Here is a 72089-nt window from a genome sequence, read left to right on the forward strand (position 1 = left end):
CGTAGCGTAGACCCACGGTCAGAAGGCAGTGGGAGCCGATAGCTATGACCTCAATGCAGAATTCCAGCCATCATTTGCTGGTTAGGGGTAGGCATGAAGCTCAATGAATTCCAATGGGTGAATAAGATCTTCAAAGGCTTCATTTTACAAATTACACTAAACTCCTCATGCAGTAAACATCTCTCCACGCTCAGCCAACTGGCCAACCGTCTTTCCCTCAGGACTCATGCTTAATATGCTTCGTAGAATCCCCACACTACATTGTTACTGCTGCATATCACAGCTTGCTCACACAGTGAGACAACCATGAAGGCAGCAGCATCCATCCACATGGCATATCACACACCACTCATCTCATACTGGTCCCACTTGAAGAACAGGATGGTGTTGAACCATAGGTGATAGTAGCTGACAGGAGATGAACAACAAGCCAACATGTCCTCAACACTGATGGAGGACACTCGTATTTCACTTGGGCTGCGGTATGAACATTGACTTCTCTAACTTCAAGTAACCCTTGCTTTCCCTCTCCGTCCATCCCTCCCCCTTCCCAGTTCTCCGACCAGTTTGACAGCCCCTGATTCCACGTTATCTTTGTTTGCTTCTCCCCAGCCTACATTTCCCTTGACCCTCATCTCTTTTGATGTCTCGTTTTCACACACTTTACCCTTCCTGGTCTCTGTGCCTCCCTCTCCCTTGTGTCTCAGTCTGAAGAAGGGCCTCAACCTGAAACGTCACCATTTCCTCCTGTCCTGTGCCGCTGAGTTACTCCAGCGTTTTGTGTCTGCCCATAGAGGAGATGGTGTTGCTATCAGAGGAGCCACCAGTATGGTTGGTGACGTTCTCCTGATCCCACATTCCCCCACAAGTTGCAAGTGGTACACTCATCCAATTCCTCCTTGCATTATTCCAGCCCAGCCCTGAATCATAGCCTTTCTCCAAGAGCTTTCCATTTAAAGTCACCAAATCCTCTTTATTTTTAACCCACAGCTAATTGGAAGTAGTTGATGCTCCCTTTAAGACCACAAGCACAAGCATCATTTCATTGTCAAGTGTGTCAGGGACTTCCTCTGCAATACTTTCTGTCAAAGTAAGCATCTCGTGCAGTTCCTCAGCTCTACGAGGGCTTTGTAAATGATCCCCATTGACTTGAATACCGTCACAGAATCGGTGCAAAACAATAAGTGAAGTCAAACTTTTCACTCCATTTTCATCCTTTATTTATCGGAGCAAAATATTATATGTGTAGGAAAGAACTGCAGATGCTGTCTTAAATCGAAGGTAGACACAAAATGCTGGAGTCACTCAGCGGGACAGGCAGCATCTCTGGAGAGAAGGAATGGGTGACGTTTCGGGTCGAGACCCTTCTTGCCTGTCCTGCTGAGTTACTACAGCATTTTGTGTCTACCTGCAACATATTCTACATTTGATATCTGATATAGATCAACTCTTTTTGCTTAACTCTACATTAATCTCGACTGTCTTTTCACTGATTTTAGCGACATTATCGTTTGCATAAAGTAATGCATAGGAGTTTCATTTGAAAGGTTATTTAACTAGTGGATGTATGTGGTTCTTCCTTATTTTCTTGATCTTCAAGAGCCACCTTAGCGTCCTGCACCTTCCCTACCCCCAGCCCCCTCGCTGGCTCTTTGGTCCCTCTGTCTGGTTCTTCCACTGTCCCTTCTTGCTCTTTCTTTTCCGCGCCCTCGTCCTTTGCTCTTCCCTCTTCGCCCTCTTTCTCCCTCTCTTGTTCCATCTCATTCTCCTGGATCCGCATCTTCGGCACTTCCTTCTCCTCCACTGGCTCTTTCTCTTCCACTTTCTTCTCTTCTTCAGAGGGCTTCTCAGTTTGAACGGGAATCACGAGCTCCACGGACGTGCAGAGAGGGGCTTCCACCACGAGCATCCCGTTGGAGGTCAGGGTTGAGCTCACGGACCTGGCAGCCACGGCGGGCGGAAGTCTGGCACCACGTTTGTGTGGAAAGAAAGTAAGAAGAATCAGGATGAATTCAGTTCATGGAAAACCAAGCCATTGTGATCTGCAAGCAGGAAACATGATGCTCCCAACATCTGGATGGATTTTGTTCCTCTTTTTTATTTTTATTTTATAAATATATTTGATATTAATTCAGTCAAATATTGATTCTAATCAACTGCATTATCTGGTGCTTCTACGGGCGATAATTATATTCCATTGTTAATGATATCGATCACACAAACACCCACACAAACACCCACACACACACACACACACACACACACACAGACACACACACACACACACACACACACCCCACACACCCCACACACACACAGACACACACACACACACACAGACACACACACACACACCCCACACACCCCACACACACACACACACACACACACACAGACACACACACACACAGACACACACACACACACACACAGACACACACACACACACACCCCACACACCCCACACACACACAGACACACACACACACACACTCTCACACACACACAAACACACACACACACACATACACACACACACACACACACACACACACACACACACACACACACACAGATACACACACACGCAGACAGATAAATATCCACACACAGATACACACACACACACAGATACGCACACACACAGATACACACACAAACACGCACGCACACACACACAGATACACATACACACACATACACACACAGATACACATAAACACACAGATACATACACACACACACAGATACACACACACACACACACACACAAACACACACACACATACACACACATACAGATGCACACACACAGATACACACACACACACACAGATACACACACAAACACGCACACACACACACACACAAACACACACACACACACAGATACACATACACACGCGCACACACACACACACACACACAGATACACATAAACACACAGATGCATACACGCACACAAACACAGATACACATTCATACACACACACAGATATTCACACACAGATTCATACACAGATACACATACACACACACAGATTCGCACACATACAGATACACAAACTCGCGCACACACACACACAAACACACGCACACACCGATACACATACATACACACACAGATTCACACACACAGGTTCACACACACATACACAGATACACACACACGCACACACACACACACACACACACAGATGCACATACACACAGATTCACACACACAGATACACACACAGATTCACACACACACACAGATACACAGATTCATACACACACACGCACACGCACACACATACAGATTCATATACACACACACAAACAGATACACATTCACACACACACACAGACACACACACAGATACACACACACACACACACACACACACACACACACACACACACACAGCTACACACACACAGATTCACACACACACACACACACGGATACACATAGATACCCACACAGATTCACACACACATACACACACACACACACACACACACACACACACACACACACACACACACACACACACACACACACACACACACACACACACACACACACACACACACACACACACACACACACACAAGTGTGAGTGCTTTAACTTGTATTTGCCACTGGGTTCTCACAACTTGCTTGAATTGTGCCTAATCGTGCTGCCTGTCGGAGGGAGGGGTGGGAGGGGTGAGAGGGGGTGGGAGGGGTGGTCGGGTTGGAGTTGGTGACCAGAGAGTGGGTGCCTGTGATCCCCACTCCCCTGCCACATGCTCCGTGCACTCTGTACCTGGCCCCTCAGCCTCAGGCCTGTCAGACTGGTGCGGGATACATTCACCCAAAAGGAAGAGGAGAAGAGGCATCAAGTAGGTCACTTCATTTTCTAGCTTTTAACTTTATATTGGGATTTTAACATATTTCAACATATTTTATTTTAATGTTAAATTCAGGTGGATAGCTTTTAAATGTTTCTGACAATCAAAGATATTGAAAAGCAGGTGGAATGTCTTTATTAGCACTCAGCTGTCAAAGGCCGTGAGGATGCTATGGATTCACATGTGGCTTAGGGAGCAGTCTGCCTCAGGGATGGGAGGCGATCAGCTCCAACAAGCCTCCACACCCCAGGGAAGGCATGGGAAGGTTTCACCACACTGTGGCAGCTTCCCGCTGGAGTTCTGTGGAGGCAATGATTCCAAGCAAATGAAACTATCTCCCCTGAATTAAATGAGCTGCCATTCTGTGCACTAAAAATTGATTTCCCTTTTGCTCTAAGCACAGGGTAGCTAATTTCTCAAGCGGACAGCGGTAGAGTTGCTGCCTTACAGCGAATGCAGCACCAGAGACCCGGGTTCCATCCCGACTACGGGTGCTGTCTGTGCAGAGTTTGTACGTTTTCCCCGTGACCAGCGTGGGTTTTTCTCAGAGATCTTCAGTTTCCTCCTACACTCACAAGTTTGTAGGTTAAGTGGCTTGGTAAATGTAAACATTGTCCCTAGTGTGTGTAGGATGGTGATAGTGTGCGGGGATCGCTGGTCGGCGCGGACCCGGTGGGCCGAAGGGCCTGTTTCCGCGCTGTATCTCTAAACTAAACTAAACCCAGGGTAGCTAATTTCTCAAGAAGGTGTGATCCTGGTCCTGGACTTATTGTTATTCTACTCCTCATCCTCTCTGCTCTGCCTCAGTGCTCTCCTTTACAGAAAGTTAGGATCATACATATTCATGACACAGAAGGAGCCCTGTTCAGTTCATTCCAACTCAAAGGAGCTGTCCAGACCAATCCCACTTCACGTGTCTTGTGGATTATGGCACAACTGATGCCTAACCAAGTACTTATTAACTGTAAGAAGTGGCCAGGAGACTAGTCTCACCCTGGCCACTCCCTCTTCTCCCCTCTCCCATCGGGCAAGAGGCATAGAAGCAGTGGTGTGGTGCTGGAGCTCATCAGAGAGCCACTCCGTCACCTCTGTGAAAAAACCCCCAAAATAAACAGCGGGGAATTTTAACCAGCGGGGAATTTAACCGCGGCCGCTCTGGCAACAGTGACAGCTCCGGCACCTAAACAATTAGCACCACAACACTGCATAGAAGTGTGAAAACGCACAGCTCCAGATTCAGGGACGATGTCTTCCCAGCTGTTATCGATCAGGCAACTGAATCATCCTACCACAACCAGAGAGCAGTGCAGAGCAGCTTGGAACCTCTTTGATGCCCCTCGGACTATCCTTAATTGGGCGTTACTTGCTTTACCTTGCACGAAAGGTTATTCCTTTATCATGTATCTGTTCACTGTGGATGGCTCGATTGTAATCATGTATTGTCTTTCCGCTGACTGGTTAGTACGCAGCAAAAGCTTTTCACTGTACCTCGGTACACGTGACAATAAACTCAACTGAACTGAACTGTAATTCTGGGACAGTTTGGGTCGTGAGTTCCACACCCCACGATTCTTCCCCTTTTCACCTCCTACTCACTCTACTCTTCATCGTCCTACTCAGTGAATCTCAAACAATTACACATGAGCTGATGTACACACGGCCTTCTGTCTGCTTCTCACACCATCCTATCACTATGTTTTGTTTACTATTTGCCTGTAAGATGTAAAATGTTACTCTGCCAAGAATTATTTATTGGCTCTTACAATTGTTTCTATTTCCAGATTTCTGGGTTACATTTGGTTCCAATAACCGTCTTATTAAACATCACATGCAAGTTGGGAATGAAGACAGCAGTTTGACTGTAAACAAACTCACCTGTACCTCCTGGTGAAACATCTTGAAATAAACCCATGTTGATCTTCCCGTTCGCTGTGACTCCCTTGAAACAAAATAATTTTGATCAATGAATTTGTTATTGATCACACCATGAGAAAGACAGGATGATCAAAGTAAACAAACTGCCCAGTTACATATCAGAGGACTTTGTTACTCTTATGTATTCGGGGAGTGTGGTCAACTGAATACTGGGACATATCTCATGGCTCAACAGCAGTACTAATCCTGACATTAGTCTGTGTTTCCCCTTAGAGGCCCCAGCATGACTCTAAACCAATGGACATAGAGTGACATAGAGTGATAGAGTGGATGTGGAGAGGATGTTTCCACTTGTGGGAGAGTCTAGGACTAGAGGTCATAGCCTCTGAATTGAAGAATGTTCCTTTAGGAAGGAGATGAGGAGGAACTTCTTTAGTCAGAGGGTGGTGAATCTGTGGAATTATTTGCCACAGAAGGTTGTGGAGGCCAAGTCAATGGATATTTTCAAGTCAGAGAGAGATAGATTCTTGATTAGTCCGGGTGTCAGGGGTTATGGGGAGAAGGCAGGAGAATGGGGTAGGAGGGAGAGAAAGATCAGCCATGATTGAATGGCAGAGTAGACTCGATGGGCCGAATGGCCTAATTCTGCTCCTATCACTTATGACCATATGACCTTATATATTCTCCCTTCCACTGCTGCTTATATGTTTCTCCATGGGTTCCTAGAGGCTGCACAATTTCCTGCTGTTTTCTAGATCTACGGCTGGAAAATTGACACAGATGCCAATGTCAGTCCACACGTGAGCCAAGCACAGCAGACACCACTCAAATGAATGGGACAAATCAGTTGCTAGGAAAATCAAGTGGACCTATTATGAAGCGCAGGCTCAGCGATCATTCCACTGAACACCTCCGCTCAGTCCGCCTAAACCTACCTGATCTCCCAGTTGCTCAACACTTTAACTCACCCTCCCATTCCCAATCTGACCTTTCTGTCCTGGGCCTCCTCCGTTGACAAAGTGAGGTCCAGCACAAATTGGAGAAACAGCGCCTCATATTTCCCTTGGGCAGTTTACAGCCCAGCGGTATGAACATTGACTTCTCTAACCCTCAAGTAGCCCTTGCTTTCCCTCTCTCTCCATCCCCTCCCCCTTCCCAGTTCTCCCATCAGTCTTACTGTCTCCGACTACATTCTATCTCTGTCCCGCCCACTCCCCTGAAATCAGTCTGAGGAAGGGTCTCGACCCAAAACGTCACCCATTGCTTCTCTCCAGAGATGCTGCCTGTCCCGCTGAGTTACTCCGGCATTTTGATTTAAACCAGAATCTGCTGTTCTCTCTGACAGACTTTTTATTATTTGTTTAAGAGAGTTTCAACGTGTTTTTATCGACTTGTAGTGGGCAGGAACATTTTATAGGATGTCAAATGTAAAAAAAAGGTTTTAACATTTTGTTAATTATTAAATGTGAATACCAAAGACATTCAACACCACTGACTGTGGGGAGAGGAACCAATCAGTTCCTCACATCAATGACATTCGTTATAAAGGGTTCTACATCTGAATTATTAACTCCTGTTTTGCTGATATTGCACAAATATTGCCTGACTTGTTGAGTGGAATTTTCTGGTTTTATTTCAGATTTCCAGCATCACCAGTTTTAGTTTAGTTTAGTTTAGTTTAGTTTAGTTTAGTTTAGTTTAGTTTAGAGATACAGCGCGGAAACAGGCCCTTTGGCCCACCGAGACCAATGATCCACACACACTCGAGGGACAATGTACATTTATACCATACCAATTAGCCTACAAACCTGTACATAGAAACATAGAAAATAGGTCCAGGTGGAGGCCATTTGGCCCTTCGAGCCAGCACCGCCATTCATTGTGATCATGGCTCATCATCTAGAATCAGTAACCTGTGCCTGCCCTCTCCCCATATCCCTCGATTCCACTAGCCCCTAGAGCTCTATCCACGTCTTTGGAGTATAGGAGGAAACTAGATTCTCACTTGGAGAGACGTGTAGTTAATCTTTTAACCGCAGCATCACCGCTTCTTCCTGCTCCCTCCTCTCTTCATCGAGGTAACAGAGTTTGGACAAGTCATATGGAGCTAATGTACAGAAATTCTCACTACCACTCTATGAGGCAGTTAACCATATAACCATATAACAATTACAGCACGGAAACAGGCCAGTTTGGCCCTTCTAGTCCATGCCGAACACTTTCTCTGACCTAGTCTCATCTACCTGCACTCAGACCATAACCCTCCAATCCCCTCCTATCCAAATACCTATCTAATTTACTCTTAAATAATAAAATCGAGCCAGCCTCCACCATTTCGACCGGAAGCCCATTCCATACAGCCACCACCATCTGAGTAAAGAAGTTACCCCTCATGTTACCCCTAAACTTTTGTCCCTTAATTCTGAAGTTATGTCCCCTTGTTTGAATCTTCCCCACTCTCAAAGGGAAAAGCTTACCCACGTCAACTCTGTCCGTCCCTCTTAAAATTTAAAAAACCTCTATCAAGTCCCCCTTTAACCTTCTGCACTCCAAAGAATAAAGACCTAACCTGTTCAATCTCTCTCTGTAGCTTAAGTGCTGAAACCCAGGCAACATTCTAGTAAATCTCCTCTGTACTCTCTCTATTTTGTTGACATCCTTCCTATAATTTGGCGACCAGAACTGCACACCATATTCCAGATTCGGCCTCACCAATGCCTTGTACAATTTTAACATTACGTCCTAACTTCTATATTCGATGCTCTGATTTATAAAGGCAAGCATACCAAACGCCTTCTTCACCACCCTATCCACATGAGATTCCACCTTCAGGGAACAATGCACAGTTATTCCCAGATCCCTCTGTTCCACTGCATTCCTCAATTCCCTACCATTTACCCTGTACGTCCTATTTTGATTTGTCCTACCAAAATGCAGCACCTCACACTTATCAGCATTAAACTCCATCTGCCATCTTTCAGCCCACCCTTCCAAAAGGCCCAAGTCTCTCTGTAGACTTTGAAAATCTACTTCATTATTAACTACACCACCTATCTTAGTATCATCTGCATACTTACTAATCCAATTTGCCACACCATCATCCAGATCATTGATGTAAATGACAAACAACAGCGGACCCAACACAGATCCTTGAGGTACTCCACTAGACACTGGCCTCCAACCTGACATACAGTTGTCAACCATTACCCTCTGGTATCTCCCATTCAGCCATTGTTTAATCCATCTTGGAACTTCACTATTAATACCCAACGATTTAACCTTCTTAATCAACCTTCCATGTGGAACTTTGTCAAATGCCTTACTGAAGTCCATATAGACAATATCCACAGCCTTGCCCTCATCAATTTCCCTGGTAACCTCTTCAAAACCTCTTCAAGAAGATTAGTCAAACATGACCTTCCAGGCACAAATCCATGTTGACTGTTCCTAATCAGGCCTTGTTTATCCATATGTTTATATATATTGTCCCTAAGTATCTTTTCCATTAATCTTCCCACCACAGACGTCAAACTAACAGGTCTATAATTGCTAGGTTTACTTTTAGAACCTTTTTTAAACAAGGGCACAACATGCGCAATGCGCCAATCTTCCGGCACCATCCCCGTTTCTAATGACGTTTGAAATATTTCCGTCATAGCCCCTGCTATTTCTGCACTAACTTCCCTCAATGTCTTAGGGAATATCCTGTCAGGACCTGGAGACTTATCCACTTTTATATTTTTTTAAAGTGTCCGTACCTCCTCTTCTTTGATCCTCATGGTTTCCATCACTACTCTACTTGTTTCGCTTACCTCGCATAATTCAATATCCTTCTCCTTGGTGAATACCGAAGAAAAGAAATTGTTTAATATCTCCCCCATTTCTTCCGGCTCAGCACATAGCTGTCCACTCTGACTCTCTAATGGACCAATTTTTGTAATGGATCTGTCAAGATCATGGTCAAACAGCTGGAAGCCTGGACCACTCTTCTAGAGACAGCTTTGTTTCCTTGTCAAGGAAGCAGCAAATACCAGCCGTCGCATACAGCATAAAATCCTTCAAAATTTCCGCCACCTCCAACGGGATCCCACTACTAGCCACATCTTCCCATCTTCACCCCTTTCTGTTTTCCGCAGAGACCGTTCCCTCCGCAACTCCCTGGTCCACTCGTCCCTTCCCACCCAAACCACCCCCTCCCAAGGTACTTTTCCCTGCATCCGGGAGATGCAACACCTGTCCCTTTACCTCCCCCCTCGACTCCATCCAAGGACCCAAACAGTCATTCCAGGTGAGGCAGAGATTCACCTGCACCTCCTCCAACCTCATCTACTGCATCCGCTGGTCCAGGTGTCAACTTCTCAACATCGGCGAGACCAAGTGCAGGCTCGGTGATCGTTTTGCTGGACTCCTTGATGGACTTGATGATCGGTGATCATTTTGATGGACACCTCCGCTCAGTCCATCTTAACCTATCTGATCTCCCGGTGGCTCAGCACGTCAACTCCCCCTCCCGTTCCCAATCTGACCTTTCTGTCCTGGGCCTCCGCCGTTGTCAGAGTGAGGCCCAGCGCAAATTGGTGGAACAGCGCCTCATATTTTGCTTGGGCAGCTTACACCCCAGCAGTATGAACATTGACTTCTCTAACTTCAGATGGTCCCTGCTTTCCCTCTCTATCCCCTCCCCTTCCCAGTTTTCCCACTAGTATTCCTGTCTCTGACTACATTCTATCTTTGTCCCGCCCCCTCCCCTGACATCAGTCTGAAGAAGGGTCTCGACCCGAAACGTCACCCATTCCTTCTCTCCCGAGATGCTGCCTGACCCGCTGAGTTACTCCAGCATTTTGTGTCTACCTTGGTTCCATGTCAGTTGGGAAATGGAAAATGTAAGTAATTATATATTTTAAATGGAAGTTAAAGATGCTGGCTAAACATATGAGACCTCAGGATAGTTGCGAAGACCCATCCCCATCTAGTTCCGTTGTGTTCTTCAGGCAATGGTATCTGCCCACCTTACTGACTTAGACTATATGTGACTCAAGACCCACAACTGTGGTTGACTCTTATCTCCCTCCACATTTCAGGGCCAGTTCAGCATTTTGTATTTCTCACCTATCACATGAACTTCTAAGGAAACGTCAGCGTTCTGTGACGCTAATTCTGATGCTCGCTTCACACATACTCCCTCACCTGGTGATCCTTTTACTCATTACCTATGTTTCTTTCAGATATCCAGCATCTGAGGTACTTTGCCTTTTTGGTTCATGACATGGTGGTAGTGAATGTATTCTATGCACAATTCTCCAAGAACTTCACCGGCACATGATTGTGTTGCATCTAGCATTTTAGCTGTGTTTGGCCCCTCGGATCCTTACCTGTCCAAATATTTTTTATATGATGTTATTATCTGCCTCTAACTACTTCCTCTGGCATTTGATTTACAATCCATTTTATCTCATTCTTTTAGCAATTTCTTATTTGAGATGCTATTCAATGTTGAATAATTTTACAGTTGCGTAATGAAAATAGATCTAAACAAAACAGGTTCCCACTGAGGAATAAATGTAACAGGCACAGAGTGCTGCCTTACAGAGCTTACAGCACCAGAGACCTGGGTTCGATTCTGACTACGGGTGCTGTCTGTACGGAGTTTGTACGTTCTCACATGGGTTTTATCCGAGATCTTCGGTTTCATCCCACACTCCAAAGACACATAGGTTTGTAGGTTAATTGGCTTGGTATACATGTAAAATTGTCCCCAGTGTGTGTAGGATAGCATTAATGTGAGGGGATCACTGGTAAGTGCGGACTTGGTGGGCCGAAGGGCCTGTTTCCGCATTGTATCTCTAAACTAAACTAAACTAAACTAAACTAAACTAAACTCTTATTGCACCTTTTAGAAAAGCAGCCACTCTTGTGAGGAGCAAAGTTGCCTCCAGTTGTTGCCCCAACACTGAACACACATGATCTGTGAGATTTGGGCAACAAGATTGAGATCTGTATATTGGGAGGGTCAAGTGGATGGATATAAAAGATAAAAGACAATGGATATATAATAGCAACACATGTTGATCTTACACCCAAAACAGCGAAGACACAGTTGATGAAGATCCATTCCAAAACCAGCAACCCTATCCTCATGCACAGCACTGTCTTAGAGGAGGTAGAGACATTCACATACCTAGGTAGTGTTGTGGACACCACCGGAGGGGCAGATGCAGACTTAAAAAGCAGAATCAGTAAGGCTAGGGTGGTGTTTAACATGCTCAGGAAGATCTGGAGCTCAAAACACATCTCAATCAACACCAAAATACGGACCTTTAACTCAAATGTGAAGCAGGTGATGCTCTATGGATCAGAGACATGGAAAACAACAAAACATACAACAAACAGGCTGCAAACATTCATTAACACCTGCCTCAGGGGAATACTAAACATCTGGAGGAGAGACAAAGTAAGCAATGTGGACCTGTGGAAAAGAACAGGCCAGGACCCCACTGACTTACAAATTCGAATGAGAAAATGGAGTTGGATTGGACACGCCCTCAGAAAACCTGCCACAAACATCACCCGGCAAGCCCTGAAATGGAACCCCCAAGGAAAAAGGAAAAGAGGTCGCCCATGAAACGGCTGGAGAAGAGGTGTCCAGGCAGAAATGTCTGGGAGTGGCTCAACTGGGGAAATCTTGAAAGAACCGCCAACAACCGGGTGAGGTGGAGGACATTTGTCAATGGCCTATGCTCCCTAGAGGACCCAAAGGCTTAAGAAGTAGATGTTGATCAGATATGCCCACGTACCATGATGTATTCAGTCATTTAATTACAGGGAAATTAGTGCAGATGTGGAGGTATGGTCATACCAGGATCTTCACAACATAAAGATAGACACAAAATGCTGGAGTAACTCAGCGGGTCAAGCAGCACCTCTGGAGAGAAGAAATAGGTGCTGTTTCGGGTCGAGACCCTTCTTCACAAAAGCATGAGCCATCTGAGCCTTGCAGACTAATGTTTGTATATTTAGGTGCATCGGCAGCACTGTTATTTAATGTCTTTTATACGGAAAACATCACAAGGTATAAACAGAAACAAATAGCTACTCAACCAAAATAATCCACAGGGAATGCTGGTGATACTCGGCAAATGTTAGACGCATCCGGGAAATGGAAACAGCTAACATTTCAGATCAATGACCAAGAAACAAAAGTGAAAAAATCATTTAAGTTGCAGATTGTGGGAGGAGTGGAGAGGACAAATCTTGACACAGAGACTCACAAAATGCCAAATGGTAATGTTTCTGTTTAAAATAGCACACTGAAATGTCACACAAACAACGATGGTTGGTAACATTAAATAACTCACGGAAAATCTCCAATTGTCCTGGTACTAGCACCATCTAGTGCCTTTAGTATGGTATGATTGGGCACATCAGTCAGAGCTTTGCATTGTTGTGCAAACTCGAGGTACAATGTACCTGCCATACCAAGTGCACTTGAGCCTGATCGGTTAACCTATCGACCATGGGAGCCAGAGACTGGCTCTAGCAGAGTCAGGAACCCAGGCACAGCCAGAGTCAGGAAGCCAGCCACAGCCAGAGACAGGAAGCCAGCTTAGAGTCAGGAAGCCAGGCACAGCCAGAGTCAGGGAGCCAGTGACAGCCAGAGTCAGGAAGCCAGTGACAGCCAGAGTCAGGAAGCCAGGCACAGCCAGAGTCAGGAAGCCAGTGACAGCCAGAGTCAGGAAGCCAGCGACAGTTTACAATGGATAGTGCCCCTGGGTTAGCTGAAGAAATGCTATATTGGATTACCTTTAATAAAATGTTGTTGCAGTTGTTTAAAATTGATTTTACAATATTTTGTTTTTATTAAGCATTGCCGATAACTTTTTTTAATCCAAAAGGGATCAGGTAACATTGTCCAAATCGATGAACCATTGTCTTGTGTGTTTTGGCTCAAACTGGAAGAAAAAGCAGGCGTGACTACTTTCTGTGATGAGCCTCATTCGTGGCTAGGGTTGCCAACTGTCCCGCATTAACCTGGACATCCTGTATTTTGGGCTAAATTGGTTTGTCCCGTACTTGTCCCGCTGTAGGCCCCGAAAATGTAGGCCCTGAAACTGTAGGCCCCGACACTGTAGGTCCCGAAACTGTAGCCCTGAAACTGTAGGCCCTGACACTGTAGGCCCCGACACTGTAGGCCCCGACGCTGTAGGCCCCGACGCTGTAGGCCCCGACGCTGTAGGCCCCGACGCTGTAGGCCCCGACGCTGTAGGTCCCGATGCTGTAGGCCCCGACGCTGTAGGTCCCGATGCTGTAGGCCCCGACGCTGTAGGCCCCGACACTGTTTTTGTCTTAATTGTAGTTGTGATGTCGTGTTTTTGTGTTTGTGTACTATGTGTGTATGTGGGGGGGGAGGGGGGGAACAGTAAAATTGTTGATGTGGCCCTTCCGAACGGAGACTCGACCTTTGTTTTCTGGGTGTTGTCTCCGTTCCTGCTGCGGCCTACCATCGGCCCAACTCCTGGAGCTGGCGGCCTCCAGGGCTCTGGTTCGCAGAGCCCGCGGACCGGACTCGCCATCAGCGGAGCCGGCCGTCCTTGGAGGCTGCGGGAGCGGCTGCGACTCGCCTTAGGCTCGGGCCGCGTGGATGCCGACATCGGGAGCTCCGGCAGCGGCAGCGTGTTCGCCCGCCCCGGATCGCGGGGCTTGGGTCGGCCCACCGCGGACATTTCACCGTCCGGCACGGCCTGAAATAGGCCGCGGGATTTTTCTTTGCTCGGCGGGGGCTTCAATGTCGGGAGCCACGACCGCCCCGATGTGCAGCAGCAGCGGCAGCAACAGCGTGTTCGCGGGGTTTGGATCGCGGGGTTTGGGTCGGCCCGCTGCGGACCTTTCACCGTCCGGTGTGGCCTGGAATGTGGCAACGACACCAGCCTGACCGCGGGAGAAGACGGCAGGGGAAGGGAAAAGACATTCTGGCCTTCCATCACAGTGAGGAGGTGACTGGAGGAGACTCACTGTGATGGATGTTTCCTTTTTTTGTGTGTTGGTTGGGGTTGTGTAATTTGCTTGTTTTATTGCTTTTATTATTGGACTGTGGATGACTAAATTTCGTCTAAAAAACTTGTTTTTTGGATGACAAATAAAGATATCTTGAATCTTGAATCTTGAATCTTGAATCTTGAATCTTGAACAAATTATAATAACTCCACCTATTCTGGGTGGACATATATTTGTGTACACCATTTCCAGTGCAGAGAACATCGCAGAAACACACTGGGCCAGAATAATCTCTGGCAGAGGATGCAGGATCTTTTGTTCTGTTGCCTGTAACATGACAATTTTGAGCATTTGAGTGTTTATTGATTTAAGCCCCGCTGTGTTTCAAGCATCCTGCCCAGGAGTCACTGGTGTTTACGTTGTGGTGAAGGTGTGAACATTCTGTGCCATGCAGCAGATCTGACATATTTCCATTTGTAATGTTAATGATCTGCTGTGTTGTGTTGAACAATCTTCCACTTTAGAGCTGATAATATTTCACTGCTTACAGCCACATCCTGCACCACTTTGATACAGGATTTAGTCAAGAATATCACCGCTTTAGGTTTTTTGTAATGTATATCAACCACGACATCTGTAAATACTATTAACTCTTTCCCACTATCATAATCTGACATGTTGACCTGTTGAAATCGGTTCAAAAATGATACATTGCAGGTTGCTTTTTTGCTGCCAAATCTGATTTTAGACAACAGACAATAGGTGCAGGAGGAGGTCATTCGGCCCTTCGAGCCAGCACCGCCATTTAATATGACCATGGCTGATCTTTCACAATCAATACCCCGTTCCTGCCTTCTCCCCATACCCCCTGACTCCGCTATCCTTAAGAGTTCTATCTAGCACTCCGCTATCCTTAAGAGCTCTATCTAGCTAAGGATTTCTTTCTCATGAGTGTTGACCTTGGTTTCTAAGTCAGCAGTGCCCTAAAAGGATTTTGGAACCTCAAAACTGAGCCAGAACAGGTCATTTTTAACAGCCAGTTGCCCAGCTCTGACATGTGAAAAAGGATTCCAGCATTGGAGAATCCAAAGCCCAGGGTAATTGCAAATCCCTAGCAGGTGGTGCAGAGAGGTTTACTTTAGAGAAACAGGCCCTTTCGGCCCACAGGGTCCGCGCCGACCAGCGATCCCCACACATTAACACTATCCTATACCCAATGGGAACATTTTTTACATTTACCAAGCCAATTTACCAAGCCAATTTCTACAAATTTTTACAAACCCGTACGTCTTTGGGAAGAAACCGAAGATCTCAGAGAAAATCCACACAGGTCACGGGGAGAACGTACAAACTCTGTACAGACACCACCCGTAGTCGGGATGGAACCCAGGTCTCTGGCACTGTGAGGCAGCAACTCTACCGCTGCGCCACCAAGATGGGGCCAAGTTGCTTGGTTGCTCTCGACATCTTGTCTGAATGAGGCAAGAAGCTGTCTCAATATGCACCTGTGGTCTGTTTATAGGTTCCCAAGTCATGTGTTAAAGAACAAACACATGGAACCATCAAGACCACCGGCTGGTGCCGTGAGAGGTGGCCTCGCCAACAGCCTGCCTTGTCCCTTTCTTCTTTGTTGTTTTTAGTCCGTTTTATTTTTATGTTTTAGTTGATCTTTAGTTTTCGTATTATGTGTGGGTGGAGCTTTGATCGCCCCGACCGCGGGAGCCTCGATCACCCACTGCGAGGCTTCGATCGCCAACTGCAGGAGCTCCGATCGCCCCAATCGCGGGAGCCTCGATCGCCCCGACCGCAGGAGAAAAGAAGGAAAGTGAGGAATGTGAGGTCGCCGAGAAAACAAGATGGCCGTGCTGCCTGCACTGGTGGGGACTCAGAGGGAGTGCATGAGTGCGGTGGTCTCGGTGTTTACGGGGACGTGGCTCCGTGTGGACATCCCGGAGTCTGGTGCGAGTGGGGACGGCTTTTTGACTGATCGAACGGACAGGGACTGCAGAGAGAGTGACAGCGGTCGATACAACTCTGGTCACATCACGGTGAAGGTGCGTGTGTGTGTGGCCCGGGCATTGGACTGATGGCTGTGGGTCTCTACTTATGCTGTGTGCCCTGGGGATTCTCTATGCTGGCTGTTTATGTTTAATTTTTATGTAATTTTGTGTCTTGTTGCTTTTTCTGGTGTGACTGTACGGCAAATCAAATTTCATTGTACCTTAGGGTACACGTGACAATAAAGGACTATTGAACTATTGAACCAATGGTTAAAACCAAGTGGTAGAGTTGTTGCCTTACAGTGCTTGCAGCGCCGGAGATCCAGGTTCGATCCCGACTACGGGCGCCGTCTGTACGGAGTTTGTACATTCTCCCCTTGACCACGTGGGTTTTCTCCGAGATCTTCGGTTTCCTCCCACACTCCAAAGATGTACAGGTTTGCAGGTTAATTGGCTTGGTATATGAGTAAAGAATTGTCCCTAGTGTGTGTAGGATAGTGTTAATGTGTGGGTCGGCACGGACCCGGTGGGCCAAAGAGTCTGTTTCTGCGCTGTATCTCTAAACTAAACTATACTAAATAGGAATCCAGCCCAGGATACAGTAGCTAACTGAAGACAGATGCAAATGCTGGAATCTTGAGCAAAAACAAACTGCTGGAGGAATGATGTCTGTATTAGTAAGTATTAGCTACAGGGAGAGGTTGAACAGACAGATCGCTTTCTCTGGATCGTCGGAGGTATTTAAATGTTCTCGTTATTTGATTTCATTCTTTTTGTCACAGTGTCAATTGCAATATTTAGGTGAATTAATTCAATGCCAGTATGGTTCCATCACACAATCAAATCTTGGAGTTGGGCATTGATGATGAAGACTGTTCAGCTTTATAGAGTGTTCAGCTTTATAAGCTGTTCAGCTTTGTAGAGTGCCTCCGAGGGATTCTTAGAGCAGCTTGTTCTGGAGCCTGCCAGAGAGAAGGCAATTCTGGATTTAGTTTTGTCCAATGAACCAGATTTAATAAGGGAACTCAAGGTAAAGGAACCGCTAGGAGGTAGTGACCATAATATGATTAGTTTTAATCTGCAATTTGAGAAGGAGAAGGTTAAATCGGAAGTGTCAGTGTTGCAGTTAAACAAAGGGGACTATGAAGACATGAGAGAGGAGCTGGCCAAGGTCGACTTGAAAAGGATCCTAGCAGGAATGACGGTGGAACAGCAATGGCAGGAATTTCTGGGCATAATCCGGAAGATGCAGAATCATTTCATTCTAAAGAGGAAGAAAGATTCTAAGGAGAGTAGGAGGCAACCGTGGCTGACAAGGGAAGTTAGGGATGGAATAAAACTAAAATAAAAGATGTATAACACAGCAAAGAGTAGCGGGAAGCCAGAGGATTGGGAAACTTTCAAAGGACATCAGGAGGTAACAAAACGGACAATACGGGCTGAAAAGATGAAGTACAAGGGGAAGCTGGCCAAGAATATAAAGAAGGACAGTAAAAACATTTTTAGGTATGTTAAGAGAAAAAGATTAGTAAAGACAAATGTGAGTCCCTTGAAGGCAGAAGCAGGTGAAATTATTATGGGTAACAAGGAAATGGCAGAAGAGTTGAACAAGTACTTCGGTTCTGTCCTCACTAAGGAAGACACAAACAATCTCCCAGATGTACTGGAGGACAGAGGATCTAGGGGGGTAGAGGAACTGGAAGAAATTTGTATTAGTCAAGAAATAGTATTGGGTAGACTAATGGGACTGAAGGATGTAAATCCCCAGGGCTTGAAGGTCTGCATCCCAAGGTACTCAAGGAGGTGGCTCTAGAAATTGTGGACAAATTGGTGATCATTTTCCAATGTTCAATAGATTCAGGATCAGTTCCTGTGGATTGGAGGATAGCTAATGTTATTCCACTTTTCAAGAAAGGAGCGAGAGAGAAAACAGGGAATTACAGACCAGTTAGCCTGACATCAGTGGTGGGGAACATGTTGGAGTCAATTATTAAAGAGGTAATAACGGTGCATTTTGATAGCAGTAAAATGATTGGTCCAAGTCAGCATGGATTTATGAAAGGGAAATCATGCTTGACTAATCTTCTGGAATTTTTTGAGGATGTGACAAGTAAAATGGATGAGGGAGAGCCAGTGGATATTGTGTATTTGCACTTTCAGAAAACCTTTGATAAGGTCCCACACAGGAGATTGGTGAGCAAAATTAGAGCACATGGTATTGGGGGTAGGGTATTGACATGGATAGAGAATTGGTTGGCAGACAGAAAGCAAAGAGTAGGAATAAACGGATCCTTTTCAGAATGGCAGGCAGTGGCGAATGGAGTGCCGCAAGGCTCGGTGCTGGGGCAGGAACTATTTACAATATATATTAATGATTTGGATGATGGAATTAGAAGAAACACTAGCAAGTTTGCAGATGACACAAAGCTGGGTGGCAGTGTGAACTGTGAAGAGGATGTTTGGAGGTTGCAGGGTGACTTGGACAGGATGAGTGAGTGGGCAGATGCGTGGCAGATGAAGTATAATATAGATAAATGTGAGGTTATCCACTTTGGTGGCAAAAACAAGGAAGCAGATTATTATCTCAATGGAGTTAGGTTAGGTAAGGGGGAGGTGCAGCGAGACCTGGGTGTCCTTGTACACCAGTCAGTGAAAGTAAGGGTGCAGGTACAGCAGGCAGTGAAGAAAGCTAGTGGCATGTTGGCCTTCATATAGAGAGGATTTGAGTATAGGAATAAAGAGGTCCATCTGCAGTTTTATAGGGCCCTGGTGAGACCACATCTAGAGTATTGTGTGCAGTTTTGGTCTCCTAATTTGAGGATGGACGTCCTTGCTATTGAGGCAGTGCAGCGTAGGTTCACGAGGTTAATCTCTGGGATGGCGGGACTGTAATATAAGGAAAGATTGGAAAGACTGGGCTTGTATTCACTGGAGTTTAAAAGGATGAGAGGGGATCTTATAGAGACGTATAAAATTAAGAAAGGATTGGACAAGCTAGAAGCTGGAAAAATGTTCCCAATTTTGGGGAGTCCAGAGCAGGGACCACAGTCTAAGAATAAAGGGGAGGCCATTTAAAACTGAGATTAGAAAAAACTTTTTCGCCCAGAGAGTTGTGAATCTGTGGAATTCTCTGCCACAGAGGGCAGTGGAGGCCAAATCACTGGATGAATTTAAAAGAGAGTTAGATAGAGCTCTAGGGGCTAGTGGAATCAAGGGATATGGGGAGAAGGCAGGCACGGGTTACTGATTGTGGATGATCAGCCATGATCACAATGAATGGTGGTGCTGGCTCGAAGGGCCAAAGGACCTCCTCCTGCACCTATTTTCTATGTTTCTATGTTTATCTTGCATCAGCCGCCTTGAGAAGCCACTGCTTTTTTTAAACGCAGTTCCTTGAAATTGAAGATGACTTGTTTGTACAGGATCGTACGGATACTGAGATGAGATTGGGATCCACAAACTCTGTCACAGGTGGAGTAGGAGGATGGTGTTTATGATTGGCCTCCACGTTCCCCAGGAAAGACCCTAAATGTTTAGTGCTTCACTGAATGTTGCTCAACCATTTTGACCGGTCTTGGGTGAGGGATTCCGATGAGCGGATGAGAATGTCCAGTTTCTCGGGGGGGATTCTGGGAATACCCTTTCCTTCTGCTCTCCTAAGAATCCTTTGCATTGACTGAGCTTGGTGTGGGAAACGTCTTGCAAGAGTATCACGTCAGGTATGTGAACAAGGTGGCCTACCCTTTGAGGTTGGTCAGCCATGATCCGAACCACAAAACTGAGAGCGTTGACTTCAGAGAGGATGCTGACATCAGTTCATCTGTTTTGCAGGTGGGTTTGGGGGATTTTACGTTTTCAACCATTGGTGTCTTTTATCTTGTGTTGATATCTAAACCGTGACTCCAAACTGTACAGAAAAGCTGCAAGCTTGATGCTTGATTCCCGTGAGTTGGTGGGAACGCTCCAGTTTTTGGGGGAGATTCTGAGAATTACCTTGGGGCTTTTCATCTGCCCTCCTAGGAAATTCTTGTGTTGACTGAACTCGGAGTAGGAGGTGTTGTTCTTCAAACACCACTTTCCTGCCAAAGAGTGTCACGAACATGATAGACTACGATGAATTTCAACATTGTTTTATCTCCACAGAGATGTGGCACCTAAAATATGGAAAGTAATTCCACATTGTCTGGGGTTTCATTGTGGAACTTGGTTTAGATTTAGTTTAGAGATACAGCGTGGAAACATGCCCTTTCGGCCCACCGGGTCCGCACCGACCAGCGATCCCCACACATTAACACTATCCTATACCCACTAAGGACAATTTTGTACATTTACCAAGCCAATTAATCAACATACCTGTACGTCTTTGGAGTGTGGGAGGAAACCGAAGATCTTGGAGAAAACCCACGCAGGTCACGGGGAGAACGTACAAACTCCGTACAGACAGCGCCCTTAGTCGGGATGGAACTCGGGTCTCCGGCGCTGGATTCGCTGTAAGACAGCAACTCTACCGCTGCGCCACCGTGCCATGGTTATGGGCAGTGGTGTTGAATGGTGTTTGCTATCTGGTTGTTTAGTGTAAGGTCCATCGTCTTCCACACAAAACATTGATGATATTTCAGTATTCCGTTTCCAAGTATCTGGCTTCCAAAGGAGAGCCCGGCGAGGAGGGGGCGATGTGAGGGACGGGGGCGGGGGGGGGGGGGGGGGGGGGGTAGGACAAAGGAGAGCCCGGCGTGGGGGAGGGGGGGACAAAGGAAAGCTAACGGCATGTTGGCCTTTATGACAAGAGGAGTTGAGTATAGGAGCAAAGAGGTCCTTCTGCAGTTGTACAGGGCCCTAGTGAGACCGCACCTGGAGTACTGTGTGCAGTTTTGGTCTCCAAATTTGAGGAAGGATATTCTTGCTAATGAGGGCGTGCAGCGTAGGTTTACTAGGTTAATTCCCGGAATGGCGGGATTATCATATGTTGAAAGACTGGAGCGACTAGGCTTGTATACACTGGAATTTAGAAGGATGAAAGGGGATCTTATTGAAACATCTAAGATTATTAAGGGGTTGGACACGTTAGAGGCAGGAAACATGTTCCCAATGTTGGGGGAGTCCAGAACCAGGGGCCACAGTTTAAGAATAAGGGGCAGGCCATTTAGAACGGAGATGAGAAAAAACTTTTTCAGTCATAGAGTTGTAAATCTGTCTCAGAAGGCAGTGGAGGCCAATTCTCTGAATGCTTTCAAGAAAGAGCTAAGTAGAGCTCTTAAAGATAGCAGAGTCTGGGGAGAAGGCAGGAACGGGATACTGATTGAGAATGATCAGCCATGATCACATTGAATGGCGGTGCTGGCTCGAAGGGCCGAATGGCCTCCTCTTGCACCAATTGTCTATTGTCTATTGTCTATTGAAATTTTAACAGCTCCTCATTTGTCTGAAAAAGAGTCCTGACCCGAGACGTCACCTATCCATGCTCTCCAGGGATGTTGTCTAATTCGCTGAGTTACTCCAACACTTTGTTCCTCGTTTGTCCTGTCGGTTAACATGTAGGTTGTGAGCTGCAGTATCACAGAGAGGTAGACTGATGAGATGGTTGGTGCTGCCATGCCTCGTCCCAGTCATGGGAACCAGTCCGCAGGTGAATCCACTGCTTAGTAGGTTGCTTTGCATGCCACCTCTTCCATCTTCCGATTCTTGGTTAAATGTTTCAGTGATTTACACGTGTATATTGCTCCAAGTACATTATAAGCCAGTGGTATGAATATTGATTTATCTTACTTCAAGTAACCCTTGCTTTCCCTCGCCCTCTCTCTGGTCTTGACCTGAAACATCACCCATTTCTTCTCTCAAGAGATGCTGCCTGTTACTCCAACATTTTGTGTCTATTGTTGGTGTAAACCAGCATCTACAGTCCTTCCTACATATTTGCTATAAAGTATTTACAACAGTCTTGATGTCTTGAAACACACCATGTGAGTGCAGATTTCCTTCCATCCAAGGTATTTATTCACAAAATGCTGGAGTAACTCAGCAGGTCAGGCAGCATCTCGGGAGAGAAGGAATGGGTGACGTTTCGGGTCGAGACCCTTCTTCAGTCTGAAGAAGGGTCTCGACCCGAAACGTCACCTATTCCTTCTCTCCCGAGATGCTGCCTGACCTGCTGAGTTACTCCAGCATTTTGTGAATAAATACCTTCGATTTGTACCAGCATCTGCAGTTATCTTCTAATATTTCCTTCCATCCATCCATTTGTACAGACTCCCCCACACCCCACAGTTTAGATTTATATAATATTCTGAATTTATCATTCCTTCATTATTTTATTTTGTGCATTTCTGCATTCACCTATTACCTTTCGGCTAATTTGTCCAAAAATCTTCATTTCATGTTCATAAGTGATAGGAGCAGAATTAGGCCATTTGGCCCATCAAGTCTACTCTGCCATTCAATCATGGTTGATCTACCTATCGCTCAAAACCCATTCTCCTGCCTTCTCCCCATAGCCCTTGGCACCCGTACTAATCAAAAATCTATCTCTGCCTTAAAAAATATTAATTGACGGCCTCCACAGCCTTCTGTGACAATGAATTTCACAGATTTACCACCCTCTAACTAAATAAATTCCTCCTCATCTACTTCCTAAAGGAACGTCTTTTAATTCTGAGAGTACGACCTCTGGTCCTAGACTCTCCCACTGGTGGAAACATCCTCTCCACATCCACTCTTTCCAGAGATCCTACTTAATACTACCTTCCCCACTTACACCTAATTGCTATTGAGGGCGTGCAGCGTAGGTTTACTAGGTTAATTCCCGGAATGGCGGGACTGTCCTATGTTGAAAGACTAGAGCGGCTAGGCTTGTATACACTGGAATTTAGAAGGATGAGAGGAGATCTTATCGAAACGTATAAGATTATTAAGGGGTTGGACACGTTAGAGGCAGGAAACATGTTCCCAATGTTGGGGAAGTCCAGAACCAGGGGCCAAAGTTTAAGAATAAGGGGTCGGCCATTTAGAACTGAGATGAGGAAAAACTTTTTCAGTCAGAGAGTTGTGAATCTGTGGAATTCTCTGCCTCAGAAGGCAGTGGAGGCCAATTCCCTGAATGCATTCGAGAGAGAGCTAGATAGAGCTCTTAAGGATAGCGGAGTCAGGGGGTATGGGGAGAAGGCAGAAACGGGGTACTGATTGAGAATGATCAGCCATGATCACATTGAATGGCGGTGCTGGCTTGAAGGGCCGAATGGCCTCCTCCTGCACCTATTGTCTATTGTCTATTGATATTTGAAGCTATGATTTTCATGTAAAAGAAATAGCTAGTAATCGTTTATGTGTTCTTCGTTTTAACACGGGTGTTAAACTGGAGCTAACATGTGTGTGAAAATACCACACACACACACACACAAACACACACACACAAGTGGTGCATGGTGACTGTGCAGGAACTGCAGTGGCTGTGATTCTGCCCATGTCAGCCTGGTTGGGGGTTCTTGTCTGCCCTGCTCATTGAGCTGGAGCCTGTCCCTGGAGCTCAGTAAAGATAATAAACGTGAAGTAACCCCGGCATTCCCTCTCTCTCCATCCCTCCCCCACCCAAGTTGCACCAGCTTCTCGTTGTCACCTAGCAAACAGCTGACAATGGCCTGTTTCCTTTATCATCGATACTTTTTTGCATATCTTTCATTCATTGTTCTTTATCTCTCCACATCATTGTCTATATCTCTCATTTCCCCTTTTCCCTAACTAGTCTGAAGAAGGGTCTTGACTGGAAACGTCACCCATTCCTTCTCCCCAGAGATGCTGCCTGGCCCGCTGAGTTACTCCAGCATTTTGTGTCCATCTCCTGTGAAGTCTGACTAATTCAGTTAAATATATTTGAACAAAGGAGGGGCTGACATATTAATCACCTGTAATAAGAAGCCTATTTGTAGTTAAATAGAGACAAGCTTAAGAAAAGAACTGTGATTTCTACAGAAATAACTTTTCTTTGATTATCGTGGACAGAAATTGTAGGCATAATTTTTCAGAACAGTAAATGCTGTTTATGAAGGAACTGCAGATATAGGTTTACTCCAGTATTTTGTGTCAATCTTCAAGTCATTTTGGTCCTTTGTCAGCATTCCTTTTAATTTCAATTTCATTCTTACTGTACAGTGGAAACACAATTTGGGCAACATTGGTGCATTATTTTGATATTCTTTGAGTGATATTAAATACACTTGGCTTTAAACTAACTCTAATTGTGCACATGTATCAGGGATGGCTTGAAGTGTAGGAAACAAAACTGCAGACTGGTTTAAGTCGAAGGTAGACACAAAATACTGGAGTAACTCAACGGGTCAGACAGCATATCATATCATATCATATATCTACAGCCGGAAACAGGCCTTTTCGGCCCTCCAAGTCCGTGCCGCCCAGTGATCCCCGTACATTAACACTATCCTACACCCACTAGGGACAATTTTTACATTTACCCAGCCAATTAACCTACATACCTGTACGTCTTTGGAGCATCTCTGGAGAGAAGGAATAGGTAACGTTTCGGATCAAGACCCTCTGAAGAAGGGTCTTCACACGAAACGTCACCTATTCCTTTTCTCTAGTGGTGCTGTCATACCCGTTGAATTACTCCAGCTTTTTGTGTCTATCTTCAAAGTTCAATGCTTGCAGAAGACAATGGGAGAAAAGGAAAGGAGAAATAAGTACGGTAGTAATCTTATTGAAATATACAACATTCATTCAGGCTTGAGAGGGTAGATGTAAGGGATGATATCAGCTTATTATCCCATGGTATGAATAGTGATCACAGCCTCAAAATAAGGGGTCCCCCTTTTAGGACAGAGTAGAAACCTCCTCACTCACAGGGTCTTGAATCTTTGGCGTTCTCTCCCCATGAGGTAGCGGGTGCTCAATTATTCAGCGTATTTAAGAAAGATAGTGATTTATTTTTAAAATATAATATAAATTAAGATATTTAGTTTAGTTTAGTTTAGATTTACAGTGCGGAAACAGACACTTCAGCCCACCGGGTCCGCACCGACCAGCGATCCCCGCACATTAACACTATCCTACACACACCAGGGACAAGTTTTCATTTATACTAACCCAATAAACCTGCAAACCTCTACGTCTTTGGAGTGTGGGAGGAAACCGAAGATCTCGGAGAAAACCTACGCGGTCAAGGGGAGAACGTACAAACTCCGCACAGACAGCGCCCGTAGTCGGGATGGAACCCGGGTCACTGGCGCTGTGAGCGCTGTAAGGCAGCAATTCTAACGCTGCACCACCGTGACCGCCCTGTGCAACGAGATTTGTGGAATAAAATGGAGGGAAGTGATGCTGAGGTAAAAAATCAGCGATGATCCTACTGAATAGACACTTGGAGCTGAATGGACAACTACTTCTTTTATTTCTTAGATTCTTGCAAACTATATCTATTGTCATTTTACCATTTTCTGCAATAAAACATGCATTTAAGTGCTAAAAAAATTCTATCAAGAGAGTCATCAAATAAAATCTCATATTGAACTGCACAGCAGGTGAAATATGTGGTGGTAAATGTTGATCTAAATAGGTAACTTTAAGATTGTAATTGTGGTGTAAGAGTAGATGTGAGAAGCAGGAGTTTAGAGGGAGTTTCAGAGCTTGGAGTGGAAGCCAGTACCAATTGAGGGGAGATCAAAGTGGCACAAGGAGGTGGATAATATTATCAAGGTGATACAACCGGTCACTGGCATACCTGAAATCTCCAAATAACCTTCTTGGGTCTTCACTTGGAGCTCGTCGGGGGTGAAGTGTTTCACATCAAGGCTGATCTTCCAGCAGCTCAACTTGCCCCGAGGCGCGGACGTTCCGCGGGCAAGCGGCTGGGGTAGAGATGATGGGCTGTGGCCGAGCGTGGCATTGTCAGCTGGGCCTGAGCATAACGTCCCTGACCTTCTCGCACTAGGCCGATTCTCCATCCACTCCATCCAGTCCCACAGTGGCTGCTCGGGATAAAGAGGGAGCCCAACGCCCAGATCAAGCAGGCAGCTTGGAGGGTGACCGCTCCACAAGGGATCCCAGTAGCTGCCGCGAAAGAAATGTGACAGCGACATTTTCTCAGGTCAGGGTTGAAGAGATACCTTCAAGTTGTGCTGAAATAAAACCCTCAAATCAGCTTAAGATGAAGCAAAGATAGGCACAAAATGCTGGAGTAACTCAGCGGGACAGGCAGCGTCTCTGGAGATTAGGAACGGGTGGCGTTTCAGGTCGAGACCCTTCTTCAGACTACTGCCTGTGCTCCGATATGACTGCATGCGACAGTATTTATACAGCAACTCAGCACCCACACCATAACTTCATCACTGATAAATGTTCTTCCAGCTTGTCATAGAGAACAAAGTTAGAACATTCTGGGAATCAACGCTTTGCCGCCAAATTCCAAACACATCAGGAGTTATATAAAGGGACTTGACAAAGAGAAACTCATCATTTTATTTATAGACCACATTCCGGAGCAAGGATGGCATAGATCTGTCAAGCTAATGTTACAATTGTAACGAGAATATTTCTTCAAACCTCTTCTGGAAACACCAACCTTGTCAATCTCTCAATGTGTTCTTATTTTATTATAGGGTCCTAGAGTCATACAGCGTGGAAAAATAAGCCCTTCAGCCTAACTTGCCCATGCTGGCCAACATGCCCCATCTACACCAGTCCCACCTGCCTGCATTTGGCCCATATCCTTCCTATCCATGTACCTGCTCAAATGTTTCCTGACTACCTGTCTCAACTACCTCATCTGGCCGCTTGTTCCATATACCTACCACCATTTGTGTGAACAATGTAGCCCCTCAGGCCTCCATTAAATACTTCCCCCCATACTTTAAACTTATGTCCTCTGGTTCTTGATTCCCCTACTCTGGACAAAAGACTCTGTGCATTTACCCTATCAATTCATCTCAAAATCTTACACACATCTATAAGATAACCCCTCATTTCTCTGCACTCCAATGAATAAAGTCCCAGCCTGCACAACCTCCCACTGTACCTCAGGCCCTCGAGTCCTGTTCACATCCTCGTGGATCTTCTCTGCACACTTTCCAGCTTAACAAGTAGTGTAAGAAAATAACTGCAGATGCTGGTACAAATCGAAGGTATTGGCGACGTTTCGGGTCGAGACCCTTCTTCAGAAGAAGGGTCTCGACCCGAAACATCGTCCATTCCTCCTATCCTGAGATGCTGCCTGACCTGCTGAGTTACTCCAGCATTTTGTGAATAAATTCCAGCTTAATGTCTTTCCTGGAAGCGGATGACCAAAACTGAACACAGTGCTCTAAATGTGGCCTCATCAATGTCTTGAACATCTGTAATATGACCTTCCCACTTCTACATTAAATACTCTGGGGCCTGGGTTGACGGAGCCCCTGGCTGGGGCCTGGGTCAAAGGGGACCCGACAGTGATAGTGGAGAGGTAGGTGCAGCGGTCGATGGCGGCGCCGATCGACGGACGAGGACGGAGACATGGGAGTGAGGACGCCGCTGCCGGGGAAGAGGAACATAGGAGGACCCGGCATGGGGGGATGGCAGGGAGGAGAGGGAGGGGGGAAGAACAAAGGGGGACCTGGCGCGGACCTGTAACCTTGTCTGCGTCCTTTATGTGGTGACTACTTGCATACCTTGAAATGAATCTCACTGTGCCTTGCCACATGTGGCAATAAAGCATTCATTCATGCATTCAACATGGGAAGCACAGCAGCCAATACATGCAACTCTCCAGTAATCAACAATGTAGTGATAAACAGATGATCGTTCATTTTCCAACTGGCTGGGCCAGGCGGGGTAGCTCTCCTGTGCTGAGTCACAACATCATAGAGGGAAACAGCAAGGAAACAGCCCCTTCAGCCTAACTTGCACATGACGGCCAAAATGCCCCATCTGAGCTAGTTTGTGCGTGTTTGGCCCAAATCCCACTAAATCTTTCCTAATCGTATCGACTTTCCTGTGCTGCTTCAAAATAGTGCCATGTAAATGTAATGTAAAAATGTAAAAAACCTTTATTGTCACTACACAAAGTACAGCGAAATTAAAGCAGTCCAGATGATACAATCACACACAGCAGACATGGATAAACCTTTATCCATAACAAGCTAAACCTAATCTACTGAATTAAACAAACTAACCCCTAATACAATATAGACAAAACAATGACAATACGGTCAACGCAGTGTACAGTGCAATCAAGACAGCATGTTATTGCACAGCAATGAGAGCTAACATATTGCAAGTGCATCGGTAGTGCCGTTTAAAAAAAAAAAAAAAGAAATGATGTAATTAAATATAAGGTGCGGTCAGTTGTAACATGTAATAAGTTTAGCAAATGTTAACAATATAAGTGCAGTAGGATGTAAACATGTATTAAATTGAGGCTTATGTTTTCTGACAAGTAACTGACAGTGTTCCGATCAGTTCCGTTCCTTCCATTCAGCTTTATGTGAGTGTCTGGCAGTGTTCAGCTCACGTATGACACTGGGGTAGAAGCTGTTCTTGAGTCTATTAGTCCGTGATGTAATGGACCTGAACCGTCTACCAGAGGGCAGCAGTTGGAGCAGCTGATGACCAGGGTGGGAAGGATCCCTCAGGATGTTGGCTACTCTGCTGAGGCAGCAGATGGAGTAAAGTTCCTCTAGAGAGGGCAGTGGACAACCAATGATTTTCTTTGCAGAGTTGATGACCCTCTGAAGGGCTTTCTTGGCTGATGACCCTCTGAAGGGCTTTCTTGCCCCATGCTAGGGGCTCTTTCACATCCACTCATGAGCAGAGCGAGACTTGGTTTAACATCTCATCTGAAGAGCACTGCCACTGCACATCTTCTGCAGTGCACAGCTTGTCTCCAACGCCGCTGGTCCTGGTCACAGTAACTTGGAGCAGACTTTGGATCCACAGTCTCCTAGCCCCCTGCCAAGGGAGGTATCCACTACTTGAGATAAAGATCTACAATTATTCCTGTGGAACTATTCCTGTTGTCACAGCAAATATGAAAACAGGGCAACAGGAGTGATCAGTAACTTTGCAGCAAATCAGCGAGTCCACTCGAGATGGCACTTGCAGGAAGTTGAAACATATTCATGGCTGGGCCTTAACTGAAGAATATCAGTGTTAAAACATTGGCAGATACTTTGCCGATCAATATTCCTCTCCGGAATCAAGCTTCAATGGGGAAGGACTGGAGGGATGACACACACTCTGTCCCGTGGTGCCCTGTAGTTACGCCAGAATCCCACAACCAGTCTAGGACCCATTTCACAGGCTGAGATCGGGCTGGCACTCATTCCAGGTGAGAATCCCACATGATACATGCAATGGAACGGAATACGTTATTGTCACATGTGACCAGGCACAGTGAGATTCTTCACTGCATACCCAACGTATGCAAATAGTGGTTACCTACGGCACTGACAAAGTTACTAAGCACACCGGCTCCCCCTTTTCTTCTCCCCTCCCCCCCCACCCACCTACGCAAGTTCCCCCACGCCAGGTCCCCATTGCCCATTGTTCTCCCCCCCGCCATAGTCCATTGTTCTCCCCCCCGCCATTGCCCATTGTTCTCCCCCCGCCATTGCCCATTGTTCCCCCCTCCCGCCATTGCCCATTGTTCTACCCCCCCCCGCCATTGCCCATTGTTCCCCCGCCATAGTCCATTGTTCTCCCCCCCCGCCATTGCCCATTGTTCCCCCCCCCCCACTCACAGCGGTCCTCCCACACCAGCTCCTCCATTTTTCATCTCCCCCCCCACCTCACAGCGGTCCCCCCATATCTCATCGACTGGTGCAGGAATTGATCATTTATTTTGGACTCTGGCAAAGATCAATATATAAATCAAGACAGCTTATTTGATTTAGTTTAACAGAAAACATTGGAAACACTCAACAGGTCAGATAGCACCTGTGGAAGGAGAAACAGTGTTAACATTAGTACAGTAGTCTGGGGTTATTGGATTAATGTCGGATTAGAGTACACAGTGCTTGATTGCTTAAGGGCCTGTCCCACTTTAGGCGATTTTAAGGTGACTGCCGGTGACTAGGCTGTCGCCGACAGTTCGCCGGGTGTCGCGGGCATGATCGTGAGGAGTCTTCCAAAGATCATAGTGGATCTCAGCGCGTCGCTGAGAAATCAACCGGATTGAAATTTCTCAGCGACAGCTGGCTTGTCGCCAGGTATCGTTGCTTATTGCGGGCGCTGTCGCCTGCTGTCCCCAGGTTTGCTAGGTTCTCTTAGATGCATTTAGAAGCACATAATATTAAATTAAGTAAAGTCATTTGAAGATACCATAAAATGCTTGTGCTTAACCAATTTATTTACCGTCAGGACATTTGACAGGTAGATTGGAGGCGACAGTTTGACAGTCAGGTAAGCGTGGGAATTTTCGCAATGTTTATGGCCATCAGCGATTACATTTAAAGTGGGCTCCCAACCCAGATATGCAACCCAGAAACCAGATATGCATCTCCCGTACATTTTCAAAGAATGCCCACACTGCGCACAAAAATCCATTTAACCACGTTTAAAATTAAATTTCTTAATACTGCTATTAGTAAACTGGAAGTCAATCCAGTTTATTCCTTGTTACCGTGAAGCTTGGTTTTCAAGTAACCCGGGCAAGATGTTATATTTCAAAACTCTCATGTAATTACAGACTTGTCAGTGATTTCAGCGAAAATTAGGACGCCGGAGAAGCATTGATAAGCGTGGGAATTTTTGCAATGTTTCCGAAGACGCTGTAATCTCGACCTCACTCGGCATTGTCGTGGTCATTGTCGTCGGGTAAAAGAAAATGTTGGCGATCTGCTATGACATTGACAGTCGCTGACAGTCGCCTAAAAAATCGCCTAAGTGGGACAGGCCCTTTATGCAGACAGGCCCTTAATGCTACACACTAAGGGCGGCACGGTAGCGCAGCGGTAGAGTTGCTGCTTTACAGCGAATGCAGCGCCGGAGACTCAGGTTCGATCCTGACTACGGGTGCTGCACTGTAAGGAGTTTGTACGTTCTCCCCGTGACCTGCGTGGGTTTTCTCCGAGATCTTCGGTTTCCTCCCACACTCCAAAGACGTACAGGTATGTAGGTTAATTGGCTGGGTAAATGTAAAAATTGTCCCTAGTGGGTGTAGGATAGTGTTAATGTGTGGGGATCGCTGGGCGGCACGGACTTGGAGGGCCGAAAAGGCCTGTTTCCGGCTGTATATATATGATATATATATATGATAAATGAATACACAGGCAGATTACGAAGGTATCACAAAATGCTGGAGTAACTCAGCAGGTCAGGCAGCATCTCTGGAGAGAGGGAATGGGTGACGTTTCGGGTCGAGACCCTTCTTCAGACTGATATCAGGAGAGGGGAATTCTTTTTTCCGCCCCCTCCTCTGACATCAGTCTGAAGAAGGGTCTCGACCCAAAACGTCACCCATTCCTTCTCTCCTGAGATGCTGCCTGGCCTGCTGAGTTACTCCAGTATTTTGTGATACCTTCGATTTGAACCAGCATCTGCAGTTATTTTCCTACACAGGCAGATTACAGTGAATGCTGAGAGAAATTTAAAAAACGATCATTATGTGAAGGATGAAGAGAGAGAGTATGAGATAAAAGAAACGTAGATGCAATTAAAAGGAATTGAGATTGACTTGATTGTATTTATGTCTAGGGTATCTGATCTGTTTGGAATGCATGCAACACATGGGGGCAGCGGTAGAGTTGCTGCCTCACAGCGCCGGAGACCTGGGTTCCATCCTGACTACGGGTGCTGTCTGTACAGAGTTAGTACGTTCTCTGCGTGATCTGCGTGTGTTTTCTCCGAGATCTTTGGTTTCCTCCCACACACCAAAGACGTACAGGTTTGTAGGTTGATTGGCTTGGTATAAATGTAAATTGCCCTAGTGTGTGCAGGATAGTGTTAATGTGCGGGGATCGCTGGGCGGCGCGGACTCGGTGTGCCAAAGGGCCTGTTTCCGCGCTGTATCTCTAAACTAAACTAAACTAAACTGAACTAAACAAAGCTTTGCACTTTTGTAGACTTCCATGCATATGATAATAACAAACCTAATTGGCTGGGTAAAATGTAAAAATTGTCCCTAGTGGGTGTGTAGGATAGTGTTAATGTGCGGGGATCGCTGGGCGGCACGGACTTGGTGGGCCGAAAAGGCCTGTTTCCGGCTGTATATATATGATATGATATGATATGATATGATAAACCTCTGATGAATAAGTTATTTGGAAATTACCTGGAAACTTTTGTGCATTCAGTGCATGATTCTGGGAGTGGAGTGGAGTGTGCAGAAGCTATTACATTATGTCCTGTGCCCTCTGGAGCAGCACACAACTGATGTGCCAGAATATGTGCAAGGATGCTGAAAGGAACATTGGGCTTGATTAGGGAGAAACTATTTCAATGATCTCGTGAAGCCAGAAGGCAAAACTAAGAGAGCAACCGAGGAACTCACAAAGATAAAACGTTCTTCACAAAGCTGAAGAATAATTTCAGTGTTACAATGAAGGAGGAAAGTAGACATAAGGGATGGGAGAAACATTATAGAACGATGAAAATACTTCGTGTCAACAAATCATCTTGCATCCGAGGCTGCTTAGAGCAGCTATTAGGGAGATGCCTGTGATTCTGATCATAATGATCTGATTCTCCTTCAATAATGACTGTCAGAGGAACAGAGGAGAGCTGAGGTTAGTCTCCTCATGAGTGGAGGATGAGATGAACTTGGGAACACCAGACCAACCCACCTGACATGCGTGATCGCACATTTACAATGGTTGCTGTTAATAAAATTATGTTCATGCACAAGCATTAAAAAATGAAGCAGGAGGTGGCTGGTTGGATCTCTATTCAATAACATAGTCACAGAGTCACACAACATGGAAGCACGCCAACCAAGATGCTCACCCACACCAGTACTGCCTGTCCACGTTTGGCCCATATCCCTCTAAACCTTTCCTATCCACGTACCCGGCCAAATGTCTTTTAAAGGTTGTTATAGTTTTTGCCTCAACAACCTCCTCCATCAGCTCACTCTATATATCACCCACCATCTGTGCAAAAACGTTGCCCCTCAGATTCCTATTATATCCTTCTCCTCTCACTCTGTGCATTCACACTATCTATTCCATTCATGATTGTGTACAACTCTATAAGTTCACCCCTCATCCTCCTGTGTGCTTGTCTGTACGGAGTTTGCACGTTCTCCCCGTGACCTGCGTGGGTTTTCTCCGAGATCTTCGGTTTCCTCCCACACTCCAAAGACGTACGTTAATTAGCTTGGTAAAATTGTAAACTGTTCCTAGTGTGTGTAGGATAGTGTTAATGTGTGGGGATCGCTGGTCGGTAAGGACTTGGTAGGCCTGTTTCCACGCTGTATCTCTAAACTAATCTAAAATCTATGCCAATGCCTACTTAACCACCTTATCTACTAATAACACTTTCAAGGAACTATGTAGCTGCACTCCAGAATCCATCTGCTTCACATCACTCCCCAGAGCTCTGCCATTTACTGTGAAGGTCGTGCCCTGGTTAGACGGCCCAAAATACATCACCTCACTTTTATCTGCATTAAACTCCATTAACCATTCCTCTGTTCACTTGCTGTACAACAGATCCTGCTGTAACTTTTGATAACCATCTTCGCTATCTACAATACCCACCCTCTTTAGTGTCATCAGCAAACTTACTAATCCTGCCTTGTACGTTTTCATCCAAATTGTTGATATAAACCACAAACAGCAATGGCCCCAGCACTGATCCTCGAGGCACACCACTAGTCACGGGCTTCCAGTCCAAAAAACAACCTTCCACCATCACCCACTACTTCCCTCCCGGAAGCCAGTTTTCTATCCATTCAGCTAGTTCTCTGTGGATCCCATGCGATCTAACTCCCAGAGCAGCCTGCCATGCACAACCTTATCAAATGCCTGACTGAAATTCATATGCAGAATGTCCACAGCTCTGCCCTCATCAACCCTCTTGGTTACAACTTCAAAAAACTCAATCAGACTCGTGAGACACGATTTCCCACGTACAAATCCACGCTGACTATCCAAAATCAGCCCCTGTGCACCTAAATGCATATCTTATGCCTCAGAATATCTCGGAATAACTTTCCGACCAGAGATGTTCATCTCACTGGCCTCCAGTCTCCAGGCTTTTCCCTGCAGCCTTTCTCGAACAGAGGCACCACACCACACTAGCCACCCTCCAGTCTTCCGGCACCTCACCAGCATCCCATGATGATTCAAGTGTCTAAGCCAGGGCTCCTGCAATTTTTTGTGGATTGGACGAGGATGGGAATAACATTAAATCAGTGCTTCCACATCACGCAGCAGGTCACAATCCACGACAATTGCTTCAACCTTTCCTTCGTCCAAACCACAAATGCAGTCAGAAACTGAGCCATTCTTTGACACTAGTTTTAGATTTTTTTTTTAGATTTAGAGATACAGCGCGGAAACAGGCCCTTCGGCCCACCGAGTCCGCGCCGCCCAGCGATCCCCACACATTAACACTATCCTACACACACTAAGGACAATTTTTAAATTTTACCCAGTCAATTAACCTACAAACCTGTACGTCTTTGGAGTGTGGGAGGAAACCGAAGATCTGGGAGAAAACCCACGCAGGTCACGGGGAGAACGTACAAACTCCGTACAGACGGCGCCCGTGGTCAGGATCGAACCTGAGTCTCTGGCGCTGCATTCGCTGTAAGGCAGCAACTCTACCGCTGCGCCACCGTGCCGTTTGCAGGTTCCCCATTGACGGTCCGGTTTGGTTCCTTGTGGCAGCCGGTGGACCAAGCCGGACTCGGCTGTCTTGGAGGGCATGTTTGTTTGGTTGGTTGGTTCGGTGGGCGAGAAGTCGCCGGGTTTTTTGATTCCTTTCTCCTCCCCAGAGCTTACAGACTAAGGCAGCATCCTTGGTAAACCTGCACACAATGCCGGTGGGGTTTGTGGTTGAAGCGGGCGAGCCCGGCTCGTGGGAGAGGGAGGCATCGGCCATCAGGAGGAGCAGGGGGCCGAGCTGCCCCAATGGGAACATGGTGTGCAGGGTGTACTTACACTGAGAGAGCTGCCCTTGTATATATGGAGCCACTGTATATATGGCGCCATTGTATACATGGAGCCATTGTATACATGGAGCCATTGTGTATATGGAGCCATTGTATATATGGAGCCATTGTATATATGGAGCCATTGTATATATGGAGCCATTGTATATATGGAGACATTGTATATATGGGGCCATTGTATATATGGAGCCATTGTATATATGGAGCCATTGTATATATGGAGCCATTGTATATATGGAGCCATTGTATACATGGAGCCATTGTATACATGGAGCCATTGTATATATGAAGCCATTGTATATGTGGAGCCATTGTATATATGGAGCCATTGTATACATGGAGCCATTGTATATATGGAGCCATTGTATACATGGAGCCATTGTATATATGAAGCCATTGTTTATGTGGAGCCATTGTATATATGGAGCCATTGTATATATGGAGCAGGAGCTGGTCACACTGTAATCGCCACCCAATGGAACGGCGTGATGTTTTTCCTGCCCAGACTCTGCAGAGATCCCCACTTGTACTTTAGAAACCACCTTCCGACCTTTTCACAAGGAGTCACAATGCTCCACCGTCTGACTTAAAGCGATTTGGGAATGGCAACCGGTCGCCAACTCGAGACATTAACTTTGTTTCTCTTTCTGACCCTCTGAGCTTTTCCCCATCGCATTTAAAGTTTACACCGAGTTAGCCCAATCCTGTACATTTAAACCTGGGATTTTTAAACCTCGCTGATTATTACTACATTTTGTTGGTATTTCTTGTAACCCCTAACGGAGGTTGCTTAGCAACCTGCCTCCCGGCCCGGGCAGCCACCATTGGTGGAGCGGGAGCACCTGGCCGCTGACTGGGTGAGGTCACCCTTTGTCCCTTATTATGGAGTGAGGAAGTTGGCAACCCTACTAATACGGGACAAGGGCGGTCCCGTACGGGACAAACCAATTTAGCCCAAAATACGGGATGTCTCGGCTAATATGGGACAGTTGGCAACCCTAGTTTCGGGTCGAGACCCTTCTCTATTTCTCTTGCCATCCAAGCTTCCTTACACCCACCCGCCTTGCCCTTCACTCTAACAGGATCACAAACTCTAATCACCACACTTTTAAAAGTATCCCACTTTCCGGATGTTACTTTTCCTGGTGGATCAACCTTTATTTAGTTTAGTTTAGAGATACAGCGCGGAAACAGGCCCTTCAGCCCATCGTGTCCGCACCGACCAGCGATCCCCGCACATTAACACTATCCTACACACACTAGGGACAATTTACAATTATACCAGCCAATTAACCGACTAACCTGTACATCTTTGGAGCGTGGGAGGAAACCGAACATCATGGAGAAAACCCACGCAGGTCACGGGGAGAAGGTACAAACTCCATATAGACATCACCCATTGTCAGGATCGAACCCGGGTCTCTGGCGCTGCAAGCGCTGTAAGGCAGCAACTCTACCACTGCACCACCGTTTCCTGAACTAACCCCACATCCTTAAATAACTAAAAATGGATCACTTTATCTTGAATATCCTCAGCAACTGCTCTTTCACAGGCTTGGTGGGTAGAGAATTCCAGATATTCTCCCCCCTCTGGCCATCTTCTCAGCCTCGTCCTGCAATGCTGACTCTTTATTTTGAGTCTGTGTGGTGCTCCGTGCGTGCGGATCACTTGTGCCTTGTAGGCAGAGAGCGTAGAGTTTTGAAGTTTATGGATGATATAAAACTTGGTAACGTAATAAAAAATCAGCATGAGAGAAGACCATTTATGGTTTATACAAAATGGTAAAATAGATAAGCAAAAGTGCAGATGCAATTTGATAAGGGTAGGAGTCAAGCTATCTACTTTTGCTGAAATAAGATGGCTGAATATAATTTAAATTTGAAAAAATTGCAAATGCTGGAAATTGTAATGAAGAGATAAAATGCTGGTAACACGCAGCATGTTGGGCAGCTTCTGTGGAGTAAGAAATAGTTAGTATTTCGGTTTCATTTACCAGAGATGCTGCCTGTCCCACTGAGTATCCCGAGCATTTTGTGTCTATCTCTGGTTTAAGCCAGCATCTGCAATTCCTAGTTAATTAACCTACAAACATGTACGTCTTTGGAGTGTGGGAGGAAACCGAAGATCTCGAGAAAAGAACCCTCGCGGTCACGGGGAGAACGTACAAGCTCTGTACAGACAGCACCCGTAGTCGGGATTGAACACGGTTTTCAGGTGCTGCATTCCTTAAACCTAAGTCCTCTGGTTCTCAGTTCCCCTACTCTGGGCAAGAAATTCTGCGTCTACCCGATCTATTCCTCACGATTTTGTCCATCTCTATAAGATCACCTCTTATCCTCCTTTGGTCCAAGGTACAGGGTTAATGGGCTAATCTGGAAGTTTACATCACTTTTGACCAAGGGTGAGATAGCTAAGGGCCTGTCCCACTTAGGCGATTTTTTAGGCCACTGATGTCAGAGGAGGGGGTGGGACAAAGATTTCCCCTTCCCTGACATCAGTCTGAAGAAGAGTCTCGACCCGAAAAGTCACCCATTCATTCTCTCCTGAGATGCTGCCTGACCTGCTGAGTTACTCCAGCATTTTGTGATACCTTCGTAATCTGCCTGTGTATTCATTTCATTTAGTGTGTAGCATTAAGGGCCTGTCCCACTTAGACGATTTTTAAATTTAACTGTCAGCGACTGTCAAAGTCGTAGCAGATCGCCAAAATTTTCTTTTACCCGACGACAATGACCACGACAATGACCACGACAATGCTGAGTCAGGTCGAGATTACAGCGTCTTTGGAAACATCGCAAAATTCCCACGCTGTCAATGCTTCTCCAGCGCCCTCATTTCCGCTAAAATCACTGACAAGTCTGTAATTACTTGAGAGTTTTGAAATATAACATCTTGCCTGGGTTACTTGAAAACCAAGCTTCACGGTAACAAGCCATAAACTAGATTGACTTCCAGTTTACTAATAGCAGTATTAAGAAATTTAATTTTAAATGTGGTTAAATGGATTTTTGTGCAGAGTGTGGGCATTCTTTGAAAATGTACGGGAGATGCATATCTGGTTTCTGGGTTACATATCTGGGTTGGGAGCCCACTTTAAATGTAATCGCTGATGGCCATAAACATCGCGAAATTCCCACGCTTACCTGACCGTCAAACTGTCGCCTCCAATCTACCTGTCAAATGTCCTGACGGTAAATAAATTGGTTAAACACAAGTATTTTATGGTATCTTCAAATGACTTTACTTAATTTAATATTACATGCTTCTAAATGCATCTACGACAACCTAGCAAACCTGGGGACAGCGTGCGACAGCGCCCGCAATAAGCAACGATACCTGGCGACAAGCCAGCTGTCGTTGAGAAATTTCAATCCGGTTGATTTCTCAGCGACGCACCGAGATCCACTACAATTCTTGGAAGACTCCTCACGATCATGCCTGCGACACCCGGCGAACTGTCGGCGACAGCCTAGTCACCGGCAGTCGCCTTAAAATCGCCTAAAGTGGGACAGGACCTTACGTGGGTACAAAATTGGATCGTGGAAAGAGGGAGAAGGTAGTGGTGTAGGGTTGTTGTTCAGATTGGTGCCCTGTGACCAGTAATTGGTGCTGAGTCCACTGTGGTTTGTCATCAGTTAACACTTTGGATGACAATGCTATGAAAATGATTAATAAGTCTGTGGATGGCACGAAGATTTGTGGTGTAGAGGATGGTGAAGAAGGTTATTTAAGATTACTGCAGGATCAAGATGAACGAAGGTAATGGGCCAAGAAATGGCAGATGGAGTTTGGTTCGCACAAGAGCGAGATGTTGCCTTTAATTGAATTAAACCAGGTCAGGACCACAGAGTAAACAGTAGGGCCCTGGAAGTTGCTGTAAAACAATGACATAGAGGGGTACAGCTACATAGGTCCTTAAAAGTTGTGACACATACAGGGTGGGTGATGAAGAAGACATATGATACACCTGCCATCATCGGTCAGAGGTTGAGTATCGGAGTTGATAATATAGGAGTTAATATTACAACTGTACAAGTCAGTGGCGAGACCACACTTGAGTATTATGCAGAGTTGTGGTTACCCAGCTGTAGGAAGGAAGTCATTAAATTAAACAAAGGTGCAGACCAAATGTACAAGGATGTTACCAGGAATGGAGGGGTAGGTAGTGCAGAGAAAGCAGCGAATCTGCAGAAAGACTTGGGAGCGTGGGCTGAGAAGTGGCAGGTGGAATACAGTGTAGTAAAGTGTGAAGTCAGGCATTTTGGTAGTTGGACTATTTTGGCATAGACCAGGGGTGGCCAAACTTGCTTAATGTAAGAGCCACATACGATAAAGTTCAGATGTTTGAGAGCCGCAAGACATGAACAAAATTTACACATACATTTTTATTGTTACATACACATTTTGTTACAAAAATTTTATATAAATATTAAGAAATGCATGTATGCAATAATATTTATTCATGTATGCAGTTTTTTAAACTGTTAATTTGTATTAGTTTCAGTAATCACAAAGTACACATATATACCAAATGTTTTCAAAATCTTGACTGATGGTTGTTTTAACTATATTGAGCGTATTTAATACGGTAATGAACTACAGGAACTTTTAAGAAAAATGTGCGAATTTGCATTTCAGTAACATAAGTGACACATGGCAGATAAGGCACAAAGGTTTACCTCCTTTAACGGTGAATGCAAAATCTTCCTCCCACTCTGGCTTAAAATTTCTGTTTTCATCTTCATATTTTCGTTTCTTACAATTTGATGACGCCATCTTCCTTCACAAAATTTTCACAGACACTTAAAATAAAACTTGTATCCGAAGTGTACCAACTAGGTCTGCACAGTTCAACGTCTTGTGTCACACTGACGTGAGTGCGGTCGGGCCTAGACTCATTAAGCCATCTGTGACCATTCTCACTCCCCGGTGCACCCAAATCTTTAACCCCCTTACCCATGACCTCGGTCTTCTGACATTCCTCTGTAAACCTTGCTGACCTGAAATTTCTTTAATCCCTCTGCCTCCCACCATTCCCTCCCCCAGCACTAAAGAACAATGCCTCACTCAGATTTAGCATTAAAATCAGGATTTAAATTCTTAAATATTTTTACTAACCATGAACATTAAACTTACGTTTTATTCCAATGGGGTCTCAATTCATACCCAGTAAATAATTATAAAGCTTGAAATTTTTTCTTATTTTCCTTTTATATTAACTGTGATGAAAAAAGGAGCTCAGCCAACATATTTCCACGAGCCGCATATTAAAGGTCAAAGAGCCGCATGTAGCTCGCGAGCCGTGGTTTGGCCACCCCTGGCATAGACTATTTTCTAAATGCGGAGATAATTCAGAAATCGGAGGTGGAAAGTGACTTGGGAGAGCTGGTGCAGGATTAATTTGCAAGTTGAATCAGTTGTAAGGAAGGCGAGTGCGATGCTGGCTTTTATTTCAAAAGGGCAAGAATACAAAAATAGGGATGTAATGTTGACACTTTATAAGGCACTGGTTAGTCTGCATTTGGAATATTGGGAGCAGTTTTGGGCCCTTCATCTGAGGAAGGATGTGCTGGTATTGGAGAGGGTCCAGAGGAGGTTACGAGATCCCGATCCCAGGAATGACATATGATGTTTGAAGAACTGGGCCTGTACTCGCTGGAGTTTAGAAAAATTAGGGGGGGACCTCATTGAAACTTACCGAATAGTGAAAGGCCTGGGTAGAGTGGATGTGGAGAGGATGCTTCCACTAGTGGGAGAGTCTAGGACCAAAGGCCATAGCCTCAGAATAAAAGGACGTACCTTTAGAAAGGAGATGAAGAGGAATTTATTTTGTCAGAGGGTGGTGAATCTGTGGACTTCATTGCCACAGACAGCTGTGGAGGCCAAGCCAATGGATATTTTTAAGAAGGAGATTGATAGATTTTTGATTAGTGCGGGTGTCAGGGGTTATGGGGAGAAGGCAGGAGAATGGGGTTGAGGGAAAGATAGATCAGCAATGATTGAATGGTGGAGTGGACATGATGGGCCGAATGGCCTAATTCTACTCCTAGAAGTTATGGACTTATGAATGGAGGGCCTGAAGTATAAAGTGAGGCTAGTAGTCTGGGACTATTTCCCAGAAGTGTAGGAGGTACAATATTTGCACTTTGTAAAGGCATTATATACTGTATCTATTGATTATGTGTTTGTCTTGGAATCATATACACCATTGAATCTGGCACTTCCACCCCATCAGCCGTTGCATAGAACACATTATTGGAGGACCATGTTATAGACTAGAGATGGAAGGCAATAAAGTCCAATCTTCACCCCTCATTTTTCTCCCGCTGTCAAGATCAAGATTAGAGACGAAGAAAACAAATTAAAGCACGTTTATAGGTACATCCATATTATTCACCCAATAACATTAAGGATTCACAGGTGTGCCTCTCCTAAAAATAGCAGATGCATTATACCCCGGTAATTGTGTGTTGATTTTAGGCATTCTTCATCTCTGTACTGTTGGGTACTTGAATACCCTACAGTCCAGGCGTATTTACTCTTCTATTTAAGCCCTGTGCTAATTCTCTAGTCTATAGCATGGTCCTCCAATAATAATAATAATAATAATAATAATGCATTACATTTATATAGCGCTTTTCAAACACTCAAAAACGCTTTACAGGGATCTCCATTTATGTCAATTATAAATGACAGTTTTATAATTTTGACAGTTGTCATAAATTTGCCTAGGTTTGTTCCTCTACCTGGTTATCACTATCTGGCAATATAGTTAAATTGGGAGATGAAGTGAATTTGAGTGCAGGATGGAAATTAGTGGTGAAGTTGATGAAGTCAGTGAGTTCTGCATGGGTGCAGGAGGTAGCACCAATGCAGTCGTCAATGTAGCGGAGGTAGAGTTCGGGGATAGGGCCAGTGTATGCCTGGAACAGGGATTGTTTGATGTACCCTGCAAAGAGGCAGGCATAGCTGGGGCCCATGCAAATGCCCATAGCTACGCCTTGGATTTGGAGGAAGTGGGTGGAGTCAAAGGAGAAGTTGTTGAGGGTAAGGACCAGCTCTGCTAGATGGAGGAGAGTGTTGGTAGATGGCAATTGTCTGGTTCTGCGGTCGAGGAACAAACAGAAGGCTTTAAGACCCTCCTGGCAGGAGATGGAGGTGTAGGGTGACTGGGTATCCATAGTACAGATGAGGGAGTGGGGGCCTGGAGAACGGAAGTCATTGAAGGGATGGGCGTGTGAGGTGTCTTGGACATAGGTCGGGAGGGATTGGACCGGGGGGGTTGGATGGAGTCGAGGTAGGTGGAAATTAATTCAGTGGAACATGAACAAGCAGAAACAATGGGTCTGCCAGGACAGTTCTGTTTGTAGATTTTGGGGAGAAGACAAACCCTTTTGCGGGGCTGGGGAACTATAAGGTTGGAGGCTTTAGAGGGCAGAGAGCTGGAAGTAATGAACTCAGAAATGGTGTGTGATATTAAGGTCTGGTGCTTGTCTGTGGGATCTGATATGATACATAATGTTTACTAAGGGATATGGGGGGAAAGCAAGAGCGGGGTACTCATTTTTGGATGATCATATTGAATGGCGGTGCTGGCTCGAAGGGCCGAATGGCCTACTCCTGCACCTTTTTTTCTATATTTCTATGTTTCTGTTTTTCTTACCAAAAGGAATCTCCACATTTTCCACATCAGCTAAGTTTTTGCCAATTCCCTCAATCTAAATCACCTTGAAGCCTCTTTGCATTGTCCTGACAATTCGCAAATCACCCGGTTTAATATTATCAGCAAACATTAAAATAATATATTTTGTCCTCTCATCCGAATCGCTGATATACAGTGTGGATAGTTGGGGCCCAAGCACAAATGCCATAGTAATTACTATAAACTACCTCAAAAAAGACACATTTGTTCTTATCAAACCAATTTTTGATCTAACCCAATACACTAGCCATCAATACCATTACAGGTCAGAACCTTAGCTTTTGGTCAGAACCAGTCTGAAGTAGGGTCTCGACCCGAAACGTCATCCATTCCTTCTCTCCAGAGATGCTGCCTGTCCCGTTGAGTTACTTCAGCATTTTGTGTCTATCCTGCGGGGAGTAAATTAAACAACTACAAATATTTTGTCTCCTGCATTATGATACATAATGTTTACTGCACAATATGAGTTGTTGGACTAAATAAATATCCAGAGGGTGACATGTAGTGCATTGATGATTTAACATATCATCAACAGACTAGAAAAGAATTTCACACTGTGCGGGGAATGTTATCTTTTATCGCTTGTCAACAAAAGAATGATAATTAATCAAACAGTCAATTTTAAATCTCATTCCATTTCCTTTTCCAATACCCCCTGGTGCATGCACAAGCACTAAGAACCTGTAAATGACTTCGATCTGCAACTTCATTTGCCATCATAATACCTTGAAATGTGTTCCCATAGAAATCCTTATCAAAGTTAAATGCCCTGCCTGATTAGCCTATTTCAGAACTAATGTATACTTCAAGCATAGATTGAGAAGTGAATTTAGGAAATGGTAGCAACACAGCACACTAAATCAGATTTGGAATGAACCCCAGGTAATCTCGCTTTGAGTCGTTTGAATATCATCTAAGCCTATTGCACGCCCATTTCAATGTTGTCAAAAGCTATATCACATGCAGGATATTTAGGCCAGCATGAATTTTCTGCATTTCCCTTAACATTTTAAACTTCAAATGAGATTTTCAGAATTGCAGCTCCATTGGTATTTGCTTTTACCATTTACATCATATTTTCTGCAGCTTTTTTGTCTTTTACATATTGATATCTGTCAGGGTTGGGGGGGGAAAAATCACACTTCCAGTTTGACACCAACTGCTCACAGTTTTGCTTTTGCATGTTTTGGTACAATACACAGTCTCTTGTTCACTCAGTCTCAAATGTAACTTCAGAGATTCAACCAACATCAATAAAAGATATCGGGTCAGAGAGTGATACAGTGGAGAAACAGGTCCTTCAGCCCAACTTGCCCACACCGGCCAACATGTCCCATCTACACCATCCCACCTGCCTGCATTTTGCCCACATCCCTCTAAATGTGTCCTATCCATGTACCTGTCTAATTGCTTCTTAAACATTGCGATAGTCCCTGCCACAATTACTGTACCTCCTCCAGCAACTGGTTCCATACATCCATCACTGTTTGTGTGAAAAATGTGCCCCTCAGATTCCTATAGAATCTTTCTCCCTTCACCTTTAACCAATGTCCTCTGGTTCTCGAAACACACTAATTCAATGAGAGGTCCAATCCCCTCGACCTTAACCCATCTATATACTAAAACTCTTGTTTGTTTGTTTGTTCCCGAACTACAACCAAAACAGTACACGATAGCACGACAATTTCAGGCCCACCTTACTCACCGTCGTCCCTTTGGTGCTAATGGAAGAAGTTTCATTGAAATTGGTGTTACATTTTTAAAGTTATTCACATTTTAAAGTTTAAATCTATCTCCTAGGGAGGGAGGGAGGGAGGGAGGGAGGGAGGGAGGGAGGGAGGGAGGGAGGGAGGGAGGGAGGGAGGGAGGGAGGGAGGGAGGGAGGGAGGATAAGGGGGGTTGAGGGGGATGAAGTGTAAACCTGTGCATCTTTGGCGTGTGGGAGGAAACCGGAGCACCCGAGGGAAACCTACTCGGTCACGGGGAGAACATGCAAACTCCATATAGACAGCACCCGTGGTCAGGATTGAACCCGGGTCTCTGGCGCTGTAAGGCAGCAGCTCTACTGCTGCGCCATCGGGCCTTTGTGACAGTGTTTTCTGAAGCAAGGCCACTTAATAAATCAGATTAAAGGAACAACTTAGAGTGAGCCAGTTTCATATGGTCAAAGGAATGTCATGCAAAGGATGAATAATACACTCCAAATTCCTTTCCTAATGAAGTGATGTTACAAAAGGTGACAGTATGTGGGCAATGAGCTAACAGTCTTGTAGGGTCTGACAGTGTGTGAGGAACCAGTGAGAAGAACGTGACGCACTCTCTCTCAACCTGGCCAGGAGGCCAGACATATACACTGGATGTATTCATGGTGGTGCAGCGGTAGAGTTGCTGCCTTACAGCGCCAGAGACCCAGGCTAGATCCTGACTATGGATGCTTGTCTGTACAGAGTTTGTACGTTCTCCCCGTGACCACAAAGGTTTTCTCCGAGATCTTCGGTTTCCTCCCACACTCCAAAGACGTACAGGTTTGTAAGTTAATCGACTGGGTATAAATGTAAAAGATTGTCCCCAGTGTGTGTAGGATAGCATTAATGCACGGGGATTGCTAGTCGGTGCAGACTCAATAGACAACAGACAATAGGTGCAGGAGTAGGCCATTCGGCCCTTCGAGCCAGCACCGCCATTCAATGTGATCATGGCTGATCATTCTCAATCAGTACCCCGTTCCTGCCTTCTCCCCATACCCCCTGACTCTGCTTTCCTTAAGAGCTCTATCTGGCTCTCTCTTGAACTCGGTGGGCCGAAGGGCCTGTTTCCACACTGTATCTCTAAACTAAACTAAAGACAAACACACCTTGGAACTTGTTCCCCAAACGCTGCAGTGCGGAAAAATATAGTGGCTCAAAAACGACAGAAATGCCACGGATGATAAAACGAGAGGAGACCCGCTTCTCCTCTCTCATTCCAGCTTCAGGGGTTAATGGTGGCACACAATCACCAGGTGAGCTGACCCTTTGCAGATCCGGGACAGGAACCAAGGATACCTTGTGTTAGTCCGCTCACTCCGCTGATGTGGGCAGCCTTCACCTTCAGAGATTGTCAGCAAAAAGGGTTTCCAGATTCAAAAACAACTGAGTGGTAACCTTACATGAGCACATAGAATGTACAGCACAGAACCTCATGCTTCACATAGGCTTCCCCACACCATTCCTGCCTATCATTTTGCTCCTTAATCTTAAAGAGGTATCCTATGTTCTTGTCCTTCAAGAAAATAAATGATACTGAATGAATTATATTTTATTGTCACGTGACATGGCAGAGTGAGATTCTTCGTTTTGCAGGTATCACAAAATGCTGGAGTAACTCAGCAGGTCAGGCAGCATCTCAGGAGAGAAGGAATGGGTGACGTTTTGGGTCGAGAACCTTCTTCAACAAGCACGAGTCTCCACATAGAGGGCACCGACAGTCACAACGTATCCCATTTAGTCCCCAATGGTCCCCCTTTGCTCCTCACGCTGGCTCCTTCATTGTTCTCTCGGTGACCCCCTCACTCCAGGCCCCTCGTTGTTCTCTCAGTGCAGAAACAGGCCCTTTGGCCCACCGGGTCCGCACCGCCCAGCGATCCCCAGACATTAACACTATCCTACACCAACTAGGGATAATTTTTACATTTGCCCAGCCAATTAACCTACATACCTGCACGTCTTTGGAGTGTGGGAGGAAACCAAAGATCTCGGAGAAAACCCACGCAGGTCACAGGGGGAACGTACAAACTCCGTACAGACGGCGCCCGTAGTCAGGATTGAACCTGAGTCTCCGGCGCTGCATTCGCTGTAAGGCAGCAACTCTACCGCTGCGCCACCGTGCCGCCGTTGTTCTCTCGATGGCCCCTTCACTTCGGGCCCCTCTTTGTTCTCAGCTGATGCGCCCGGCCCCCACAGCGCCGGAGACCCGGGTTTGATCCCAACTGCGGGGGCTGTCTGTATGGAGTTTGTACGTTCTCCCCGTGACCTGCGTGGGCTTTCTCCGGGATCTCAGGTTTCCTCCCACACTCCAAAAGGAGGGCAGTTTTATAGGTTAATAGGCTTGGTATCATTGTAAATTGTCCATGGTGTGTGTAGGATTGTGCTAGTGTGCGGGGATCGCTGGTCGGTGTGGACTTGGCGGGCAGAAGGGCTTGTTTCCGCCATGTATCTCTAAACTAAATTATACTAAACTCCGGCATTGTGTAGGAAGAAACTGCAGAGGCTGGTTTAAACCGAAGATAGACACAAAATGCTGGAGTAACTCAACGGGTCAGGCGGCATCTCTGGAGAGAAGGAATGGGTGACGTTTCAGGTTGAAACAACTTCTTCAGAAAATATACATTTTCACCCACAATATTGAACCGAGCAGACATGTGCAAACAGAAACAACACATGAAACTCAACTGCTTATCGCCAGCTTCTCAGGGACAAGGAGAGAATGCCAACAATCTGGGCCAAGCATCGAAGCCCACCCCCCTCCCTCCAGTCTGAAGAAGGGTCTCGACCCGAAACGTCACCCATTCCTTCTCCAAGAGATGCTGTCTGTCCCGCTGAGTTACTCCAGCATTTTGTGTCTGTCCCCTAGAAGAAACCATGGGCAGTGGACCCCTCTGCCTGGGTATTTTTGAAATGCTTATTTGTGGGGTTTCCCTATTTCCCTCTTTTTTGGAATGCCAGTGGGGGACTTGAGGCAGGAACTCACCCAGCCCAAGCAGAAACACACTGAAGAACGGTCTCCACCCAAAACGTCACCCATTCCTTCTCGCCAGAGATGCTACCTGACCCTGCTGAGTTACTCCAGCATTGTGTGTCTGTCTATGGTTTAAACCAGCACCTGCAGTTCCTGCCTACACATCCCTCAATCCTCTCAGCTCAGAAACATAGAAACATAGAAACTAGGTGCAGGAGGAGGCCATTTGGCCCTTCGAGCCAGCATCGCCATTCATTGTGATCATGGCTGACCGTCCCCAATCAATAACTCGTGCCTGCCTTCTCCCCATATCCCTTGATTCCACTAGCCCCTAGAGCTCTGTCTAACTCTCTCTTAAATCCATCCAGTGATTTGGCTTCCACTGCCCTCTGTGGCAGAGAATTCCACAAATTCTCAACTCTCTGGGTGAATTATTTTTTCTCACCTCAGTTTAAAAAAATTAGGAGACCAAAACTGTACACAATACTCCAGATGTGGTCTTACCAGGTCTCTGTACAACTGCAGAAGAACTGTACTCCTATACTGAAATCCTCTCGTTATGAAGGACAGCATGCCATTAGCTTTCTGTTTGGTAAAGCTTCTCTCCCATTGAAATTGAATGTGGATGGACAAGGCTCAGGCGACAGCTGAGCTGGTGTAGAGGCAGCGTGTGTCTGTAACCCAGGAAACTAAACAAAGCAGGCTGAGGCACAGACTTCAGGGCTGGGATTTATTCACAAAATGCTGGAGTAACTCAGCAGGTCAGGCAGCATCTCAGGAGAGAAGGAATGGGTGGCGTTTCGGGTCGAGACCCTTCTTCAGACTGATGGTCGAGACCCTTATTGAGGGCTGGGATCGCTGGCTGTAGGTTGTGGGCGAGGATCTCCACACGTCAACGTTGCAGTTGCCAACCTGAACCCCATCGGGAGACGGTGTGTGACTGACTTGTGCAGCTATGGCCCAGGGCATGAAGGTGCGGGCCAGGACTCTGGCCGTCTACGTCCCGTCCCAACCCAGCAGGGACCAGCTATTCCGGGACAACTACCGCCGGCGCCAGCGGCAACTCAGCCAGCAAGGATACCGCTCCCTCAGCTGGCAGCCCTACCGACCCCTGGGGGGGCACCCGCTACTGCTACAGACCCAGCTACAGCTACAGCCCCGCATACTCAGCCTGCACACCCTGGGACAGATGCAACAGGTCAGACCCACACCCACACTCACACACACACACCCACACACACACACACACCCACACACACACACACACCCGCTACTGCTACAGACCCAGCTACTGCTACAGACCCAGCTACTGCTACAGCTACAGCCCCGCACACTCAGCCTGCACACCCTGGGACAGATGCAACAGGTCAGACCCACACACACACTCACACACACACACACACACACCCGCTACTGCTACAGACCCAGCTACTGCTACTGCCCCGCACACTCAGCCTGCACACCCTGGGACAGATGCAACAGGTCAGACCCACACCCACACACACACACACACACACACACACACCCGCTACTGCTACAGCCCCAGCTACTGCTACAGACCCAGCTACTGCTACAGCCCCGCACACTCAGCCTGCACACCCTGGGACAGATGCAACAGGTCAGACCCACACACACACTCACACACACACACACACACACACCCGCTACTGCTACAGACCCAGCTACTGCTACAGACCCAGCTACTGCTACTGCCCCGCACACTCGGCCTGCACACCCTGGGACAGATGCAACAGGTCAGACCCACACACACACACCCGCTACTGCTACAGACCCAGCTACTGCTACAGACCCAGCTACTGCTACAGCTACAGCCCCGCACACTCAGCCTGCACACCCTGGGACAGCTGCAACAGGTCAGACCCACACCCACACTCACACACACACACCCACACACACACACCCGCTACTGCTACAGACCCAGCTACTGCTACAGCTACAGTCCCGCACACTCAGCCTGCACACCCTGGGACAGATGCAACAGGTCAGACCCACACACACACTCACACACTCACACACACACACTGTGACCACACACACACACTCACACTCACACTCACAGACCCACACACACCCACACACACACACACACACACACACACACTCACACTCACACTCACAGACCCACACACACCCACACACACCCACACACCCACACACACACACACACACACACTCACACACACACACTGTGACCACACTCACACACACACCCACACACACACACACACCCACACACACACACATACACCCGCTCCTGCTACAGCCCCAGCTACTGCTACAGCCCCAGCTACTGCTACTGCCCCGCACACTCGGCCTGCACACCCTGGGACAGATGCAACAGGTCAGACCTGCACACGCACCCACACACATACACACACACACACACACACACACACACACACACACACACACACACACACTCACTCACTCACACACACACACACACACCCACACACTCACACACACACACACACACACACACACACACACACACACACTCACTCACTCACACACACACACACTCACACACACACACACACTCACACACTCACACCCACACACACACACCCACACTGTGACCACACACATACACCCGCTCCAGCTACAGCTCCAGCTACTGCCCCGCACACTCGGCTTGCACACCCTGGAACAGATGCAACAGGTCAGCCCCACACACACACACACACACACCCCCACACACATACACTCACACACACACACACCCACACACACACACACACACACACACACAAACTCACACACACCCACACACACTCACACACACACACTCACACACACACACACACCCACACACACTCACACACACACACACTCACACACACACTCACACACACACACACTCACACGCACACACACACACAGCCACTCCAGCCCCTGCCCCGCACACTCGTCCTGCACTCGCTGGGACAACTGCAACAGGTCAGCAAACAGCTCACACCGAGCACACTCACACACACACTCACACACTCGCTCTGTGACACACACACTCACACCGTGACCACACTCACACCGTGACCACACTCACACACTCACTCTGTGACCACACTCACACGTCACACAGTAACTCCAGCCACACACATACAGACAGTGACCACACACATACAGTCGTAGTCATAGAGTGATACAGCATGGAAACAGGCCCTTCGGCTCAACTTGCCCACACCGGCCAATATGTCCCAGCTACACTAGTCTCACCGGCCTGCGCTTGGTCCATATCCCTCCAAACCTGTCTAACTGTTTCTTAAACGAAGGGAGAGTCCCAGCCTCAACTGTCTCCACTGGCAGCTCGTTCCATACACCCACCACCCTTTGCGTGAAAAAGTTACCCCTCAGATTCCTATTAAATCTATTCCCCTTCACCTTAAACCTATGTCTTCTGGTGCTCGATTCACCTACTCTGGGCAAGCGACTCTGTGCATCTACCCAATCTATTCCTCTCATGATTTTGTACACCTCTATAAGATCACCCCTCATCCTCCTGCACTCCATGGAATAGAGTCCCAGCCCACGCAACCTCTCCCTATAGCTCAGACCCACTAGACCTGGCAACATCTTCGTAAATTGGAAATCTTCTCTGTACCCTTTCCTGCTTGACAACATCTTTCCTATAACACATTGACCACACACACACACACACACACACACACACACACACAATGACAAGGCGCACAGCAACAATGAAATGCACACACAACCGCACAATAACAACATTCACAGGGAAAATGAAAACACATGCACAAACACACAACATACAACCACTATCGAACTCAAAAGAGAGTTAGATAGAGCTCTAGGGGCTAGTGGAATCAATGGATATGGGGAGAAGGCAGGCACAGGTTATTGATTGTGGATGATCAGCCATGATCACAATGAATGGCGGTGCTGGCTCGAAGGGCCAAATGGCCTCCTCCTGCACTTATTTTCTATGTTTCTATGTTTCTAACACACACCACACACAACACACACAATATTCACAGCGCACTGACATCCATCCACACACACATACTACACGTAGCTAGACTATAATACAGGTCGTGTGTGTGCCAGGAGTTGTTGTATTTTCTTCATTTTCCATCGCAACATCCCACATTGCTCAAGGGGGACATGAAATGGCAAAACCGTGAAGCCAGTGCCTTGCAACGCTGTGCAGTCCAGTGACAGACACCATGTGTATCACACCACTGGAATGTTTCAATGGTGTGACGTTCCTAATTAGTAAATCCTTCTTATGCATTTTGTTTATACCACGCAGAATAAATATGTTATCTGAATTTTGACATAAAACTTGAGCTAGATTTATGCAGCTGTTCGGCATCATTATGTGGAGAACATGTTTGAACAGTGGAGCCCAATCTCCCCTGGTTTGGGCACGTGTAGTATGTGATGAGTGGCTTTGGGGAGATGGAAGGCACATTGATAGAGAGTTACTTTAGCTGATCATTTGGTTTATGGATCTCGGGGGAAATCAATGCTCACTAATCGCCGCTAGCACAGCTCGGAGTAACTGTTTGAACTGAGGTGATGATTATCTCACTCCAGTGCGTGAGAGGTTTTGCTTGAGTTTATCTGCTTTGCCCAGGCTGTGATTGACGAGGCCAACGCTGCCAGGGACGAACGGCCAGACGAAACAAAGGACTCGCGCTCACAGACTGTGCCAAAGGAGAACAAGGTAACCTTCAGGATCAAGCAAAGAAACAAACTGGAAATGTGAAGGTTATGGCGGCACGGTGGCGCAGCGGTAGAGTTGCTTCTTACAGCGCCAGAGACCCGGGTTCGATCCCGACTACGGGCGCTGTCTTTATAAATCTGTTCACGGACTAAATCTGTTCCACTAGCTAGGGGCGGCACGGTGACACAGCAGTAGAGTTACTGCCTCACAGCTCCATAGACCCGTGTTCGATCATGGCTATGGGTGCTGTCTGTATGGAGTTTGTACGTTCTCCCCGTGACCACGTGGGTTTCCTCCAGGTGCTCTGGTTTCCTCCCACACTCCAAAGACGTACAGGTTTGTAGGTTAATTGGCTTGGTGTAAGTATAAATTGTCCCTAGTGTGTGTAGGATAATGTTTATGTGCGGGGATCGCTGGTCGGCACGGACTCGGTGGGCTGAAGGGCCTGTTTCCTCACTGTATCTCTAAAAACTAAAAAAAACATATAAACAGAAAATGCTTGAAACACTTAACACCTCAGGCAGAATCTGTTGAAATAGAAACAGAATTAATATTTGAAGTCAAACACCCTTCACCTGTACTGGGAACATTTTCTGAAATAAATTGAAAAAAGATTGCATATTCTATTTAAGTGACCCAGAGCTGAGTGCTGCCTGACCTGCCCCATTATTTCCTGTTTGGAGTCTTGATTAAATGTCTTATGATTTCTCTTGCACTGAGTACAGTGTAATTGTACAGCTCTGTTGGACTAAGAGTTGCCAGTGCTAGAGTATAAGAGTGTATGACTTAGTTCCCTGAAGACACTGAATATGTGTCGGAAGGAACTGCAGATGCAGGTTTAAACTGAAGATAGACACAAAAAGATAGAGTAACTCAGCAAGTCTCTGGAGAAAAGGAATGGGTGACATTTCAGAAACTTCTTCTGAAGAAGGGTCTCGACCCAAAACATCACCTATTCCTTTTCTCCAGAGATGCTGCCTGGCCCACTGAGTTACACCAGCTTTTTGTGCCTTAAGACAATGAGTATTACTGAGTACTGCCCCTCAGACACTGGCCGCCCACCCAGGTAGCAATGCTGAATCAGATGTGTTGAGACCATAAGGATCTGAATGGCGGTGATCCCAGACTGCTGCTGTGTTGTGGCGGAGCAGGAGGTAGAGTGCACCAGCTGTGATGGGGGCTTTGGGGAGAGGTATCCTCTCTGCCCTTTGCCAGGAGGGCCAAGTGCCTTTGTGTAAGTCAGCCTAGCACCTTTGCCAAGTTCTGTATACACCGTTGGGCTGAAACTGAGGATAAACTTTGTAATTCTGTTCATGGACCAAATCTGTTGCACCAGCTGCACTAGGGTGGTGCAGTTGCTGTCTTACAGCTCCATAGACCGGGTATGACCCTGACTACGGGCGCTGTCTGTACAGAGTTTGTACGTTCTCCCTGTGACCTGCGAGGGTTTTCTCTGGGAAGCTCCAGTTTCCTCCCACATTCCAAAGACGTACAGGTTTGTAAGTTAATTGTCGCGAGTGTAGAATAGTGTTAATCTGTGGGGATCGCTGGTCGTTGGACTTGTAGGTACGGCGGTGCCAACTATCTCCGTCCCCCACCCAACGTGACCTCACTCAGCCAGCGGCCGCGTGCTCCTGCTCCACCAATGGCGGCCGCCCGGGCCGGGAAGCAGGTTGCCACGCAACTCCATTAGATGGCGCCCGGGCCTCCGGACCTATAGTATCCGGACCTACAGAGTCCAGACCTACACTGTCCGGACCTACAGTGTCTGGGCCTACAGGGCCTACAGTGTCCGGGTCTACAGTGTCCGGGCCTACAGTGTCCGGGCCTACAGTGTCCGGGCCTACAGTGTCCGGGCCTACAGTATCCGGGCCTACAGCGTCCCCCGGGCCTAATATGGGACAAGGGCGGTCCCGTACGGGACAAACCAATTTAGCCCAATATACGGGATGTCCCGGCTAATACAGGACAGTTGGCAACCTTACTTGTAGGTTGCCAAAGGGCCTGTTTTCACGTTGTATCTCTCAACTAAACTAAACTAAGCTAATCAGCTTAATCCATATCAAAATTAGTTCCTCCCCTCGGACAGCCTTTTGAAATAGTGGAGGCAGTAATACTCTGGGGCAATTCAGACTGTGGAAATTTGAAAGCTGAGCGTGATGCAGAGCTGCTATTTTATTGCAGGGCCTCAGGAGTATTCAGACTTCTTAATTCTGGGCAATCTGTTTCCATGGGTTTTAAGGGCAACATTTTCAGACAGAGCGGTTGTTATGTAGAACGAGCTGCCAGAGGCAGATATTGTAGCAACATTTCAAAGGCATATGGACAGTTCCGTTGATGGGAAAGGCTTATAGAGATATGGGCCTAATGCAGGCAAATGGAACTAGTGTAGATGGACATTATGGTTGGCGTGGACAAGATGGGTCTGTTCTCCTGTTGTCCGATTCTGTACCTGCATTATCACTGTTACACTCGTACTTTGGTGACAAATGGATCAACAAATACATATTTCTTTAAGGCATGAGGTTTTTAAGAAGTGTGTCAACATAATTCATTATTCCCTCCACATCTCACAGAAAGCACCACATTCAGGTTCCTATTGCCATCTAATAAATATGTTTATGGCAATTTCCAGAGAGGTCCTTGAATAAGAATATCCCTTGTTGTGAGCATCAGGTGTGTTTGGCTGTTGATCTGAACATGGCCTTCAGTGGATATTAGATGTCCACTGAGTCAAGAGTGTTTCATTGTCATGTCCCAGATAGAACAGTGAAGTTCTTACGTGCAGCAGCACAACAGAATATGTAAACATAGTACACTGTAAACAAAATATAATATTCAATAGAGTTCAGCGTGTGTATATATACACACACTCACAAATACACACACACACATGTACACAAACACATGCACACATATGTACACATTAAAAACAAACAATAATAGTGCAATAACAATAATAATAGTCTATTGTAGTTCAGAGTTAATTTGAGGTTGTGGTGTTTAATAGCCTGATGGCTGTGGGGAAGAAGCTGTTCCTGAACCTGGACGTTACAGTTTTCAGGCTCCTGTACCTTCTTCCCGATGGCAGGGGTGAAATGAGTGCGTGGCCAGGGTGGTGTGGGTCTCTGATGATGCCGGCTGCCTTTTTGAGGCAGTGACTCCGGGAAATCCCTTTGATGGTGGGGAGGTCAGTGCCCGTGATGGACTGGACAGTGTTCACAACTTTTTGCAGTCTTCTTCACTTCTGGGCATTCAAGTTGCCGAACCAGGCTGTGATGCTCTCCACGGTAGAAGTTCAGGAGAATCCCCTTGAGAACAAGAGAACAAAAACCTCATATCTTTGGACTGGAAGGAAGAAAATAATTGAGTAGTTAATAATCTCTTTTCTCTGGCCATACCTCTGACAGCAGTGTACTGCAAAGAGAAGGCTAATGCTGTCTTGTAGTGCTAATGGTTTGGAACACAAACTGCTGGAGTAACTCAGTGGGTCAGGCGTCATCTCTGGATGTGATCTGTAATGTTTGGGTCAGGACTCTTTCTCAGACTCATGGTTTGTTCAGCAGTTAAAGAGAGGAAGTGTTTTCAGCCTGCCTCGTGGCAATTGATAAGTTGAAAGGAGAGTCTTTGGACCCATGCCCCTGTACATTTGGTGCACGGGTATTTCTGTTGGTTTCTGAGGCCAGAAAAACCTAATAGATGATCAGAGTGATACAGTGGGGAAACAGGCCCTTCAGCCCAACTTGCCCACACTGGCCAACATGTCCCAGCTACACTAATCCCACCTGCCTGCGTTTGGCCCATATTCCACCAAACCTGTCTTATCCATGTACCTGTCTGTTTCTTAAACATTGCAAAAGTCCCAGCCTCAACTACCTCCTCTGGCAGCTTGTTCCATACACCCACAACCCTTTGCCTGAAAAAGTTACCCATTAAATCTTTTCCTCTTCTCCTTAAACCTATGCCCTCTGCTCCTCGGTTCACCTACTCTGGGCAAGGTGGAAGTGGAAGGACCGGGGTCTCCAATTTAGAGAATGTTGCACAACTGTTTCAAGCAAACGTTTGTTGATGATGTTGTGTGTGATGGGAAACATATTTCATTCTTTGAAACATCATCGAAAATTAAAGTGATTAAGATAAAGTGAGGCGATAAGCAGTGATTTTTCTTTCATCTTGTTCAAGAATGAGATGAAATATAACTTATGAAGTTGCATCCTGAACAGAAATCAGTAAACTAGGAGCCACCTATCCATCTTGAACAACAGAGACATTCAAAGCCATGTCGTGTAGGAAGAAGGGTCTCGACCCGAAATGTCGCCTATTCCTTCTCTCCAGAGAGGCTGCCTGTCCCACTTACTCCAGCTTTTTTGTGTCTATATTCGGTTTAAACCAGCATCTGCAGTTCCTTCCAACACATGCGGTGCTGGCTCGAAGGGCCGAATGGCCTCCTCCTGCACCTATTTTCTATGTTTCTATGTTTCTATGTATTCCCGGTGAGCACACCAGAGAGAAAGCAGTATAGAACAAATGCTGGAGTCTGAAGAAGGGACTCGACTCGAAACTGGTGGGTGAGTCTAGGACCAGAGGTCATAGCCTTAGAATTAAAGGGTGTTTTTTAGAAAGAGCTGAGGAGGAACTTCTTTAGTCAGAGGGTAGTTAATCTGTGGAACTCATTGCCACAGAGGGCTGTGGAGGCCGAGTCAGTGGATGTTTTTAAGGCAGAGATAGACAAATTCTTGATTAGAACAGGTGTCAAGGGTTATGGGGAGAAGGCAGGAAAATAGGATTAGGAGGCAGAGATTAACCATGATTGAATGGCGGAGTGGACTCGATGGGTCGAATGGCCTAATTCTGCTCCTATAACTTGTGAATGTGAACTTGTGAAACGTCACCCACTCCTTTTCTCCAGAGATGCTGTCTGACCCGCTGAGTTATTCCAGCTTTTTGTGCCTATCTTTGGTTTAAACCAGCACCTGCAATTCCTTCCCACATTGTTACGTACTTAACCCGAATGGTATAAAATGCACTTAAATCTCAGTTGTTGCTAACTGTTAACAAGACCCTATGGACACAACTGAGGAACCTTGTGGTCAATTGGAATTTAATCCATCTGAGCAGGTTTTTGAGTCTGAAGAAGGGTCTCGACCCGAAACATCACCCATTCCTTCTCTCCAGAGATGCTGCCTGCCATTTTGGAAACCTATCTCAGGTTTCTAGAAGATGGCCTGGAGGTTTTTTAATGGTGTCTGTCCATGTCAGGCATGTGCCTGAAGGGTTAACTAGTGACGGCAGCTCGCTGGCATTTTATGGAGAACTTTTGAAATAAGCTATCAGAGCTGAAAGTGCTCAGGGATGAAATCGAGTCAAGAAGTAGGAACAGGAATTGGCCAGACAACCCATTTAGTGTCCTCTACTTTTCAGTAAGTTCATGGTAGTATTTCCACATAAAATTTGCATTGAGCCCCTTTCCAGTGCTTGTTTAATGACATAAAGAAACCATAGCAACTACAATGCAGCCACTTGTTGTCAGAGTTACATTGGATCAGAAGATGCTTGGGTTTTACTGTTCCATTAAAGAACTTAACTATTGGAGAGTTGCAGCATTTTTTTCCTGAATATTGCAACAATGCGTTAATTATGCTTGTATATGTTCGTCATTTTAGTCTTGTGGAAGTGTAGAAATAGTATCACGAGGCAAACGTCACAACTGTTAAATAGTCACAAAGCATCAATTAGATAAATTGCTTCTTTTTTTTACTGAGGAGGGGTGTTGCTGGGGGAACCAGGAGAAATTTGTGCTCTCAGATCTTTAACCAGAATAGGTGGAGACAGGGGCTTTGTTCAATATATGCCTTCAGAGGCAATAATACTGACAAAACAGCACATTGTCAGAACAGGACAATAAGCTAAACTTAAACTAAACTAACCTAAACTAAACTAAACTAAACTAAACTAAACTAAACTTAAACTAAACTAAACTAAACTAAACTAAACTAAACTAAACTAAACTAAACTAAACTAAACCATTCAAGCTTCAGTCAAGTTTTTAACTGACTTTACTTCTTCTGATGACTGTAAAAATCACCGTTATTCTCGTGTATTTACCTCAGCTCGCCCTTCAGCAGTTGGTGTGCTCATATAATATATGGGACTCTGTATTTGACCTCGGTGTTTGTGTTTTTTGTCCTTTTACACTCTCAATTTTTTTAAATGTTTTACATGTTTATATAAATCAGTGCTTTTTCTGTTATTAACTGTCTATGTCCTTAATGTTTTAAATTGTATTTTTTTTAGACCGGTGTTTTTGTGAAAAGCACTTTGGGTTGCATTCCGTTGTATGAAAAGTGCTGTACAAATAAAGTTATTATTATTAAACTCATGTAGTGTAAGAAAATAACTGCAGATGCTGGTACAAATCCAAGGTATTTATTCACAAAATGCTGGAGTAACTCAGCAGGTCAGGCAGCATCTCAGGAGAGAAGGAATGGGTGACGTTTCAGGTCGAGACCCTTGTTCAGACTGAAGAAGGGTCTCGACCCGAAACGTCACCCATTCCTTCTCTCCTGAATTATTAAACTCATGATAACTAACTAAACGAAACAGGAAGGAATTGCAGCCTGAGTTATGGAAGGTTATCAGATAACCTTCAGCTACGGACTCTGCCCACCTCCCTCTTCTCCTGTATCACCTTGTAATACAAATATATCTTCTCTGGACTACTTGTTTGCACTACTGCCTCCAGTTTTGCTCTAGTCTGGTTATCTAGTATTACAGTTATTAATTTATTGCATTCCTGATTATTGTAGATTTATCTGTGTGGTGTTACATTAACAGGCCTGTTGAGCTGCAGAAAATAAGGATTTCAGTGTTCTGTTGTTGGTACAGATAGAGATTAAACACTCTTGACTCTTGACTCTTGAAATAGAATGGGCTTTGGAATTTCCCCGTTTTGTTTTGCCTTATCTCAGCTGGAATGACACTGGCTTGGGAGGCGAGTTCATCTGGTGATTCCACAGATTTGCTCTTCCTGACTGATCCTTGTTAAAATTGTGGATCAGCTAAGTGGTGAATTAAGAGAGGATTGGTGAAGAGAAGAACTGAAGAATTTAGTTAAAGTCCGTTTCACTAGAATACTTAAGCACTGTTATTAAATTTCTCTTTTTAAGAAAGCACTGTGTGTATTTATCGTCTGCCTTGAAATAAATTGTAGAATATCTGTGTGAGATAGGGTGATGGAACAATAGTTTCTTCTTCAAAGACGTAATTATTTCTATTGAGGATTTGGGCAGCGAGTCAGAGCAGACAATCGGCCTTGTCTTGGCATCTTTGTCGGCATTGCAGCCAATGCCACCATTTAGTGTGCATCTCATGTACCCTTGAGAAGATGGTGGTGTAATGCTGCAATGCTTCTGGTGAAGATGATCCCCCTGTTCTGTTTGAATCCTGTAACAATGAAGGGATGGAGATATATTTCCAAGTCGATTGGCCAGGTGGGCTGAGGAATGATTGATGGGATTTAATGCAGAGAAATGTGAGGTGTTGCATTTTGGGAAGTCTAACATGGGCAGGACCTGCACAGTGAATCTGTGTAGGGCTCTGGGGAGTATTGTAGAGCAGACGGATCTAGGAGTTCAGGTGCATGTTTCCTTGAAGGTGCAGTCGCAGGTAGATAGAGTGGTCAAAAAGGCTTTTGGCATATTGGCCTTCATCAGTCTGAGTATTGAGTATAGAAGTTGGGAGGTCATGTTACAGTTGTATAAGACGTTGGTGAGGCCGCATTTAGATTATTGTGTTCAGTTCAGGGCATCATGTTGTAGGAAGTATGTTGTCAAACTGGAAAGGGTACAGAGAAGATCCAGGCCCCAGCCACAGGCCCCACAGACCCAGGCCCCAGCCACAGGCCCCACAGATCCAGGCCCCAGCCACAGGCCCCACAGACCCAGGCCCCAGCCACAGGCCCCACAGACACAGGCCCCAGCCATGGGCTCCACAGACCCAGGCCCCAGCCACAGGCCCCACAGAACCAGGCCCCAGCCACGGGCTCCACACACACAGGCCCCAGCCGCGGGCTCCTCACACCCAGGCACTGATGGCCGCGTACTTCGTCGACCCGCGAGGCTCTGCCGCCGGCCTGCGAGGTTCCGGGCCGCGAGGCACCAGCCTCGGCTTCTCAGCGGCACCTCCAGAAGGGTCATCCAATCCACCATTTCTATGTTGACTATAAAGTACCCGTCTACACTAATCCCATTTTGCAGCACTTGGTTCATACCCGCCAAAGCCTTGGCAAGTGGAGACCCCATCAGATATTTCTGACATTTTGTGAGGATACTTGGCTCCACCACTTTTGGCAGTGCATTGCAGATCTCAATGCTCAGGAACATTACTTCCTCAGAACACCTCTAAGCCACGTATCCTTAGTTTAAAGCACAGCCCTCTAATATTGGACATTACTTTGGGGTTAGCCACGTCAGCTCTGATTAACTGAGTATCAATTCCTCAGCTGCCTTGGTGAGAGTTGGACCTGGGTCTCTGGAATGTCCAACCTGCCATCTCCCTGGTAACTTCACCGCTGTGCCATCACCCCACCCCAATAATTACAGGTATTGAACATACAACATAGAATAGTGGACCACTAGCAGGCCACAATGTGTGTGCCAAACGTGATGCCAAGACCATCTCTATCTGCCTCCACATCATCCATATCCCTCCACTCGCTGCATATCTGCGTGCCATCCATAAGTCTCTTCAATGCCACTATCATACCTGCCTCCACCACCACGCCTGGCACTAGCCTCACCACCCACCACACTTGTGTAAAAAAAACTTGCTTATATTCAATAAACTTTGCCACTCTCACCTTAAAGCTATGCCCCCTCACCATAAAGTATTTGATATTTGCATCCTGGGAAGACGTTCCTCACTCTCTACCCGATCTGTGCCTCTCATAATTTGATATCTTTCTATCAGGTCTATCCTCAGTCTCTGGGTCACCAGTGTAAAGTCTGTCCAACCTCTCCCTGTAGCTGAATGCCCACTCATCCAAGCTCCGTCAATGCCTTGGCGTTATCAGTGGGGGACGTCCTGAAGCCAGTCTGTTCCAATCAGTGGAGATATATCCCTTGTGCCAGCCGATGGAGGTCCATGGCTTTACGCCAGTGAACCTCCCTGAATGATGAAAGACTGCTGGGCAGCCCCACCCCCCAGCCTTGCTCTGTGGTCAGCCTGGGCATTATCCACTGTGGGCCGCTCATTGCCTCAACTTTACTGCCCAACCAACACCTGCAGAGGGTGTGGGAGTTGCGGCTATTTTCTCGATCTCCTTGATCTCAAAGGGTGGTGAATGTATGGTTGAGGCTGGGACTATCCCAACGTTTAAGAAACAGTTAGACAGGTACATGGATAGGACTCTGTCACTCTATGACTCCACTTTGGGATAATTTACAAAGTTAGAATTGTTTGATTCATCACAGGAATAATTTAATTTTCTGGCTCTTTAACTCACTGTTACCGTAAATATTACCAAATCAGTTCCATTCAAGATATCCCTTGTATGGATCTTCCACTCACAAGGTTCATTCCTCAGTTGTGGAATTCTCTGCCACAGAAGGCAGTGGAGGCCAGTTCACTGGATGTATTCAAGAGAGAGTTAGAATTAGCTCTTAGGGCTAACAGAATCAAGGGTTATGGGGAGAAAGCAGGAACGGGGTACTGATTCTGAATGGCGGTGCTGGCTCAAAGGGCCGAATAGCCTCCTCCTGCACCTATTTTACTATGTTTCTAAGGTATCACAAAATGCTGGAGTAACTCAGCGGGTCAGGCAGCATCTCAAGAGAGAAGGAATGGGTGACGTCACCCATTCCTTCTCTCCTGAGATGCTGCCTGACCCGCTGAGTTACTCCAGCATTTTGTGATACCTTCAATTTGTACCAGCATCTGCAGTTATTTTCCTACACTTACTATCTTTCTACGTTTCTATGTTATCATTGATGCATTCTATTTAGTATAATCAGTGTAATTTAGATAAAACATGAATGTCATTCTGAGTGACTGGTGTCCTGTGAGATGCAGGGAATTAAATGAGTTGTCAGCTTTATTTATTGGCGTTTGTTTTCAAATTTTGTTTGAAACAAACTAACGATCATTCTTAACGTTTCTGGGTTTTGGGCTGGTTGACATATTGTTGTTCTATATCTGTAGGTCGCTACTGCAAATCAGATGCACCTGACATGCAAAGACAAAGGCCTGAAAACGATCAATAAGGACCTGCGGCACACCAGGTAATGACACAATGACGCCACACTCAGCAACTGAACTCCAAGGCTCAGATGATCAAACGTAGAAACATAGAAACATACAAAATAGGTGCAGGACGAGGCCATTTGTCCCTTTGAGCCAGCACCGCCATTCATTGTGATCAAGGCTGATCATCGACAATCAGTAACCTGTGCCTGCCTTCTCCCCATATCCCGCGATTCCACTAGCACCTAGAGCTCTATCTAACTCTCTTTTAAATTCATCCAGTGAATTGGCCTCCACTGCCCTCTGTGGCAGAGAATTCCACAAATTCACAACTCTCTGGGTGAAAAAGTGTTTTCTCACCTCAGTTTTTAATGGCCTCCACTTTATTCTTGGACTTATTTATGACTGTGGCCCCTGGTTCTGGACTCCCCCAACATTGGGAACATTTTCCCTGCACCGAGCTTGTCCAGTCCTTTTATAATTTTATACTTTTCAATAAGATCCCCTCTCATCCTTCTAAACTCCAGTGAATACATCAAGACACTAAAGTATTGCACATGCTAGTAGCCTTGGATAAACAGATAAAATGCTTGAAGTTTTCAGTAGGTCATGCTCCTGACAGAGAGACTAATTGGGTTATTGTTTTAGGATGTTGATGAAGTATTGCTTCATTAAAGCCTGTAATGATAAAAGGTTATTGACCTGGAATTTTAACTCTGCTCTCTCTGCAGATTAAACATGGTGGCAGGTTTGAGCTAATTCGTGTAAAGCTGGCACAGGGGTTTTGGTGGGTGGGGAGGGATCAGAATCGAACGAGGATATCTGCTTTTTCAATTTCATGGACCATTCCTTCCGTAACTCCCTGGTCAACTTGTCCCTTCCCACCCAAACCACCCCCTCCCCAGGTACTTTCCCACAGGAGATGCAACACCTGCCCCTTTACCTCCCCCCTCAACTCCATCCAATGACCACAACTGTCTTTCCAGGTGAGGCAGAGGTTCACCTGCACCTCCTCCAACCTCATCTATTGTATCCGCTGTTCCAGGTGTCAACTTCTCTACATCGGCAAGACCAAGCGCAGGCTCGGCGATCTTTTCGCTCAACACCTCCGCTCAGTTTGCCTTAACCTACCTGATCTCCCAGTTGCTCAACATTTTAACTCCCCCTCTCATTCCCAATCTGACCTTTCTGCCCTGGATCTCCACCATTGTCAGAGTGAGGCCCAGCGCAAATTGGAGGAACAGCACCTCTTATTTTGCTTGGGTAGTTTATAACTCAGCGGTATGAACATTGACTTCTCTAACTTCAAGTAGCCCTTGCTTTCCCTCTCTCTCCATCCCCTCCCCCTTCCTAGTTCTCCCACCAGTCTTACTGTTTCCGACGACATTCTATCTCTGTCCTGCCCACTCCCCTGACATCAGTCTGAAGAAGGGTCTCGACCCGAAACATCACCCATTCATTCTCTCCAGAGATGCTGCCTGTCCCGCTGAGTTACTCCAACATTTTGTGTCTACCATCGATTTAAATCAGCATCTGCAGTTCTTTCCTACACAGTATTATGCTCAGTTTTACTTCTGTATTCCATCAAATGAAATTGCCACATTCCTTGTCAATAAAATCAAATAAACACAATAATACCTGCCTCAAGGATCACCTCAATTGGACACAGGGCTAAATAACGAGGCTAAATGCCCTAACGTGGCTAAAAGTCCGAGAAGGTACCAGTTTTAATTCTTTGTTCCTGTTGTGTAAGCTGATCACTGGTGAGGCAGTGGAGTTGGTTCAAGAGTTAAGCATAGTGATGCTTCCTGCTCTTCATTGTAATCCAATCCCACGATGGGCATAAATCGTGGCAGGGACTGGACCCAGATCACTTGATTGGAGAATAGCTTTCTAATCTTCATGAGATTATGTGGAATACGTGGTACAAAAAATAGTAATTTCTACCTAACTTAATCTTCCTCTAATTTTTCCATACTCCATCCTTCTAATCCTCTATCAGCATAACCTTCCATTGCCATAGAGTCATACAGCATGGAAACAAGCCCAACTTGCCCATGCAGACTAAGATGCCCCATCTCCACCAGCCCACCTGCCTGCGTTTGGCCCATGGCCTTCTAAAACTTTTCTATCCATGTGCATGTACCTTCTATGGAAGTCCCTTTGATATGCGAAGATTGGGGAGGGGGGGGTCGGAGGGAGGGGAGTCCGTCTCAGTCTACCCCATGACAGAAGGGGGAGGAGTTGTACAGTTTGATATCCACAGGGAAGAAGGATCTCCTGTGGCGTTCTGTGCTGCATCTTGGTGGGACCAGTCTGTTGCTGAAGATGCTCCTCAGGTTGACCAGTGTGTCATGGAGGGGGTGGGCTGTATTGTCCAGGATGCTCCGCAGTTTGAGGAGCATCCTCCCCTCCAAGACCACCTCCCATGAATCCAACTCTGCCCCCAGGACAGAGCCAGCCTTCCTGATGAGTTTGTTAACTGGCTTGCTCTGGCAGTGGCACGGCATCATTAGACCGGATCTTTTGCTGTGGACCACTTTCCACTGCTTTGCTTACAGTATGTAGTTCAATTTTTGGCAATTGTTACTGATTGGTGCTGTGCATTTCTGAGCTGTGACTGAATGTCAAGTCTGTGGAGTACAAAGTCCTTCAACATTGTTCTGCACACTTCCAGTGTTAATGTCGACCCCTGTTTCTCTGCTTGGTGAAAGACATTGGTCTGTGAACAATCAAAATCGGGTGCAAGTGCTGAAAAATCTGAAATAAAATCAAAAACTGGTCGAGTTCCCACATAGGAGATTAGTGGGCAAAATTAGAGCACATGGTATTGGGGGTAGGGTACTGACTTGGATAGAAAATTGGTTGACAGACAGAAAGCAAAGAGTGGGGATAAATGGGTCCCTTTCGGAATGGCAGGCAGTGACCAGTGGGGTACCTCAAGGTTCGGTGCTGAGACCCCAGCTATTTACGATATACATTAATGACTTGGATGAAGGGATTAAAAGTACCATTAGCAAATTTGCAGATGATATTAAGCTGGGGGGTAGTGTGAATTGTGAGGAAGATGCAATAAGGCTGCAGGGTGACTTGGACAGGTTGTGTGAGTGGGCAGATATATGGCAGATGCAGTTTAATAAGTGTGAGGTTATTCACTTTGGAAGTAAGAATAGAAAGACAGATTATTATCTGAATGGTGTCAAGTTAGGAAGAGGGGATGTTCAACGAGATCTGGGTGTCCTAGTGCATCAGTCACTGAAAGGAAGCATGCAGGTACAGCAGGCAGTGAAGAAAGCCAATGGAATGTTGGCCTTCATAACAAGAGGAGTTGAGTATAGGAGCAAAGAGGTCCTTCTACAGTTGTACCGGGCCCTGGTGAGACCGCTCCTGGAGGACTGTGTGCAGTTTTGGTCTCCAAATTTGAGGAAGGATATTCTTGCTATTGTGGGCGTGCAGCGTAGGTTCACTAGGTTAATTCCCGGAATGGTGGGACTGTCATATGTTGAAAGGCTGGAGCAATTAGGCTTGTATACACTGGAATTTAGAAGGATGAGGGGGGATCTTATTGAAACATATAAGATAATTAGGGGATTGGACACATTAGAGGCAGGAAACATGTTCCCAATGTTGGGGGAGTCCAGAACAAGGGGCCACAGTTTAAGAATAAGGGGTAGGCCATTTAGAACGGAGATGAGGAAGAACTTTTTCAGTCAGAGAGTGGTGAAGGTGTGGAATTCTCTGCCTCAGAAGGCAGTGGAGGCCAGTTCGTTGGATGCTTTCAAGAGAGAGCTGGATAGAGCTCTTAAGGATAGCGGAGTGAGGGGGTATGGGGAGAAGGCAGGAACGGGGTACTGATTGAGAGTGATCAGCCATGATCGCATTAAATGGCGGTGCTGGCTCGATGGGCTGAATGGCCTACTCCTGCATCTATTGTCTATTGTCTATTGTCTATTGAGTTGCTGCCTTCCAGTGTCAGAGATTTGATTTTGATCCTGACGTCGGGCGCTGTCTGTGTGGAGCTTGCATGTTGTCCCCGTGACCAGCAGTGAGTTTTTCCGAGGTGCTCTAGCTTCCTCCCACATCCTAAGGGCTTGTGGGTTTGTGGTTTTAATTGTTGGCCTCTTTGACCTGTAGTCACAGTAACCCTTTAAAATCCCCAGATGGAGTTGCTTAGCAGTGTGGGGTGGGAGCAGGGTTCCGCACTTGCAGACAGCTTGGTGGTGAGTGCATTTCTTTCGGCATCAGCATCACTGTCATGACCCCCACAGCCTTTAACTTTCACCACCCATCATGTGCCGAAAAGCAGCTGTTAAAGTAGTCCACACCCCAAACCTGTAAATGAATTGAAGCAAACTGATCTGTAATTTAAAAAGATGTTTAGCTTTTCTGCTATTCTCAATCTCATCCAATAATTCAGTTCCAAGCTGTCCTCATTTAGCAATTTCTCATTGTCTGTACTCGCTTTCACCCAACAAACAGCTATCAATGGCCTGTTTCCGTGATCATCGTTACTTTGGGTATGTCTTTCATTCATTTGTTCTATATCTCTCTATATCACCATCTGTCTCTCGTTTCGCTTTCCCCTGACTCTCAGTCTGAAGAAGGGTCTCGACCCGAAACGTCACCCATTCCTTCTCTCCAGAGATGCTGCCTGGCCCGCTGAGTTACTCCAGCACTCTGTGAAAAGCCACCCATTCCTTCTCTCCAGAGATGCTGCTTGTCCCGCTAATTTACTCCAGCTTTTTGTGTCTGTGTCCTTTAGAAATGGTTTTGTTTGCACAATGAGGAAGCGGGTGAGGGAGGATAGAGGATGAGTCATTAATGTTGCTTTGTGACCTGGAACTCAATGAGCAAGAAGGCGATCCAGTTGGACTCATCTTGCTGATCCCTTAGTCCCAAAGTACTGAAGCAAACACGTCTTTTCCATGCGTGCTCTGGCCCATGCCTGATGTACAGGCAGTGCAAGGCCACTTGCTGGTATAGTCAACTATCCTCTCACACTATGGCCGTAACTCAGGCTTATCAACCAGTTCAGGCAAACGTCTTTAGTAAAGAGAAAAATTGGTCTACAGCAGCAAAAAGACGCTCCTGTGCTTGAAAAATGGTCAAATTAATGCTTTTTAAAGAGCAAGGTAAATGGCAGCTGTTTAGTCATGGACTGTGGTTCATTCCATTCGTATTGATCTGTTTATAAATACAAAGAGACTGGATTAATTAGTGAACACAACCACCTGTTTCTGAAGCTGCTGCACTCACGGGACTGAGCTGGCTCCTCTCCCAGACCACGGCCATTATTTTCCTGAAGTTAATGTCTCACACACAGCTGCCTCTGTACTGGCAGTTCCATCGCTCCATAGTCCTGGAGTGTTCGACCAGCTTAAACCACATGCCTCCCACCCTGCCTCTTGGAATGATGCCATCCCAAATGCTCAATCTTTCTGTCTCCACTGGGGCGGCACGGTGGCGCAGTGGTAGAGTTGCTGCTTTACAGCCCTTTCAGCGCCAGGGACCCAGGTTCGATCCCGACTACGGGCGCTGTCTGTACGGAGTTTGTACGTTCTCCCCGTGACCTGCGTAGGTTTTCTCTGAGATCTTTGGTTTCCTCCCACACTCCATAGATGTAAATGTTTGTAGGTTAATTGGCTTGGTATAAATGTAAAATTGTCTCAGATAGTGTTAATAATAATAATAATAATAATGCATTTTATTTATATAGCGCTTTTCATATACTCAAAGATGCTTTACAGAGATTTTGAGAACATAGGGAAATGAATAAATAGATAAATAAGTAAATAAATAAATGAACAGAGAAAGGAGACAGAAGGTGAGGTGACCTTCAGTGGTTGAAGGCAGTACTGAACAGGTGAGACTTCAGTGATGTTTTGAATGTGGTGAGTGTGGAGGAGTCTCTAACGGTTTGGGGTAGTGAGTTCCATAGGGTGGGAGCAGCGATGGAGAAAGCCCTGTCCCCCCAGGATCTGAGTTTGGTCCGGATGTGGGGGGATAGGAGATTGGCAGCTGCAGAGCGGAGGGTGCAGGTGGGAGTGTGCCTGTGGAGGAGGTCGATCAGGTAGGATGGGGCCAGGTTATGGAGGGCTTTGTACGTTATGAGGAGGATTTTGTACTGGATTCTCTGGGGGATGGGGAGCCAGTGGAGTTTATAAAGGACGGGGGTCCTTTATAATGTGTGGGGATCGCTGGTCAGTGCGGACTCGGTGGGCCGAAGGGCCTGTTTCCGTGCTGTATCTCTAAACTGAACTAAAACACAGCAACTGCTCCCAAGATGTGGCTTGGGACATCCGAGATGTCCTGTTTCTTCAGTAAATGTGTGCCACCTCGTTCTGTTGTGGATGAGCAGCTGTTCATCTTGCAGGTCCTCTTCCCCAGGCAGGTCCTCTTCCCTCAGCTTTCACCCCTCCAGTTTCTGCCTACAACCCATCCTTCTCTGACATCTCTACCACCTTTCCCCTCCCACCACCGACCACATCTTCCTGTCCCCACTCCTTTCCCTTTTCGTAGGGACCGCTCTGTCCATAACTCCTTGGTTCACTCACCCCTTCCTATCCGACCCACTCCCAGCCCAGGCACATTATCCTGCAGCAGCAGGAGATGCAATAGCTGTCCCCGTACCTCCTCTCTCACATTCATCCAAAGACCTCCGCTGCATTTCCAGGAGAGAAAGAGGTCCACGTGTACCTCCTTAAACCTGCGTCTAATGATGCCGACCTGGCCTCCTTTACATCAACCCCTCCATTGGTGAGACCAAGTGTACACGAGGCGTCGTTTCGCCCAACACTTCCACTGTATCTAGCAATGGTTGCTGTATGTCCTGGAACCATTTCAACCACTGGAACATGGAATTCCCCAAATTCAAGCAAGTACCTCGCTCTCTTTGCCCCTCACCCCCATCCTAGCGTCCTCCAGTTTCTCCCACCATCTCCTACCTCCCCCCCACTATCTTTTCCACTCCTTCCCAAACTTGTAACCCATCTCCCTCCCCTAATTCTCTTTTATACCCCCTCCTTTCACTTTTTCACTCAGAGAGTTGTAAATCTGTGGAACTCTCTGCCTCAGAAGACAGTGGAGGCGAATTCTCTGAATGCTTTCAAGAGAGAGCTAGATAGAGCTCTTAAGGATATGGGGGTCAGGGGGTATGGGTCAGGGGGTATGGGGAGAAGGCAGGAACCGGGTACTGATTGTGAATGATCAGCCATGATCACGTTGAATGGCGGTGCTGGCTCGAAGGGCTGAATGGCCTACTCCTGCATCTATTGTCTATTGTCCATTTGCATTGTCTTTCCCTGAACCCTTTGGCCCATATACAACCCTCTAGCTATACATTTCATTCCTCCACTCTTTAACTGACACACTTTTGTCCCTTTTTCACATTTAGCCTTTGATTGCCACATCTAGCCACTTACCCCATCTGTCTGCCAATCACCCATCCCCTTCACCTATATCCACCTATCACTTGTAACCTTTGTCAAGTATCCAAATCTTTTTTCTAGCTTTTCCCCTCTACTCCACTCAGTTAGAAGAATGCGTAGGAAGATGCTGTTGTACAGGGCCCCAGAGAGACCACACCTGGAGTACTGTGTACAGTTTTGGTCTCCAAATTTGAGGAAGGACATTCTTACTCTTGAGGGAGTGGAGCGTAGGTTCACGAGGTTAATTCCCAGAATGGCGGGACTGTCGTACGTTGAAAGACTGGAGCGACTGGGCTTGTATACACTGGAATTTAGAAGGGTGAGAGGGGATCTTATCGAAACATATAAGATTATTAAGGGATTGGACACGCTAGAGGCAGGAAACATGTTCCCGATGTTGGGGGAGTCCAGAACCAGGGGCCACAGGTTAAGAATAAGGGGTAGGCCATTTAGAACGGAGATGAGGAAAAACCAGGGTTCGACTCTGACCACGGGTGCTCTCTGTACGGTGTTTGTACATTCTTCCCATGACTGCGTGGGTTTTCTCCGAGATCTTCAGTTTCCTCCCACACTCCAAAGAATGTGTAGGTTAATTGGCTTGGTATAAATGTTAAATTGGCCCAAGTGTGTGTAGGATAGTGTTAATGTGCGGGGATCGCTGATCGGTGCGGACTCGGTGGGCTGAAGGGCCTGTTTCCACGTTGAATCTCTAAACTAAACTGAACTAATCTAAGCTAACCAGCTTAAATCATATCTAAATTAGTTCCTCTTCTCGGACAATTTTTACCCCTTTCTGCTGCTTTGGTCTCAATATATTTCTGTTGCTATTGCACTTGCACTTGATTTGGATTTTTTTGGACAGGTTTGCTCCTTTTTTATCATATCATATCATATCATATCATATATATACAGCCGGAAACAGGCCTTTTTCGGCCCACCATGTCCGTGCCGCCCAGCGATCCCCGTACATTAACACTATCCTACACCCACTAGGGACAATTTTTACATTTACCCAGCCAATTAACCTACATACCTGTACGTCTTTGGAGTTCTTTGGGAATCAGGCCCCACACACATGGTTCTATACTGAGACCCTGTGTACAAACCCACCGTTTTTACATTGTGGTGTCTGCACCCATTGTCCTTCCCCCTCCCTGATAGTGAAAAATCAAAATCATGATTGGTTTATACTTGGTAGGCCAAAGACCACTCCAATCAACTTAAAAACTGGTATCTTGACCAGGGTTGCCAACTTCCTCACTCCCACATAAGGGACAAAGGGTGACGTCACCCCACGTGACCTCACCCAGTCAGCGGCCATGTGCTCCCGCTCCACCAATGGTGGCCGCCCGGACCGGGCGTGAGGGCACGTGGGGTGCGGGGCGGTGACGTCACCCTTTGTCCCTTATTTGGGAGTGAGGAAGTTGGCAACCCTACTAATACGGGGCAAGGGCG

At 46.2% G+C, this 72089-nt stretch overlaps 2 protein-coding genes across 2 annotated transcripts in view; one reads left to right on the forward strand and one right to left on the reverse strand.

The window, feature by feature from the left end:
- Positions 1–1333: 1333 nt before the first annotated feature.
- LOC144605812 (heat shock protein beta-1) lies at positions 1334–26830 on the reverse strand. The gene is made up of 4 exons (XM_078421377.1): positions 26473–26830; positions 5755–5818; positions 1777–1964; positions 1334–1625 (listed from the first exon to the last, which is right to left on the reverse strand). Exons 1-4 carry the CDS (start codon positions 26828–26830, stop codon positions 1549–1551), a joined length of 687 nt encoding a protein of 228 aa, XP_078277503.1. The 3' UTR covers positions 1334–1548.
- Positions 26831–49212: 22382 nt separating this feature from the next.
- The window catches only part of LOC144605800 (coiled-coil domain-containing protein 60-like), a 120163-nt gene continuing 97286 nt past the window's right edge, over positions 49213–72089 (forward strand). Inside the window, 3 exon segments of the mRNA XM_078421357.1 lie at positions 49213–49455; positions 52879–52968; positions 63166–63245. Of these exon segments, the coding sequence (XP_078277483.1) occupies positions 49213–49455; positions 52879–52968; positions 63166–63245 (413 nt within the window).

Source organism: Rhinoraja longicauda, chromosome 25, assembly GCF_053455715.1.
Source record: "Rhinoraja longicauda isolate Sanriku21f chromosome 25, sRhiLon1.1, whole genome shotgun sequence".
NCBI classification, from domain to species: domain Eukaryota; kingdom Metazoa; phylum Chordata; class Chondrichthyes; order Rajiformes; family Arhynchobatidae; genus Rhinoraja; species Rhinoraja longicauda.

Excerpts from the sequence above, each read along its gene's own strand:
- LOC144605812 (XM_078421377.1), bottom strand. The coding sequence starts at position 26,830 with ATGTCGCTGTCACATTTCTTTCGCGGCAGCTACTGGGATCCCTTGTGG. Across the intron at positions 5,819-26,472 it reads AGGTTATTTGGAGATTTCAG|GGAGTCACAGCGAACGGGAA; the intron begins GTATGCCAGTGA and ends TTTTGTTTCAAG. Across the intron at positions 1,965-5,754 it reads TGTTTCACCAGGAGGTACAG|ACTTCCGCCCGCCGTGGCTG; the intron begins GTGAGTTTGTTT and ends ACGTGGTGCCAG.